This window comes from Ostrinia nubilalis, chromosome 17, assembly GCF_963855985.1.
Source record: "Ostrinia nubilalis chromosome 17, ilOstNubi1.1, whole genome shotgun sequence".
In the NCBI taxonomy this organism is placed as follows: domain Eukaryota; kingdom Metazoa; phylum Arthropoda; class Insecta; order Lepidoptera; family Crambidae; genus Ostrinia; species Ostrinia nubilalis.
In genome coordinates, this window is record NC_087104.1 from 12,423,182 (window position 1) to 12,495,270 (window position 72,089).

The 72,089-nt window shown below is 37.5% G+C and overlaps 1 protein-coding gene across 1 annotated transcript; it reads right to left on the reverse strand.

The window, feature by feature from the left end:
- Positions 1 to 28,943: 28,943 nt before the first annotated feature.
- On the reverse strand, positions 28,944 to 51,424 carry LOC135080096 (protein artichoke-like). Its single transcript, XM_063974776.1, has 2 exons — positions 51,331 to 51,424; positions 28,944 to 33,956 (listed from the first exon to the last, which is right to left on the reverse strand). The coding sequence occupies exons 1-2, from the start codon at positions 51,332 to 51,334 to the stop codon at positions 31,369 to 31,371; spliced, it is 2,592 nt and encodes an 863-aa protein (XP_063830846.1). The 5' UTR covers positions 51,335 to 51,424; the 3' UTR covers positions 28,944 to 31,368.
- Between the last annotated feature and the right edge of the window lie 20,665 nt (positions 51,425 to 72,089).

Below are 72,089 nucleotides of genomic sequence, written 5' to 3' on the forward strand. Positions count from 1 at the left end.
TTCAGGCACTAAGGTATTTTGGACAAAAAGATGTTGCGTAGTTTCCCGAACGCTGCCCAGCCAAGTTGGTTTCGACGGCTATAGGCCTTATACAGAAGCTCAAAGTTGCACAGCGTGATGGCTATGCTCGGTGTTTCAGAAATGAAGAGATCCATAAACGAACTAAATTCGCTGACATAGCCCGACGGATTAGCAAGCTGAAGTGGCAATGGGCATGGCACAAGTACGCAAAACTGGCGGCCGATGGGGCAGCAAACACCCACAAGGTGGACCGACGACATCACGAAGGTAGCAGGAAGGCGCTGGACGCAGGCCGCTACCAACCGGGCAACATGGAAAGCATTGCGGGAGGCCTATGTTCAGCAGTGGACGTCCTATGGCTGAGATGAGGATGATGACTCTAGGTATATCCTTTTTAGGGTTCCGTAGCCAAATGGCAAAAAACGTAACCCTTATATACTCAACATCAAATAAACCGCACCTTCCGCGACGCGAATTTTAACGATTTTCTTCTGACACAATCATGGTACCCCAACAATATTGGTGTTATTTGAAAGCCCAATAAATATCCTTAAAGAAAAACACATTTAATTTCTTAATAAATGATTAACATACGAGTATACCATAAATGTGACTTGAAAAAATACCTCACTTTGGGCCCACCTATGGGATCAATTAGACCAATTTTTATGGTTATAAAACCAAATAATGATTTCACGTGTCCTCTTTAACAGATGGATAGCAATTAAACCCAACTTAACAGTTTTATAGCCATAAAAGTTGGCTCTAGCGTAACTACCTATTTTTTGAAGAAGTGACTCTGGATCCTTCTAAAGACACATTTTTGGGGTAAAAACCTTTCCTTTAATGAAATGATGGTTAGAACTAGGCTTTTAAATGGCACTAATATTGGTGGGAAGTGGGGATGCATACGTTTGAAAATGCTTGTCGCGGGAGGTGCGATTTATTTGACGTCGAGTGTAGATTCGTCATATCTGTCTGTCCGTCTGTCCGTCTGTCCGTCTGTCCGTCTGTCCGTCTGTCCGTCTGTCCGTCTGTCCGTCTGTCCGTCTGTCCGTCTGTCCGTCTGTCCGTCTGTCCGTCTGTCCGTCTGTCCGTCTGTCCGTCTGTCCGTCTGTCCGTCTGTCCGTCTGTCCGTCTGTCCGTCTGTCCGTCTGTCCGTCTGTCCGTCTGTCCGTCTGTCCGTCTGTCCGTCTGTCCGTCTGTCCGTCTGTCCGTCTGTCCGTCTGTCCGTCTGTCCGTCTGTCCGTCTGTCTGTCTGTCCGTCTGTCTGTCTATCTATGTCACAACCATTTTTTTCCGAAAGGGGGCGTCCATAAATTACGTGAGACTTTTAGGGGGGGGAGGGGGTCAACGAAAACCTCACTTAATCTCACGTAGGGGAGAGGGGGGGTCTCGGAAAATATCACGTAATTTTTCCCGCAAGAAATAGAGTAAAATTGCCAGAAAACTGGGTTATTGAAGTAAAAAAAATATATGATGATGAAATATGATGATGATGATGATGATGATGATAATGACAATTTATTCTAAACCGTCTAATCAAATTAAACTAAAAATGCCTCCATCTGCATTTGTGAACACTATAGATGCAGAATAAATGTCGGAATTAAGAAAATTCGAAATTAAAAAAAAACCTTAACGGCTCGCTATTGCGTAAAAAATTGGCCAAGTGCGTGTCGTGCCACGCGCAGTGTAGGGTTCCGTATTTGTCTGTCGTTACCACAATATATTTCAGAAGCAAGCAATTACTTCATCTAAAGTCACTGTTCATATTTTCTTCTAAGGCCCGGTTTTTTAATTCGTAGTTAAAATAACCAATAGTCAAATTTGACAGATGTCAAATGACAAGTGGTTAAATATCAGAAAAAAATGTTTTTCGAACAATGGTTAGCTTGACTTTTAGTACATTTTTAACTATTAGTTAACATTTTGTTAATATTTAACCATTAGTAGCAAAATTTAACAATTTGTTATTTTAACTATAAATCAAAAAACTGGGCCTAAGGAATTTATACTGGTTAAGAAAATGTATAATACATGAGTCAAATGACTATTACTCTTAAACTAAGTAATGTATCTTAACCGTTATAGTTTTCCTTGAAAAAAATCATCAATCACCCACTTTACATGCAGGGGAGCTACCCTAGAATTTTTTTTTTTTTTTCAAAATTTTATTTTACCGTTTTGTCGGCGTTATTAATATACATACCTTCACAAAATTACAGCTCCCCAGTGCCAATAGTTTCCAAGCGAAACCTCGGACAGACAGACAGACATATCGAAACTATAAGGGTTCCTTGTCAGGACTACGGAACCCTAAAAAATGACATTACATACGTATGAAAATATTATGTATTCGTAGTTAAAGTAACCAATAGTCAAATTTGACAGATGTCAAATGACAAGTGGTTAAATAACAGAAAAAAATGTTTTTATAACAACGTTTAACTTGACTTTTAGTACATTTTTTAACTTTTCGTTTACATTTTATTAATATTTGAAGCAATTGCTTGTCTTACTAAACGACGGGAAGCTACGGAACCCTGCACTGCACGTGGCACGACACTGGGTTACTGATTTTTTCATATAAATCTAATAGACTCGAAGCATAGACATTGCAAAATAGGCATTTTATTAAATATCACGTGAGATTAGGGGGGTGGGGGAGGGGGTCAGGCAAAATCTCACCAAATCTCACCAAGGGGGGCGGGGGGGTTGAAAAATGGCCAAAATTGTCTCACGTAATTTATGGACGCCCCCAAACTATAAGAGCTATACTGTTGAAACATGGTAGGTAGATGTATTCTGTGAACCGCATTAAGATTTTAATGCAAAAATAAAAAAATAATAATAAATATTGGGGGCTCCCCATACTTCAAATTTTTTTTTTCACCAAACACCATACCTACGTGTGGGGTATCTATAGATAGGTCTTCAAAAATGATATCGAGGTTTCTAAAATATTTTTTTTGTAAACCAAATAGTTTGCGTGACAGACGCTTCCAAAGTGGAAAAAAGATGTGGGCGCCGCAGGACCGTTTGTATCCTTATGGATATCCTTGGGGAGGCCTTTGTCCAGCATTGGACGTCATTTGGTATAAATGAACAAACGAACTCTACGTATTTAAATCGGGACGATTCGAATTTCTATTTAAATTTTATGATACTTTTTTGTGAACTCCTCCAGCTAAACATATAGTTTGTATTACGAGGGACTTTTATAACCGGCAAGTTTTATTTTAAGTAAAACGTCACAGTGATTAAGAAAATTCATTTGTTGTCACCTTTTGTGCAAAGGGTGCCTTCTGAATCCACCTTTGGCCATATACTCGTAAGATATAGCTCGATACTGCGGTTTCTCTCGACTTTTGGTTCCGGCGCCCTAATGGGTTCTAGCCGTACTTGTTTCTGATCTTAGAAACTCAGGCTTTAAACTACTTTTCTAGATTGAAAAGGTTTCGATTTTTATTTTTAAGCATAATCCTATAGTCATAAAATGTAGGTAAACCAAAAAGTATTTAAATTCTTAGTTTACGAGAAAATCTACATAAAATAAATACCCAGATGTAAAAATAAAGAGAACTATAAATTCTGTGCACACAAATATTTATATTGTGCAGATATCGAACCCGCAAGTGGTTTATACAGTGTGAGTCACGTTAAAGTGTACATATGAAAATAGATGAAACTAGACCTATTTTTATCGACAAAAAAGAGGTCAAAAATATTTTGAGATTTTTTTTTAATTTTTTATAGAATTTTTTTTCTTCCAATTACTTATTGTAAAGAAAACGTAATAACTTTTAAACTAAGCGGTATATCCTGATAAAATATAAACAGTAATAATGCTAAAATATAACAGGCGATATTAAAAAAATACATAAAATACACAAAAAAGGCCAACAAATAATAAAAAATTATACTTTTTGAAAAAAATCTGCTTTAAAATTTGTGTTTTTTTGGTTATTTGATAAATTTCTCCAAAAAATGCCCCTATAACAGGTGGTTTTTATTACTTTGTATTATTCTCTATCGTATTATCTTTGTAAAACCAAAAATCGCATGTCTCTATCCCTATCACAACATTTGCTATGATCGTTTACACTTAACGAAAACTCATGGTAAACATATTGAACAACTTAAAAATATATTGCACATTTTCAAACACCAATTAAACGGCACGTATGGTTCAATACATACAAACCGGGTCAGGACATTCTATAATTCAAAAGCGTATCCCGTTTCGACCTATATCGAGGAGCATAACTCATAAATGACGAAAGCGCATCAGAATATACATTTTCGTTACAAAATCAACTCTATTACTACGACATAAGATGCTACAGTGGTTAGCTTGATAATATCATATTCCGTAGTTCGTTCATATTTTCGCCGAAACATGCTATGGGAGTTGGGAATACCAGTAGGGGAGGCCGAGGTGAGTTGTAACAGAGGAAAGTTGTGACACTGTCCATTTTTTAACTCAAGTATTAACTACTAGCGAGCTCGTTACAGTCCACGTTTTTTAGTTCAAGTCTCAAACTACCGACGATCTGGTGAAGGTCGCGGGAATAACCTGGATGCAGGTAGCGAGGGACCGATCGTTGTGGAAATCCTTGGCCTCCTAATAACCCTAAGCTTTTGTCCAGCAGTAGACGTCATTTGGTTGAAACGACGACGACTCAAGGTACCAAATGCGCGCTGTTGCGAGCTCGCTGATAGTTAATAGGTTGCCAAAAATCTACAATGTCACAACTCTCCTCTGTTACAATTCTCCTCGGTCTCCCCTAGGAATTATAATATCAAAGACGGTACTAAAAAGTACAGCATGATACAAAATAAATAATGCAATTCGCTCGGGCATTGCGCCTAAGGCAGGGATTCCCAAAGTATGCTCAAAGCCTGGTAAGCCGTAGAAATACTGGAAATCAAGGTCTCCGGTTCAATCTAAGTCAGTTGGCCACTAAACTCCTTGCCCTGTCAGGGTTGACGTGGAAGAAAAGGCTGACAGACTAGCAGCCGCTTTACGGGCAGTGTCTGAATTAACAAAAGAGAGGGTCCGAATTAGACGACCGGTCAAATCAGAAGACCTCCGCTTCATAAGAGTCATGATGACTCCACAAGAGCGCGAGGTCTCGATCGCATTATCGTCAAAAACAAATTGCCCACTTTAAAACATATCAGTAACCTAACTACTTTCAACTATCAATAAAAGTGCTAATGCCCGTTTTCACTATCAACCCCTAATTTTTAAGTGACCCCTATGAAAACAAAATTCTGCTTGTGTTACCATTGGTGTCACTTAAAAATTAAGGATTGATGGTGAAAACGGGCATAAGTATTTCTTTCGACTGTATCTTTTTCAATGGGCAGGGCGTCGTGACACAATGCTCTTTGTAACGGCGTCGCGGGATGAAAAAGATTGGGAACCCCTGCCTAAGGAATAGACTTCAAACGGAATGACTTATGCTGGAGCCATGACTGACAATGAAGGCCCAGGGGTATTGTGAAAATGTGCATTTCCATTTGAGGGCCAAAGAAAAGACGCTCATTATGCAACGTAATGGACAATGTAGAGATAATAAGGCTGGATGTAGACAATGTATGCGAAATATTAAGACCTTTGTCTTTTCATCGTCGCAATGTAAAATATCTAATATGTTTTTATTTCCAAATTTAATTTTGATTAGGTTTGAACTTGTAAATAACTTTTTTCTTTGAAAAATAACGCCCGTGTTCACAAATCGAACGCACACGGTTGAATAGAGCTCTGTGATTAGTTCGTGTTTCACCCTGTGCGTCCACGCGCACTGTGAGACCTCATTTGCATTGTACCTAATAAATAGTCTGTGGTTAACGGTAGGCAGATTCGAGTCCTATCAGAGATTAAGGATCCCGGATCAAGGAACAATACATAGGTAGGTATATTATACTCTTCTTATACAATAGGTATTTACGATATTACTTGTACCCCAATTTACTTAAAAAAAGACTAAGCTGGGTTGCACCATCTTACTTTAACTTTGACAAACGTCAAAAATCTGTCAAACTCCATACAAAAACCACCAGTTATCCTTAAAGTTACGGTCAAAGTTAGATGGTGCAACTCACCCTTAGAATTAAACATGATTCCGAACAGTGTGTAAATTTTACATTGTTTTGCTTTGAACAAAAACCGATTCGAATTTCGAAGTTTTCAAACTAATTAAATTATTTCTCAGCCTTCAAATGTCAAGTTTCTTTAGTAACTTTATACAGATATCGTCGAATAATATAAACAAAAGCTCTTAAAAATAAGTAATAAACGAAACAGTATACGAGTACTAATTCATACTAAAACATAATACAAAGCAAATACACACTCAGACGTGCCTAAAGACGATGCGAAATGAGAGACCCGTGTCACCTTAATTCTATACTGCGACCAACATATCTTGGTCCTTGGTGTGTCTTTGCTATACAGGATTTTGGGCGAAAAGTTATTATTATACTGCGAAGCAAGTATCTCGACTTTCTGGGCAATGAACACAGCTCAGACTGGAACAGTGTAATATTGCAAATATGTGGTGCTGTATCTTATAAGAGTTTATGATGAATATTATTGTCTCTGGAGAGATATTCGACCTAGAATGAACGATAAAAACTAATTTGGTAAAGCCTTTGAATGACTGGAATGAGTCGAAGAAATTCGTTATGAGTATGGAGTCTATAGAGAGTTATGTGAGGCTCGTCTAAATATGACGTGTTCGAGCGATCATTCTCAGTACTAAAAACATTAGTGTAACTACATTAAAATAAGTAAAACCATTTTTATTTTCACATCTAAGCTTAAAAAAAGATTGAATCTCGTAAAAGGAGCTGTGCATGAAAGCATGAAATAGGTTAAATTGGGGATATTATTAAAGGCTAATCTAACATTTGCCCCAGGGCAGAATTTGAACCCCCAACTTTCTACAAATGGTGGTGCACCACTAACCCATGCAACAGATATTTTCACCAATTGCATGCTTTAAAATTAGCAGCATTTCTTACAAACGACAGCAAGAATAAAAAATCTTCCTATTTATTTTTATTTTCACCAAAACGATCGCTTTTACCTCAACACCTTCCACACAATGTCCTTAACGCTACGAATAAACACGTCGAGAATTTTAATCTGCCTTTCTAAAAGATTGTTTGCTCACCGTGAAAGGGTTGCCAGGTCAAATTCAGGGCTGCTTTACCCCAAAATAGGGTAACGAGTCGGTAAATAAGCGGCGCGAACATAAAATTCGTGGGAATTTTTATGACTATGCAATTTAAACGGAATTTGTAGGTCAAGAACGGTCAGCAAATTAATTTTGAAGGCTTTAATTGTTTGTTGGTTTTAATTGGAGCTCTATTTTACATTTTTATGAACCACTTAGGCCGTTTGTAAACATCCGTTTTTTTACCGGACTATAGCCCGATTTTTTCGTCTGATTTATCGGTGTTGTATGGTTTATAATGAACGTGTGCACATGCATCGGACATAGGTAGAGGAACCGCCTCTGTGGTCTAGTGGTAAGACAAACTGCTTCAGACGCAGAGGTCCCGGATTCGATTCCCAGTGGGGGCAGATTTTTCTGTTCGGTTTGGTTGGTGGTAGGGCTTATTATAAGTCCGCCTGGCTAGCTACCACCATCTTACCTAAGTCTGTCGCCATAACAGCATTGTTGTGTTCCGGCAGTTAGAGGTAAGATAGCCAGTTCCTCCGTGGTTGAGGATTCTGGGTGAGGCTCGCTTCCACCTTCAGCCTGATTGTCACTTACCATCATGTGAGATACAGATCAAGAGCTTCCTCGTTATGGATAAAAAAAAAGGTTCGACGAGAAAATTGATAGCAAACAAAGGACATCCGTTTTTTGACGGTCCGTCGTCCAGAGAAAAAACGAATGTCTACAAACGGCCTTAAGCGGTACCTATGCAGACGATTAGTTGTAACTAATTGGGTAAAACTAATAATGTATTGTAGTTTTCAGTTTTTATTATTGTTATGTATCTTCTAACCATAGGTTCATCCTTGTCGGATTAATGTCAATAAATTATTATTTTGCGATTGCACAGTGAACAGCACATCAGACTAATTTTTTTTTAGCTAAGTTATTCTGAGTTGCGCCATCTTACTTTAGCTTTGACAAACGTCAAAAAACTGTAAAACTCCATACCCATTATTATCCTCCCTCCCTATTCTCTCTATCCCTCCTCCATTATTATTATTTATTTATTTAAAAAGCACCGGTTAGTGTTATTGTTACGGTTAAAATAAGGTGGTGCAACTCAGCCTTAGTATTACAATGAGAATTTTGTAAGTCACCGTGTGTTTAGCGTAACGTACCTACTAATATTCTGTAAATTATTTAAAACCAAATAGGCAGCGTGGGACGTCCACCCACAAAGTGGACCGACGACCTGATAAAGGTAGCAGGAAGGCGCTGGATGCAGGCCGCTACCAACCGTGCGATGTGGAAGTCATTGGGGGAGGCCTATATTCAGCAGTGGACGTTCTATGGCTGAAATGATGATGATGATGATGAAATAGGTACAAAACCTAATCACTTATAGTAGAAAAAAACATCCATTACAATTTAATTATACAATTTTTGGCCAAAATCTTAAGCGATCGACCGAGGTGAAAGACCTAGGCATAATACTGGACAGTGAATTGTTGTTTTCTTCGCACATAAACAAAATCACTTCTAAGGCATATCAGTTGTTGGGGTTTATTTTTAGACAAGGTCGGGAATTTACTAATGTCTATACTCTAATACTGCTGTATAATGTCCTGGTCAGATCACAGCTCGAATATGCGTCGACTGTCTGGAATCCCCAGTATCTTATACAACGTGGCAACATCACGGGGCTCAAAATTAACTGCCGGAAGACCCAAGAGATGCGATCTGGAGTGAGGAATTGCACACCATTACGGATTGGTGCAGAGGATGTGGAACGTGTCCACAATTTTACCTACCTCGGGAGCGTCGTGTCAGAGACTGGAGGTACCGAAGAGGACATCACTTCGCGCATTGCCAAGGCTAGAGCCACCTTCGCACAACTTCGCCCCGTATGGCAGTCACGGAAACTGACCCGAAGGGTCAAGATCAAAATTTTCGGGTCCAACGTTAAATCCGAAGAGAACACTGCGATCAACTTTTATTGTACAAAGTTGTTAATGGCTATGTTGACTCGCCCTACCTTTTGAGTAAGGTTTTGTTGCGATGTCCGAGAGCGAACATGAGGTCATGTGATTCATTTGCCATTTATTCTTGCCGTACTAATTATGCGATGAACCGATTTATTCTAAGATCAATGAAATTGTATAACTCCAAATACTGTCACTTAGATATTTTCAGCCTAAAACCAAACAAATTTAGGTCGTTGTTAAAACAGTCATTACCTAACTATTTACTGTTTTAACAACGATGCGATATTTCGAGTTTAAATTAATTGCCAAGTCATAGTACTGTATTTAACATAGAATCTAAAAAAAATATTTTCTTTTTCTGTTTCTGTTTACTCAATTTTTAAAAACGATACCTATGTATAAACTATTTGTGAAAACTATTTTGGCAAATGTGAAGTTTAATTGGTAACTCTATATATGTGTTATAGAATGCTGTTTGTTTTCCTAACAATAAAATAAAATAAAATAAAAACCCTGTGTTATGTTTCTGACTTCTGTGAGTAGCAACTTGACAGAAAAAATACCTACTTGAAGTGAAGTCAAGTTGGATTCCTTTACGATTGTTTTCATTTTAAATGATGTCATAAACAACTGTAACAAGCTATACAAAAGTTAGGGCACAACAAAACCTGGTCGGCTAGAATTTGGAACTCGTGCACTTATGACGCGTACACCAAAGGCTGGCAATACACTTGCGATTATCGGAAATATTTTTTTACTGTTTACTAGTAATTATTCATGCTGTACAAAATACTGGTGTCCTCACAACCCTCTACATAATTATGCTTGTTGTAGGAGTTATTTCCCACAGTTGCAAAAGTAATGATCGAACTAGCCCCTTCCCTATTCATAAAAACCAATCCAGTAATACTGACTGATACTTATACGTACTCTTTTACGTTTGATGTAAAATATTTTGGAGTCGTCCTTTTGCGCCCAGCCTTATCCTAAGAAAAGTTTAACTGACGTGACACACAAAAGCACTCCGAAGCGCAAACAAGTTTTATTCAACACCTGTTGTGAATTTAAAAATATACAGAACAAAGGACTGGAATTTATGTGTATGAATGTTATTAGACAAAATGTGATGAATTTAAGCAGAAACGTGCAAGCAACTTCAACTTTTACATTATTTTGTTAATATTAATGTAATTATGTAACCTTAAACCGAATTTTGGCTCCATATTAAAGACTCAATAATAAAATTACTCGGCATCAGACAGCGCCTATCAACCACGGTTCAGTCACGCATTTTGACCTTCTTCAGGCATGTATCTCGCCGCAGTAATGACTCCATAGAGCGTTTCGTAGTGCAGGGAAAATTTGAGGACATCAGACCACGTGGTAGATCACCAATAAGATGGACGGACCAGATCAAGGCCGCAACTAAGTGTTGGGTTAACGAAAATACCCGGAAAGCTGCAGTCCGCGAGGAATGGCGCCGTATTGCGAGGAACATCACTCATCGTGATTCACGATGATGACCACGACCACTCTGACAAGAGTGTACCGACTGAGAAGAAGAAGAAGAATACCTTATGAGCCTTAACAAAACATTTGTCTAAAAAAAATATAAATACAGAAAAAAGTTCCTTAACTTCCGTGCTAGTCGTAACTTTGTTAACTAGCTAGCTAGTTGTTGTAAGTTTACTTTTTTGATGATCACACGACTTTCATGACTATTTCAATGGAGTTTTTAATACCATTTCTTTTGAGATGATAATTGCGTTGGAATAATATTGACAACCAACAGTAATAAGTTAAAAACGTCCGGCTCAAAACGTCTATTTAAAAGAGCCCTTAGACTAGTTTTTTCCGTGACTTAATAAAATTATGGAGTACAAACCATCTCCCACACATCGAAGGTCAGCAGCAAATAGTTAATTACTTTGAACGCTACCAGTGACTCGCAGATTGTTCGGACCCCTACCACTAGTGAGGATCATAGTGAAAAAGAACCAGTTTCTTGAATCGAGAAGAAAATTAATTAAATTGTGGTCCAATGATAAATATCACGTACCGGAAAGTCCAGCGTACAGCGTCCACCCACATTACCTACAAGGTAACCACCTTATAAACCTATCGACCTCATAAAGGTAGCAGGATAGAAGGCGCTGGATGCAGGTCGCTACCAACCGGTCATTATGGAAATCATTAGGCGAGGCCTGGATGGATGAAGTATCAATAGGCAAAACTATACTGCTAAAACTACGTAGGCCAATAATTTAGGCTACGAAATCTAACATGAACTGTGGCAGTGGGCGGGGCACATACGAATAGCTCGTAGGGCTGATGGCCGCTGGGGCAGAGAAGTTCTCGAGTGACGACTAAGGACCGGAAAATATATTTATTATGGGCACTTGGTAGACCGAAGATCTGGTGAAGGTCGAAGAAAGTACCAGGATGCGGGCAGCGCAGGATCTGTCATTGTGGAAATCCTTGGGGAGGCCTTTGTCCAGTGGACGTCATTTAGCTGAAACGAACGAACAGAAACTTTAATCAAGAGTCAGTGGTACGGCTCCCAAGTTGCGGTGTCACCCCGAAAATTACTTTTTGGCTGACGTCATTATTCCCCCCTCCCCTATTTACGGGAACTGTAATTTATCACTTGAATTAAAAGCCGAATCATAGCAGCCAACTTCAAGTTCGCGAGATGCTTGTTTAATTAAATAACGATCATAATTTGGAGTTATTAGTTATGTTCGCGAGTCTCGAGGTTTAGGAAGAATAGCTAATAGTTAAAATGATTGTAACTATTTGAATTGTATTTCAGAGATTATGTAAGAGGGGTCTTTAGAAAGTAATGAGAATGGGATATTTCTAGCCATCACAAAAATCTGAACACAAATGGGCATGTAGCTTCATTTTTCACTAGAAACTGGTAAAAAAATCATTTAAGTTCACCATTGCGTTTAAGAAATACATTCATTCATTATGATTCGCCCTCGACCAAAAATTGTGGGGCGCGTCTTCGTGGATGACACTATCTATCTATACCTATCTACTATTGGTTGCGAAAATAAAATTTAAAGAGGAAGTAAGTACTAGAAGGTTTCTTCTCAGATAATTTAATGATAATAAAGCTCATCAAAATATTTATTTATTTGATTTTTTAATGTTATAAAAATTGGTAAAATATGACGAACCTTATAGCATAAGGCATTCTCTGTGAGTTAACCACGGGGTAGACTAGACAACGACAGAATATTTCAGTAACAAATAAATCATTTTCGGCGGAGGTTCGCACTGGTTTATGGCCGAAGGTTCGTACGAAGCCATAGGCAGAAACTAGTCTCATCTACCAAGTCAAAAGACAAGCAAAAAAACCGAATACCACCGTAAGCTCAAAGAATGAAAGAACATTGTCAATCCCGTTCCGTACGGATGCAGATCAGTCATTAACCGTAACGAACTATTTTAACGGCAAACATTGGATTAATTATCCAGTGGATTGTCTGAGAATAACAATGAGGCTCGTTAGGGTACCCGCTGTGATCTGGCGATGAGCTTGGAGCGAGGATATGGGGTGCCACCTCATAAATGTGGCTTTGAAATTAATATTATTTTTAGGTAGGTAAGTACTTCCTAAAGGCGCTGGACGCAGGTCGCTACCAACCGGGCAACATGGAAAACTTTGGGGGATGCCTATGTTCAGCAGTGGACGTCCTACGGCTGAGATGATGATGAATAATTCCTTTTACGTCTTTTTTTTATAACCCATGAAATGACCTGCCGCAGGCCTGTCAACTTCAACCCATAAAAAACCAGACGTGCTCCCTCTGCCGTATAGAGGTCGGTGCCTTGGGACTAAATTATCATGATTTCCTTCAACCTAGATGCTTAAAGTTACCAATTAAATTAACTACAGTTACCAATCAAATCAAACGAATGAACATAAAACGAGTAATTTGACAATCACCGACGATCTGGTGAAGATCGCGGGAGGCACCTGGATGCGGATAGAGCAGGACCGTTTGTTGTGGAAATCGTTGAGGCTTTTTTCTACCAATGTCATTTGGCTAAAATTAAGGAACGAAAGAAAATTAAAAAGTTGACAATTTTCAAGCCCGCCCAAACGGACGCGCAATCCAGGCCAGTCTGCTTGTGACCAAAGCAGCATAGCAGCCGAAACATCAAGCCGTGAGAGCATAATGTAACGTTACATACATGTCGCGTTGGTGCAGTCCTGTTGTCCCCCCTGGTTGGCCCCCCTGGGGGAGCCAACAGGATTTCGAAAGGACTACAGGACTGCACCGTCGCGTTGAGACCCGTGTCTTTCTATTTCAGTTGAAGTGGAACGCGAAAGTTCAAACCCTCACCCGCAAGTTTCCTCAGTTACTCCGTGAGCATGGCGCTTGCAATAGTGCCGAAATATCGGAAACTCAAAATTAAGGTACATGGTAGCAATCACGTCAGTAATCTATTCTTCTATACTTAATATTATAAATGCGAAAGTAACTCTGTCTGTCTGTCGGTCTGTCTGTCTGTCTGTCTCGCTTTCACACCTAAACCACTGAACCGATTTTGATGAAATTTGGCACAGAGATAGTTTGAGTCCCGGGAAAGGACATAGGATAATTTTTATCCCGGTTTTTGAAATAGGGACGCGCGCGATAAAGTTTTTCTGTGACAGACAAAATTGCACGCGGGTGAAGCCGCGGGCGGGAAACTAAGAAAGGAAAGTTTAAAATATTAAATTAAAAAGTTTTGAAACTAAATGAACACCACAACCCCTCTTCGGTCAGGTATAGAAGAGTGTCATTCCACTCCGTCTGTCAGGTAAATGTGCGACTTACTCATTAGCTAAAACTGTCACTGGCCGGGTCGGGGCGCATTGTATGAGCGGAGCGGATTGTGAATATACTTAAAGAACAGTGAAAGGGTCACTGTGTTGCAATGGTTAGAGAGAACTCGTCTGACATAAATCCCAAGACACAAAATTTAAAAATTAATTAAAAATTGAAATAGCCTAATAGTTTAAAAACAAATAAACTCAACATCAAATAAACCGCACCTTCCGCGACGCGAACTTTAACGATTTTCTTCTGACACAATCATGGTGCCCCAACGATATTGGTGTTATTTGAAAGCCCAATAAATATCCTTAAAGAAAAACACATTTAATTTCTTTATAAATGATTAACATATACCATAAATGTGACTTGAAAAAATACCTCACTTTGGGATCTCCTATGGGATCAATTAGACCAATTTTTATGGATATAAAACCAAATAATGATCTCACGTGTCCTCTTTAACAGATGGATAGCGATTAATCCCAACTTAACAGTTTTATAGCCATAAAAGTTGGCTCTAGCGTAACTACCTATTTTTTGAAGAAGTGACTCTGGATCCTTCTAAAGACACATTTTTGGGGTAAAAACCTTTCCTTTAATGAAATGAACGTTAGAACTAGGCTTTCAAATGGTGCCAATATTGGTGGGAAGTGGCAACATTTTCCGCGACAAGCATTTTATGTTTCCGTACCTACTTTGGACGGCATCTAAAGCTGTTTAACAAGTTAGCCATAGGGGTTGTATATACATCTACAGTAGATTAAAAAATCAGTGTCACTCCCCCCCCCCCCCCCCCCCCCCCCTTATTAATAAGTTACACCCTAGTTGAACTCTGGCTTGAGTTGTCATTTAGTATGGAAATATAATTTTAATCCAGGGTTCATCGTAGGTGTAACTTTTTTTATTAATAAGGGGTTTAACGCTTAACTTTACACACACCCGAACCCACTACGTCTCATCATGCTGAATGGAGTCGGTAAACATCTGACGATGCAGGATCGGGTCATATGCTGGGGGACCATATTAAAACCGCTGGACTCTTAACACAATCGTTTAAAGTCCATTCTCCTTTGGCAGGAGTTGAAGAAGTTTTTACATTGTACCGCAAATTTCTGCATTCAGACGTCGGAAACTTCGGCAATTTACATTTGAGCAGTTACTCGTCGACATTATTGTGGTAGTTAAATTTAGGAATTGTAGTTATTTTGGGTGTCACTGTCGTTCACTATTTTAAACAGTCTAAGAAGATTTTGATTCGAAAATGGGTGTCCCAGAATGGGTGAATCAAACTGATAGGGGAGGTAGCTCTACTAATGTACTATCCCAAAAAAAAAATAAAAAAAAATAAAGCGCATAAGGAAACAAACGAATTTTTTTTTAAAAAGTGACAATAAATCAGCTTTGCCTAAGTATCTGGCTATAATTGTTGCGTTTGGAGTTTATTTGCACTTTTTTCTTACTAATATTAATTGTACGTGATCGCTTCGTTTATCTGTAAACAAACTTTTGAAAATAATGACTAGATTTCGAGTATAGAGCACTTTATTAAAAAAAAATTTTTTTTTGGGATAGTACAGTCGCGGAATGAAAAGGTTCGTCACCTTAGTGTCGGTTTTCGTTTGTACTGTAAGAGTCAAACCTGCCAACATAATCTTGCAAGAAACAGTGCTGCTAACATTTAAATAAATATGACGTTTGCTAACGAATAAGGTTTTGCTTGTTTATTTTTCTATCCCATCAGTGCAATGTTACAAAATGTAGTTTTTTTTATTTAAAAGATAATGGCAGGTTGAACCAACAAGAAGGTTTTAGTTTATCAATCATAATAATCTTCTTGACAAGTTAAATCGTCAAACAACTTTGATCTGAATAATTTTGAACTTTACAGACGAACAGTTAAAGACTATTTTCTCTAACTCGAGATTATTCTGTATCATAGTTTCAAAAGGTAATATGTGCTCGCGATTCGTTGAAGGAATCAATTTGAAAACTGACGAACCTTTTCATTCCGTGACTGTACATTAGTAGAGCTAGGTAGGTACCTCCCGTATCAGTTTGATTCACCCATTCTGGGACACCCTGTATTTCTCTCCAGAACATCAGATTCCGTAACAATTGTACCAAAGTTCAAGTCAATGTCTTTATTTCCATGGATGATGGACTATGAAATAGTGCTAACAAATCGTCAAATATTCCAAAAAAAAATAATAAGACTAATAAAAAATCTTAGTTTTGCGTTTACGTGTCTCATACATTTGGCAAGTGGTGAGAAGAAGCGCCGCAACAAATCTACACCTAAACCCATCATCATGTACCACCTACCTATTACAATACTTACCTTGTATGGTTACCTTACTTACTTTGTATGGTTACAATAGAAAATTTGACACCATTCCCCAATAATTCAAAATCACAACTTTTTTTAAAAAGACAGTTCATTCTGGTCTTAAAAACTTAGTCAATTTGAAATTATCTGTTAATCACGATTTTTGGTCGCGTTGTAATTGTAAAAAGTAATTTAATTGAGTTGACAAAATAGTGACGTCACTTGCTTGTATTGCCATACAAATAGAATGGGAGAATTTCGTTTTGACAGTTTTAAAAAGTACGTCAATTGATTGGTGGTGTCAACACGTCTATACTACAGTATTTAGTTTGATATTATATTTTTCTGTACAAAGCAAGACCTGCAATATAGTATTTTAAGAACAATGGCGGCAAAACGTAACAAAACAAAATGAGACAATGCAAGCGAACTAACTCGGTGCATCTCGTTAAAGTTTATAATCGTTATTGTGTCGTGACTTGAGATGGGTTTGTCAAGTTTATTTGTTTAAAGACACAAGTACACAACATTGTTGGATGCATTGTTGATTTATTTATTAATATTAACCGGCAGACAGTGGTGACTGAGTTTGTTGCGGCCACAGAGCATGGAATCAATCGACGATTCCATGCTCTGTGGTTGCGGCGCTTCTTCTCAGCACTTGCCAAATGTTGGTCTCGAAGCGCGCGCTGGTAGGGTAAAAAGATCATGAGACATGTAAAGGCTCCTTAAGAGCAAAATATTTGACGATTTGTAAGTACTATTTATTAGTCTACTAAACAAATAAAGAAATTTAAAAAAAATGTTTTTGAGATGAGTGACTGTGGCTACACGTTAAGGTTAAGCTTGGATAAAAAAAACCGAGGTATTATTCTAAGTGCACCCACGTTTGAGGCGTACCTAAACTATTAGTCGACGCGTACCTAATTATTATGTTGCCCTGGTGCTTTTTCTGTTTATCTGAGCAAGCCTAAAGTTCAAATTCTTAAAGTAAGCATAGGTGCGCTTAAAATTCGAACGGTTCGGTTATTTGCGGGACACTGCTAACGTATTAAACAGCAAAAAACGGGATGTCTCTGTGGGAACAAGTCCTTACAGCAATCCAATCATAGAATGCAAATAAAATAAAAATGCTGGGTATCATTTACTCCACTCGCTGTTAATTACCAAAGTCAAATAAACAAAACACACTCGTTCCGTTTGTCTAAACCCTTAATGATGCACATGGCAATGAGCAGGCGAAATTGCCTCCGTATCTATATTTGTTACTAATTAAAAAGTAATAGCACGCAGGGGGCGCGACCTCAGGATGGAACGATCCTTAATTAAGGCTACCCTACACGTCTATACGCACATGTATGTCGTACCCTTTTCATTGCAAGTGACGCAAGCGAGTACTGTCGGTTCTCGAAATGATTGGAATGGCAAGAAACCAAGGAACATTCTTATTTGATGATAAAACATAACACAGTTGTTAAATAAAACAAAAATACTATAATTGTAGGATGAAAACTTCGCTACCGGCTGGTGTTTTTGCTGCCTATATACTATAATTCGGGCCTATTCAAGGTGCGAGTGAATAGGCACTTACAGGGCAGATACTTCCTATCATCCTAGACTACATCTCACTTAACACCAGGTGCGATTGCGGTCAAATCTGTCTTGTCTTACATAAAAAAAAATGTTATTCCTTCTTTCTCAGCCAAAAGACATCCACTCCTGGACAAAGGTCCCCCTCATTTCTAAATCAACCACACAGGGAAATCAAAATATTCTGTTATGGAGTCTGATTTACAGTATGTGGTGGTACGGCAAAACTCATATTGGGACGTGTTAGTGCCTTGAAAAGGGCCTGCATCTGATAGAATAGTTTTTATTTGAAAGAAAGGTATACAAGCAGGCAAGACATAGGTACATAATGAAAGAGATACCTACACAAATACTAATAAAGACAGATGGAATGGAAAGACAGATGCTTGGCGTTTCTCTATTAGATCACAATAGAAAGGAGTGGATCAGAGAAAAGACGGGGTCAGTGACGTAGTGGAAGAGATTGAGAGCCGTAAATGGAGATGGGCAGGACACATAGCACGGTTCATCCGTGCTATGTGTCCTGCCCATCTCCATTCCACCCACGATCGCTGGGCCAGATTTACCTTAGTGGAGAGCCCTCAATAACTCCCACGGGAGAGGAAGCCCGCCTAAAAGATGGACAGATGACCTCTGGCAACAATTAAGCTAGAATAAACTGCATGCAAGTGGAAAAGAAGCCCAAGTAAACATGAGACAACCCAAGACCGATCTGCCTGGAGACGCATGACGCGAAGGGCCGACCCTAAACAAAATGGGAATGGGTCAGGTAAAGAAGAGGAAGAAACTGGATGCAAGTGACCGGGGACAGAAGTCGGTGGAAGATTGACTTACTTGACTTGACTTATGGTCCTATGTCCCCTAGATGGGGCAGAGAGCGTCCACAACAGTCCTCTATCGCGTTCGGTCTTGAGCTATGTGTTTGATCTCGCTCCAAGTCTTGCCGATCTTCTTCGCCTCGTCTGCCACAGTGCGCCGCCAAGTTTGCTTGGGGCGACCACGTTTGCGTTTTCCTTGGGGTATGATTCCGGTGGAAGATTGAAGAGGAATTATTTGAAGACGAACTCCAAAAGCTGATATAGATAGATAGATTATTAAATAATTTGAATTTGTCGCTGTTCTTCGAAGATGTACCCTTAGTAAGAGGTTCATGTGACATATCCCGAAGCAGTTATTGTGCTGCGCAGCTAAACGAGACAATGCGAGCACCTCCACTCATTGCAGATAATTTCGTGCCATCTATCGGTGTAATCAAGGAACATAACATTACTGGGTAAACTCCTGATTTAACCCTTGTTTTTGGAACACCTTTTGGAGGGGACGAATGATGTTTGCTTTTATTAATGGAAATATTTTTGTGAAGGATATACGAATTGCTGATTTGTTTCGTTATGTGCTTATTTAAACTTTTGTAAGTACACAACATTTCAGTCTGATCTAGATGTATGTATAAATAAAATGAGTATTATAAGATTTTTTTCTTATGGGCAGACGGATCACCTGGTAGGCTGGTTTTAGTGTCACGCGGACCGTCCGGTGCGGACCCGCTCCGCACGGCCAATCTGTATGAACTTCTAGGGAGCGTTTTAGGGTAATGCGGTCCGGAGGAACCGCTCCGCTCCCTAGCAGTTCATACAGATCGGCTGTGCCACTAAAACCAGCCATAGTAAATGAAGATTGAAACATCTCATCAAAATATTTACTCAAAAAATCTCTTCTAGATCAGTAACGACCATGTAATCTGTACAGCGGTAGGCTTCAAATGGAAAAATCTGTATTGTATACCGGTTAAAAATAATGACTTTTCCAAACACGCTGAATAATTTTTCATTCATAAACCTCATTTTAAAGTAATATGCAGCGTCAATCATAAAGATGCGTACCCGTTTCTCCAGCTTATGACTTCTACACTGCACCACGTTACATGTCATTTATCTTAGCATTCCCTCGTCCTAGAATGGAGCGTGTGCCATATACTGAACCTTTCTTAGACACATTTTACTAAATGTCTTCCTGAAATGAGCACACGTTAGACAACTAAATCAATGCCCAATTTTTACGTAAGCTTTACCTACTACATAATTTACCAAACCCACAGAAATATACCTACTTTATCCTCCCAAAAGCAATGAAAATATATGCACCAAAATAGGGTTTACCTTTTCTTCTTGATAATCCTACACTCACTTACACCACGTTCAGTATTCCCTCGTCCTAGAATGGGTGTGCCATACATTCGGCCACATTTCTAAGCGCCTTCCTGAAATGGGCCCACGTTGGGCCATTAATTCAATGTGAAATTCAGACGTGTGCAACGTTGCGTTGACAAAGCGATCCCAATTTCGTCCAGTTCCGAAATTATCGGACGTTGGAGATATTATCATCATGAGTAGGTACTAATTGGAGTAGCCTGTTAAGGCTTGTTCCCATGGAGACATACCGTTTTTTGCAGGAACTATTTTTTGCAGGATCCCATTGAGAACTATACTAGTACGCACTCGTACGTGCACTCGTACTCGTGGAACTGATAACCCCGTGTGATAGTGGCGCCCTCCTGTCAATGTCAATAATTGTCAGTGTTTAATTTTTTGTTAAGTACTAACCTTAACGGATAATGGCTGGAGAGGCACCCGCTTAAAACCAGCGTCGAGTCGCGCGTATGCAGTAGGTGTGCACGCGTGTCTTGATTAATGCTGAGCGGGCGCCTTTTTGGCACAAAATTATTTTATTTGTATATCTTAAGTCTGTTATTTATTTTGTGTCAAATAAAGATTTTCTATTTCTATTTCGTACTAAGTCCAGTCAATAAATCATTATACCTAGAGGGAAATGCGTGTAACACAATTTCTGATTCGGGACTTTATTTAGACTAGTTAGGAGGTGAACACATCAAAAGTCCCCGCCCTTAGCCCTTGAGCCGGCTTACGTTAATAATATTAAAAATCACATGAACATCTCCTTTGCAGTGTATCTCAAAAACTGATCCATTTGAATTTTGCGATTCGAATTGCGAAAAGGTAGCAGGGAAGCGCTGGACGCAGGCCGCTACCAATCCATCAATATGGAAAGCATTGGGGGAGGCCTATGTTCAGCAGTGGACGTCCTATGGCTGAAATGATAATGATGATGATGATGATGATGATGATGATGATGATGATGATGATGATGATGATGATGATGATGATGATGATGATGATGATGATGATGATGATGATGATGAATTTCAAACACATAAATGTGTGTTCACACCACAGTCCAGTTTTGTAGAATCATGCAATATTGGATCCCGCAAAACTGGATCGCCGTGGGAAGGGGCCCTTAGGACGGTTTAGAAAACGTCACGACTTTCACCCTTAAAGCGCCAGCGTTTTATTTATCCAGATATTTGATTACACGGAACATAAATAATTGCTCTAGCGCTGCAAAAATTCCACTGCGTATAGGATTTATTGTTTTAATTTTGAAAATATATTATTTGTCTCACCCTGATTCTGTTTATAAGATCACTCGAAAACCCTTAATAATTCCATAAATATTATTCTGTTAAAATTGATTTAACTGTGGTTAGTGGATTTTTCCGTTTAATCTTAGCTTATCTTAAAGGAAAAAGTTAAAATTTGTTGGTTGGTATAGGTATCGTTATTGCAAGTATTATTATATGCATTTAGTAAAACCCCATATTTTAATGTAGCATATTTTACTCATTAGTACAGTATTTCCAAATGTCCAGATAATAATTCTATTCTTAGTCGAGCGTAGGCATTTTCGCGAATCAATGCAATTTGCATTTGGTATCTGATCTACCATCAAATAATCCTGGTTTACCCTGGGACGAATTATGGCACACGGGCAGAGGTGGATGCCATCCCTCTCCGATTTGTCGGTATAAAAAGTTTAACAATCTGTGTCCAGTAGCAGTTTATCACGCCATTTTATCGATTTTACGTGATAAGCCCATACATTTGTCGTCTAAAACCATCGATAAGTTTTTATCGCGGCGCTAATCTTAGCCCAGCTGTAGGCCTAGGATGCTCGCCGCGATAAGCAGTTACCACGCCATTTTATCGATTTTTCCCATACCTACATTTTGACGTCGATAAAGTAGATATCATGGGGCGCCAAGCCCGGCAACCGCTTGACTATTGCCGGTTTTCTACAGGGTGTTAGGTAAATGGGTATATGAGCCGACACTAGCCCATGTTAACATAATGATGCATATAAATGGTACGGTGGAGTCAGCTCATATACCCATTTACTTAATACCCTGTTTAATCAATCCTTATCCAAATATTCATGTAAAAGCATCAAAAACAGATTGAAATTTAACAGTTGAACGACGGATTTGGATTGGAATTGATTGATTGAGCAACCCAACCATAATGAAACACACTGTATTGTATAGGTACATTGCTATGCTAGGTAGCAAGTACCTACCTTGTTTGTATCTGTTCAACTAAATAAAACAAGAAGGAAAGGGTATTCATGCTAATAGACCGATAAGTGAAACTTTGTGATTTGTGAAAACACAAAAAAAAATATTTTTTACTTTAACATTTGCGCATGACACTGCCAATTAACAGTTTTAAAATGAACACCGCTCGAGATATCTGATGATGCTGTAAATGTCAGATGTCGTTAACATTGTCGTACTCTACAATTATTTTTGCTACAATTTTCAGCGAAAAGCGGTCAGATTTATTTACCATTTTCAGCAAAGCTAGGTATTCAAATTTTCTCGCAAGATATTATTATTATCTTTGCTGAAAGCTGTTGGTATTAAAATTAACAAATCAATACAAACATAACATATCACAATAATCGATTGTAATATCTGATTCTTTATTCATACATTTATATTGTTGTAAGTTTTAAGTACCTAGTACATCGTAATCGTAAAATTGTATACTAGCCTCCACGACACGGCTTGCCTAGTGTGGAGTCCAACGTTATTATGACAAATTAATGTAATTGTTATTTTGGTAATAAACGATTTTATTTATTATTAAATATTGTGTATTAACATAATTTTGTTGGGTCTTATCTTTTGTTTACTTGGTTTTGCCTGTACCTACACCTATTAATAAATATTTCGGTTTAATAAGCGATAACGCTTATTATTTAATAACAGATGAATTTAAGTTTTTCCACGTTGATCGAGTGGTAGCGGCCTGCGTCCAGTGCTTCCCTGCTACCTTTAGGGGAGGTGAGCCCAAAGCGGGTATACCGCCCAAAGCGGGTAGCCTTCGTTATTCACGTATACAAGCCGATTGTGCACATTTGTGCGTTTCGTGGCAACGCCCGAACTCGTTTCGACACGAATCAGTTTGGCCGAAACATCGGCGATGCGCGGCGGAGCTCCGAGACGCGAATGTTTTTATTTGCCTGTTTCACAAAAAAATATCAAGATATGTGAATATGAATTACTTCATTCTGTTTTAAGTTGTGTTGAATCTGTTACTTGTGTATTATTCTGCATTAAAACAGCGTAGAATTCTTATTGTTTGAACAACCTTTCTGATAAAGATTTTGAGATTATTTTACAAAACGTGAAAAAGTATCTTTTGGGCAAAGCGGGTATGGGTAAAACGGGTAACCGCTTCTTATTCTTATTCTAATTATATATGGATACGAAAATGGTAGTTTCATAGGTAATTTTTGTTGTTTTGGCTGAACAAGAATCTGAATTGATAGAAGTCTTGTTTCACATGGATAATCTTTTTTTTGGTCTGACAAAATCGGATTTTTATCTCACGTATATCAATATGCAGAGAGCAATAGAATTCTGCACCCTTTCAAAAGTCAAACTGCTGGAGAAGATTGGTGTAAAGCCTTTGAAAAGAGATATCCCCAACTAACATAAAGAAAGCCAAAGCCAACGTCAGTAACTTGCCTTGCCCAGTCTCGACCCGTTTTGCCCCAGGGGCCATACCCGCTTTGGGCACCCCCTGCGGGCAAACCGGGTAAAATGACCGACTGATTAGTTCTTAAATTTTTGAAGTGATTTGTTACAAGAGAAGTGATTTTTAGTTTTTATTACAAAGTTTAATACATACTTGTACGAATTTATTAAAAATATATAACTTTGCAACTGCAGTAACGTCTTTTTTATTGACACAAACCTTAAGTTACCCGCTTTGGGCCCATCTCCCCTACGATGCGTCGGTCCACCTTGTAGATGGACGTCTCACGCTACGTTTTCCGTTTAATTCATCAATATAGAACTATAAAGAACCATTACGTTATTAATATAAAAAAAAAATATGATAGTAGCTGTGCCCACCACTTCGTACGCAAGAAAAAATTTGAATAATATTTCCCGTTTTTGCAACATTTTTCTTTACTGCTCCACCCTATTGACTGTAGAGTGATGTTGTATTGTCTAAAGCCTTCCTCGATAAATGGGTTATCTAACACAAAAATATTTTTTCAAATCAGACGAGTAGTTATCGTAGTATACTTACATTTAAAACACCGCTACAAACAGAAAAAGTATACAAACCAATAGGAAAAATACAAGACAAGTAGTATACCGTTTCATAAGCGACTCTTACATTCGCGATTGATTTGCTCTTCAAATGAGTCTTGAACCCTGAGCAAAGTGCTTACAAGTGCGGGTCGCGACCCCGGCTCACAGTGCAGGCCTGAAGACAAGATACAACTTCGAGTGGGCTTTAAACTTTCCGTGATTTTAGGCAGGGATGTTATGGATATCCGTAACCGTAACCGATTCAAAAGTTTCGGATGGTTTCCGAAGTTTAAAATGTTTTTTGTATAGCGTTATATGGAAAGGCATAACAGACTGATTTACCTTTATAATGCCATCTAGTATAAATTTTTATTTTTTATAACTTTTTCGTCGATGTAAAAAGGGCGGCCGTAAATGAACCGTGTTGGACAACTATTGCAAATTGCATTCTAAAGCACAGATAATAACCAATAACCAATCATGCAGCATTTAGACCTCGCGTCTACGTATTGCCATCTGGCGGATTTTTCAATCGCGAAAACCCTCATTAACTGTACCTACAAAGGGTAAATGGGACCCTACACGGAGACATCCCGTTTTTTGCAGGAACTGTTTTTCTTTTCAGGATTCCGTTTAGTGGTTTACGTGTTCACACGAACATCACGTCGGCAAGAAACCGATCCGTTCGAATTTCTATATTATTATGATAACGTATAGTAGTGGACGTCCTATGGCTGAAATGATGATGATGATGATATGATAACGTATGAGATTTGACATTTGTGTTGGCACATGATAGTTCAACTTTGCATTACTGGAATTTAGCAAAACTTGATTGCCGTGGGTGGGTGAGCCCGAAGAATCCACTGGCCGTACATTTTAAGTTTAGTGTATGAAACACTTAGGCTGAGTTGCACCACCTAACTTTGACCGTAACTTTAACGATAACCGGGGTTTTTTATATGTAGTTTGACAGATTTTTGACGTTTGTCAAAGTTAAAATAAGATGGTGCAACCCGGCCTTACCTATAAGTCAATATAAAATATTATTTTTTTGCCCGTTTTCACCATCAACCCTAATTTTTAAGTGACCCCTATGTAAACAAAATTCCTGTTATCTGTTACCACAGGGGTCACTTAAAAATTAGGGATTGATGGTGAAAACGGGCATTTATCTAACGTTCTCTTACCGTTACTTAGTACACTTCAAGTCTGCCAGTAGTACTTATCTCTAACTTCAACCGTTATTCCTGAAATTGAGTCCTTAGTCCGAAAACATTAACAATTAAATATTTTTCCTGGTAGATAAGAAATATAATTAGGTAACTAAAGTGCGAAATTTTTAATCAAAGGACAATGACCAAAAGTGGTCCAAATGTCCACCACTAATGAAACCTATATTGGCTTATAGTCCATCAAATAGAGATTAACTTTCAGTATGGGATGAAAAAAAAATAAGCTGTCAGTAAAAAGTTATGACTGTATGAAAAATTCTAGTAGATTACGCGCTAATCTCAGGAACTACTGGTCCGATTTGAAAAATTATTTTTGTTATGGATAGCCCATTTATCAAGGATGGTTTTAGATTATATAAAATCACCCTACAACCAATAGGGGCGCAGCAGTAAAGACGAATGTTGTAAAAATGGGAAATAATTATTTAAACAATTTTCACGCGTACAAAGTCGTAGGCAGAGCTAGTATACTTAATATATGTATAGGTATAATTCATCTATAACCCCGCGCCTGTTGGAAATAAGACTATTTTTACCCTTTTCGCATTATTCCAAGTATACCAATATTGTTGTCTTTCTTCTGAGCTTATATTTTTTTTCTTTTAGCGAGAACCTAACACGGCACACTAAGCGACATGACATAACTGCATAGATTAGTCCAAAATGTGCGATAGATAGAATGATATCAAGAACATTTTTCGGCTGAAAAGGTAAAAAACATGACTTTTCATTCAGTCATAACTTTTTACTAACAGCATATTTTTGATTGCGGTTTGGTTATAATGAATCAGTATTTAGTAGACTATTTTACTACATAGGTCTTGTTATTGGTGGACATTTGGACCACACTCCATACATTTTTGGTCATTGTCCTTTTGCTTATTTAAGAACCATTAATTATTGGAGCTATTGAGCGAGCAACCGAATAACAAATATTTTTTCCTGTTTTTTATTTTTTTGCACAATTTAATTACCTACACTATTATTTTTACATGTGATACATAATATTATAATTATGTCATTATCAGCAATAAGATTAAGGCCGGGATTCCACCAAGGTGGAGCGGAGCGCAAAAGTATTTGAATGACCAATCAGAGGTGGAATTGTGTAAAGCAATTGTAATCATTTGACAGTTCATAACGTACGATTATTCTGTCAAACGCTTTGTTTAACTGACTTTATTGTACGTTCGTTTCAGCCAAATGACGACCACTGCTAGACAAAGGCCTCCCCCAAGGTTTTCCACAATGAACGGTCCTGCGCTGCCCGCATCCAGGCTCTTCCCGCGACCTTTACCAGATCGTCGGTCCACCTAGTAGGAGGCCTGCCCACGCTACGTCTTCCAGCCCGTGGTCGCCACTCGAGAACTTTCCTGCCCCAACGGCCATCGTCTCTACGAGCTATGTGCCCCGCCCACTGCCACTTGATTTTAGCAATTCTGCGAGCTATGTCGGTTACTTTGGTTCTCCTGCGGATCTCCTCATTTCTGATTCGATCACGCAGGGAAACTCCGAGCATAGCCCGCTCCATCGCCCTTTGGGTGACCTTGAGCCTTCTTATGAGGCCCATAGTAAGCGACCACGTTGTACGTTATGAACTGTCAAATGATAACGATTGCTTTACACAATTATTCCACCTCAGATTTCTTTATTTCCACTACTCTCTCCGCTCCTCACAGCTCCGTTACGCGACGAGCCGCCGCGGCGCCGCCGCTGTCAAATTCTATAGAAAAATTCGACAAAAAGTCCGCTCGACACTTCTCCGCTCTTCTCCGCTCTTCTCCGCTCTTCTCCGCTCTTCTCCGCTCTTCTCCGCTCTTCTCCGCTCTTCTCCGCTCTTCTCCGCTCCGCTTTGGTGGATACCAGGCCTAAGCCTATACAAGGAAATCACGACTCGCTCAATCACCGGGGTTGTCTCACCTGACGCTCTCATAAATCAAATTCGTTGGTTGTGACACATAGCACATGGCACATGGGTAGTTCTACTCACGGTGGAATTATTTAGGACCATAAAATGAATCTCCAGTTTTTGTTAGTAATCAGTATAAACAGTGACTAAAGACCGAGAATATACTACAACATATCCAATTTTTAACGGGCCAGACAAAATTATGATAAATATTGATTTTATAGCGGTTTTTCTATTTTCAATGGACAGGGAAGTGAGAACATATACAGGATAGTGAAAATTTAACTGAAAGATGCATTTGAGTTTATAGTCTTTATTCTAAAAATAATAAAAAATACTTTTATGTGCATCATAAAGGTCCACTATCAATTGAACATGGAACTCATTTAGGTTGCTTCTTTTTCCGTCACCTGATCTCTTTGATTTTTCCCTACTATTCGTATCTCCTTCTATTATCTTCCTCTTCTTTCCTCGACGCTTTTCTTCGACTGGAAACAATTCGTTAGTATCTATTGTCGGCATCTCCAGCAATCCATCAGGATCATCAATGTTCATTCAGTCCCAGTACACTCGTAAGGTCAACCAAGTCTGATAAATCAAAATACTGGTGTTGCAGGCATTACTGGTCTCAGTTTCAGATTCAGTTTAAGCGTCATCAACATTTGTTTTCATGGAAGAATATTTTACGATGCCTATTTGGAAGTGCTCGCACACGTTACTGCAAAATCAGCTAAAAGTTTGTATAGAGTCAAGCAAGTCAAAATGGAGTATCCAGTTTCAATGGAGTGTATGCATTTGCCTGCACTTAGTGTATTTGTAAAATGCCTTTATATGGCAGTAAGTTTTGCTGGTTAGTCGATATTAACTTTTCCATTTTCTTCGTAAACCCAGGGAAATGATACACAGGGAAGTGAGATTTTTGATGTATTTTGCCAAAATCATGTATCATCAAGAAGTGCTTTTTGTGCCGTAAGTGTCAGAGTAAATCTCATCTCTGTTTATTTCCAATTAAGTACTACAAAATTGTTGGAACTTCGCACTTATTTTAAGAATAAAGGATGTTTGTATTCATTTAATATAAGGTCTTTAAAAAGTGTTCTTTTTTTATTTAAAAACCTATATTTAATTTGTATTCCCATCTCAACCGGGTTACCCCAATTCATTACAATGAAAATGTTGATTTGTAGGCCTAAAATGGCGACATTGTAATTCATAGTATTATGGTTCTTATCGGAATCATAATTAATACCAGAATAAGCATTATGAACTAGGTTTATACCTACAATAGTAAACGTTTTAAACCCACAGCTGATGGAGTAAGACAGAATAACTGAAACTAAATATTTTAATTACACGGATCTCAAAGGAATTTGGAAGAAAATAAAAGTTCGAGACTACAGGCTTAAATAGTTTATTGCATTAAATTCTATTTAGGACACATATTATTTAAACTTTTTAGTTATTTTTAGTAGTTACATTTTATTACTGGCACTAAGTACATTATAAAACGAATAATAAGTGTGATAAAACAGAATTTAAAATCAGTCTGATATTATTATGTAATCAGTGACGAAAAGCCGATGTAGGTACAGTATGTATACTCGTAGACAGATAAATAGTAAATACATCAATGTTTTACACCACACAAATCAATAAAAAATTCACACGTATGTGCACTAGGTACACGATTTATTAATATATTGCCTCACGTACAAACACTGCTTAAAACTAACTGGCGATTATAACCTACATTATAAAATCCATTAAAAATAATTGTAATTAAACGAATGAAAGTGTACAAGGGTATTTAGGTATTATATTCAACACTATTTATTTTTTGACCTCATTTTCAGAATACATTTCACCAACATAAATACTATTGAAAATACTACACCAATTGCCGATACGTACATCAAGGTTTTCATAGAATTGTCACTTTTTGCAGTATTTGTAGGTTGCTTAAATTGTTTTTCAATACGATTGACTGTATTTAATATTTCCTTCTGATCATTCTTAGAATCACTTAAGTGTTGAGCTAATTTCGCATTTGTAGTATCTGTACGATTTTCAATAAGATTGACCGAGTTTAATATTTCCTTGTGATCGTTTGCTATTTTCTTATTATTATGTGGTACGGTATATTATTGAATATATTTTGAAGTACCAAACTGTTGTTATTTTGTAAAAATGATTGTGACAGTAAGCTTAAAGTGATTATCTATATATATAAAAATGAAACCCGTTTCGCGTTGTCACGGCATCACGTGTGAACGGCTGAACCGATTTCGATAATTCTTTTTTTTAAATGTTTGTGGAAGTCCAAGGATGGTTCTTACGGAAAAAAATATTAAGAAAATCTCTACGCTAAGGCGGTACGAAGTTCGCCGGGTCAGCTAGTTTTACATAAAAATATTTAAAAATGCGTTTTAACAGGTGGTTTCGGAAATATTTTTAAAATTCCTCGACAGAAAACAAAAAAAATATTTACAATGTATTCAAGAAGGTATATTTCATATTATTCATGGTAAATTATATTATTTATCAATTTTATTTCAAAAATAAAGTACAATAGATATCATAACTACGAAAAAAATATTATTGAGATTATTTTTATACCATTTTTTCTAGTCTAAAATAGGTGTACCCTATAAGGTACAGTAGGTCTATGTATAAGCAAAATCATGCGAGAAAATGTAATTTAATTTTTATTATTTTTCATTGTTTTAGGCTATTGATGCTTCACTTGATTGCCACAACTCTAGAAAAAAAATATAATTTCAGCAAACAAAGCAATTTTGGTATTTTTTTACTGCTTTCTTATCAGATGGCCGCTAATGGTGATCAGACTGACGAAGATTCAGGCGATAACGATAGTGTCAATGTAAATAATTACCCTCAGAGTTTTCTTCGATGGATTTGCTAAATTTCCGTCATCGTATTGTTAAATGCGGTTATTGATAGCAATAAACGTAACAAGTCAGAAGAAGCCAGGTCTTCTTCAGCTATCCTCACTAACTTTGGAGAAGGTAGGAAAAAAGAACCAAATGTGATTAGTGCCACATAAAACGACTTACAAGCTATGCCAAGAGTAATACTGGTGATTATGTGATTTTATTTTTATTTTATGTCATACAAAAATAAATAAAAACCTGCTTTGAACAACTATACTCAACATCAAATAAACCGCACCTTCCGCGACGTGAACTTTAACGATTTTCTTCTGACACAATCATGGTACCCCAACAATATTGGTGTTATTTGAAAGCCCAATAAATATCCTTAAAGAAAAACACATTTAATTTCTTAATAAATGAGTAACATATACCATAAATGTGACTTGAAAAAATACCTCACTTTGGGCCCACCTATGGGATCAATTAGACCAATTTTTATGGTTATAAAACCAAATAATGATTTCACGTGTCCTCTTTAACAGATGGATAGCAATTAAACCCAACTTAACAGTTTTATAGCCATAAAAGTTGGCTCTAGCGTAACTACCTATTTTTTGAAGAAGTGACTCTGGATCCTTCTAAAGACACATTTTTGGGGTAAAAACCTTTCCTTTAATGAAATGAAGGTTAGAACTAGGCTTTTAAATGGTACCAATATTGGTGGGAAGTGGGGATGCATACGTTTGAAAATGCTTGTTGCGGGAGGTGCGATTTATTTGACGTCGAGTGTAGTATGTTTTGCATGCATATAGACCTACTGTACCCTATATGGTACGGGCTCCCCACGGCCCCCTTTTTATGGATTATTTTTTTAAATATTTTTTTCATGATTTTTATGCTTCCTTTTGTAAGTTCTTGCTGAGAAATCAATTATTATTTACAAAAATAATTATCGGTCTAAATGAGTTAATGTGCTGAGTTAATTTCTCATCTGTATTTTTTATACGTTGCTTCATGTTTCCCCATTCTGTAGGGTATTCTACAGTGGGGTGGGGTACAGGTACAGGGCTTTTACCTGGTTCTGTCGGGGGAGGAGTTGGATTACGACAACCGTTGAGGCTATTTTTAATTGCTGTCAAATTAAAATCGTCATACCAATTTTTAGCTCTTGCTTCCTCTATGTCTTTACAGAGAATCGGATTGCCACTAATGCTAAGTTTTTCGACTCCTGCAAGCGAAAACCCTTCAAAGTCTAGATAATCAATGTTGTTATTATCTAATAAAAGGTTTTTGACTGTTTTACTACTTTGCAAATTTAAAGGTGTAAATTTTTTTAAATTATTTGATGAAAGGTTCAGGGTTTCCAAATGATGTAATGAATCGAAATTCTTAGAGCGGTTTATTTCTGATAGTTGATTTTGACTCAAATCTAGTAGTTTAAGCTTATCATTTTGCTCAAATAAGTCCAGTTTTATTGATGGTATTTTGTTATTACAAAGTTTTAATGATTCTAATTCCTTTAATTTGTCAATGTGAACAGCGTTGAGGTCTATTATATTGCACGATGTCAAGTCAAGATTTTTGATGTTTGAATTTGTAATATTTTCAAAAGTGACTTCTTTAATATTTTGCAAATTCACTGTTGTTAATGTAATCAAATTATCAAAAGGACTTTTTAAACCTAAATTTTGATTATCAGATAAATCAATAAACTCTAATTTATGAAGTGAAGAAAATGTTTCGCTTGTAAATGAATTTATTTCATTTTTGCTCAAATCCAATTTGCGTAAATTAACTAAACCATTTAATATTTCATCAATATTTTTAATCATATTTCCACTTAAATAGAGCTCATTTATTTCCTTGTTATTTTGAAAAGTGTCTTTTTCAATACTTTGGATCTTATTTGAAGACGCATCTAAATATTGAAGTTTTGTCATTTCGGAAAATACATCTCTTACAAGAGATTTCATATATGTGTTTGAAATTAAAAGTTTTTGAAGTTGAGATAAACCTTTAAAGGTATTTCCATCTATATCTTCGAGAGGATTGTTACTAATATCGAGTTTTTCCAACTTATCTAGTTTTTGAAACGTATTAGGTAATATTTCCTTGATATTATTATGTGATAAATATAATTTTAATAGATTACGCAAGTTTTCAAATACTTCTGGCTTTACATTTCCTATTTCATTATGTGCTATGTTCAGTTCTTTTAATTTCGCTAAGTCATGACTTCGAAAATTTAGTATATTAAGTTTATTTTCACTCAAATCTAATTTTTCTAAACTTGTTACACCTTTAAAAGCTAATTCATTAATTTTCTGAATCTTATTGTGCTTCAATAGCAACTCTTTTAATTTTGTCATGGAACTAAAACATTCGGCTTCTATTTCCGTAATTCCCCCGAAGCTCAAATCGAGTATAATAGGGTCGATGCCATCAAGCGTTTCACGTTTGAGGGTACCTTGCAACTCATTGTTTGCAAAATTAAATTCAGTAATACGCTTACCTTTAAAACTTCCACGCTGTATGTCCCGGATATTGTTATCAGACAAATCTAACTTCTCCAATTTTCCATTTTTGGAAAATATTTTATCATCAATAGCTGTTAAATTATTTTCGCTTAAATCTAATTTAGTCAGTTCTTCAAGTGGCTCTAAACTGCCATTTAAATTGGTCAATCTGTTGGAGGACAAACCTAGTATTGTTAATTTCGGCATTGGTTGAAAAAAATCTTTAGATATATTTTGGAAATTATTGCCATCCAAATATAACTCTTTAATATCTCGAAATATTTTTAAACTATGGTCAACATCTGTTAATTTATTATACGCTAAATCCAACATTTCTAGTAATTGAAGTCCATGGAATTGTTCAATTTTTAGCTTTTTTAGAGCATTAGAAGATAAATAAAATTTTTTTAATTTTTCGCAGGTAGCAAAATAATGACTTGGAATGTCAGTAATTCGATTTTTACTAAGATCAATTATTTCAAGATTACATTTGTTTTTACTAGCTTCTTCGACTAATTTGTCAATTTTATTCCCAGATACACTTAAAATTTTCAAGTTCTCTTTTAGTAATTTGTGTATATTTAATGATACTAAATTATTATTTTCTAAATGGATGCTCTCAAGATTATTCATTTTATTATAAACTACTTCCGGTACCTCTGTCATTTCTCCGCCATTGATGGTCAAATACTTTACGTCTTTACATATTTCATCACTGAGAGAATTAAGTTCTTTTAGATTGTTTACATCGTTGAAAGGCACATCATAAAATTCTAAACGAATGTTAATTATCGGAACTGTTCCTAAACTGCCAGAACATATTTCATCTTTTTTATCTTTTTCTATTAGTGAATTTATATTTTTCAAATGGTGTTTACATGTTACTTTCAATAAACATCCTGGTTCTGAATTTTTAGTGACAACAGCTTCACATGATGTATCTTCACTTGATATTACTTTATGCACGAATGTGAATAAAAGCAGTCCCAATCTCAACTCTGAAACAAACAAAAAAATATTTTAAGATAAGATAAGATGATACTTTATTGCCTCGTTTTTACATGCTTTAGAAACATAAAAATATAAACAAAAAAAAAATTGGGTGAATATCAACAAACTCGTTTTTTGCCTAATTCCGGTGGCGAATTTTAATTTCCACTTTCCAAAACTTTTTTGTGGCAGAAATAATAGTAAATAACTTGTATTATTCAATGATATGGTAGAGATCAAAATATTAATAATACTTCTCGAGATATGTCAATTTGAAATTATCAAGAGCCACCGAAATTGTATTTGAGCCACCGGAATTAAGAACCAATCCACCGAAATTTATTTATACAGCGGACTTCGGAATGTTACGGATGATTGTCTCAAATTACTTATTTATTTGTAATCAATTAAGTATTATTATCCAGTAAAGATGTTTATAATTAAAAACAATATTCAGGCCTGTGTTGTGACCCTAAAAAAGCATCAAATCTTCCCACGTGAGTCGTAATAGCCGACTAAGGAATCAAAATACTGGAGGGTGGGCTGCAGCATCTTTCCGGGTATTATACTACCATACTGGAACTACCAACCAGCCTGTTAAGCATGGTGATAACGGCAAAATCCCTCCATAGAGAACAAATCCAAAACTTTCTGGCTCTAGCCGCCAACAGCCCCGTTATTCTAGAGTCATCACAAAGACATCATACATGACCCTCAAACCCAGAAACCAACTCTAGTCCCGGGAGGGCGACCAACTGCCCCAGGTTGGTGTTAGGTTTATCTTCCATAAGTAAAAATATTGGTCCAGGCTAGCCAAGTTTTCATGATGGTATCATAATACCTATCCTAGAGAGAGAAGGCCTAGCAAAAGCGTACTGAGCTGCACCCTAATAGTACTGCAAAAATCAAAATGTAGTAATCATTTTTAGACGAACAGGCAATTTAATCATATTTGCATTCTCCGATCACCACACAGCTTATGACCGCAGTCTATGAAGGAACACTATCTGCGGTTGCGATCTTCATCAGTGAGGGACCGAGGAAGAAGAAGAAGTCATCACCGAAATAGAAGAATGCCGAATAAAAGAAGCTCAAAAGCTGTCGACTGATGAAGCCTAAGCCACGACCAGTGCCAATCCAGCTCCAAAGCCCCACGAATTTTCATCTCGAGTGGCAGAATAGATTGCAACCTACGAGACTAGGGAAATTTTAGCTGTTTCAGGACTATTCTCATCTGTTTTTAAGATTCTGCTTAGTATCGATGTATAAATAGCTATCCAAGTCCTCACGCTGATACAAAGTGTATTATAGAGACGATTTTTTGTAATAAATCGAAAGTATGTATTTGCGAGGACCAAATTGAATATACCAACATGAATAACGAGGATAGCAGAACCATTTTGGTAAATTCCTAAGCTGCTAGGAGAGATTAAGAAGCACTACTAGTAATTAGGCTGAAGATCGAGATTATTCCGACACTTTAGCGAAGATATCCTAGACTTTAGCTTGAGTGAGATTAGAATGCCCTATTAAAAACAACAAGGTATGTACCAGGAGATAATGAAATCACAACTGAGCTTATGAAATCAGATGGAATGCTAGTACTAAAGTTCTCTTAAATACCACCATGTTTATTGGTCGATAAACCAAAAAATAAGACATGGTGGTGGTGCTAGAGACTGGAATGGAATGGACGTTGGCGATGGTCCAGAGTCAGGTGAGGCAGCTTTTTCCTGAAACATGACACTCTCGCTATCCAACATCCAGTCTCCCAGACAACCTCATTTTCGAAAAGACGTTCGTAATACTACGTATACATATTTAATGCTGCGTCAAATTATGCAGAAGACTGAGGACTATAATCAGTCATTATTATTGGCCTTTTTGTACCTTCTTCGATTCGGTCCAGACCTGGGCTGTGCTACAGTCTCTTTAATGGCGTCAAATTGACTGTCGATACATGCAACTTCTAAAGTATTTGTATGAAAACTTCATCATATCAGCCCTCCCCCAAGATCAGAACTCGAAACTTATCTGATTGCTGCGAGGGTTCAGAGTTGGAGACACCATAATCTCTTAAAGTCTTCACTACCTCCCACTTAGAGGTTTTCAAGCTTCTGAGCTAGACCGAGCTCAGTATCAAGATACGGCGAGTACATCACACAACTTCGATTCACTGACGATATTGTAGTTATGACTGAGACCTTAGTAGACCTAGGTACAATGCTCCAGAGCCAATAAGACCAATTCCGGCAATAGATTCGCCACCGGAGCCACCGAAATTGCGCCACCGGAATTGAAAAACTGTTACAAAATTCAAATTATAAAGAAAACTATAATTCTGATCAATAATTTCTGTATGCAGATACAACAAAACACCAAACTTTAATCATGTTAAAGAATCGTTTAGCATCTAAGTAAGTAGCTTTCACTCATACACTTGCCAGCGAAATTGAAAAATTTTGTATTCCTGTGCCACTGATACAAATATTTACGGGTCTGCTGGAAAAACAATACCACAAGTCGCAAGTCTTTATAGCCCGATCAGGAGGACACAGTTGAGTGATGCAAGGAAGAAGAACTCTACGTCTCTCAAAGCTTCTTTGGAGAAGTAAGAGAGTGTCGAAATTGAGCCACTGTAATTGCTTTTTTTCGTGGGACAGTTTTGAAAGGCTATTTAAAACACTTAAAATATGAAATATCACATTTCTTTCATATCATTTGGAAGTCTTATTTAATGTATTTTATGGCTATACTATTTTTAAATTACTAGAATCCCCGAGAAAGAAGGAATAACACAATTTATGAGTAGAAATAGAGTTAGGACGCGCCACCGCTATTAGATTTTGGGTCTTTGGAATTTTTTTTAGTACATAAAATAACTACCTATTGTCCTGAAGACTTTGCTATCGTGTAAAACGCTGTATAAACTATATACAGAAAAAAAATCATCGCTCTAGTTACATTTCTCCCATCGATTCTCAGCTCCGCCGCGTAAAAAACGTGTTTGGGATATTCACCCAATTACATTATTATTTTACAAAAAAATTTTAGAGGAAAAACTTGATATGTATCATAGTGAAACCTGCGTTATTATGCCACAGTGCAGTGGCCGCCTGACCTGACTGTGGGGTTACTATACAGTGTGTCCGGTCACCAGTGTCCGACCCATTAGGGCGCAGTAATATGATCAATTTTATTGACAAATCCACTGGAATAAAACATTATATCCCTAGTTTTCAAAAATTACAGCTATTTTTTTTTTGTTTCTAAGTCCGGGTGGATTCATTAATTCCATTCCTTTTCAATTAAAATAGTAAGACATGGATCTTAACGCGACGTTTATTAATGAGTTACATTATTATTATTAGCCAGTCTGCTTGAGACCACGGCTGCAGCATCGCAGCCGAAACGTCAAGCCGTGAGTACATAATGTAACTCATTCATAAACGTCGCGTTAAGACCCGTGTCTTAGGCTGGGTTGCACCATCTTACTTTAACTTTGACAACCGTCAAAAATCTGTCAAATTCCATACAAAAAGCACCGGTTATCGTCACAGTTACCGTTAAAGATAGGTGGTGCAACCCACCCTTACTGTTTTAAGTAAACAATAAGTTGACATCAAAAAGTCTACCAAAAGCTCCCATATAAATCTCTTAAAAACACTTGAAACATAAAAAAAATAAGTAAAAAATAATACTCCTTTTTAAAATTTTCAATGTTACAAAAAAAGTAGACCTTGAACTTACCTTTTTTTCCATTTCTAAGTCATCACCTTAAAACTGATATTAAAACCTTAGCTTTAAATCAACTAATCTAGGTGTTGTGATTAATTGAACATGACTCTATCAAACGCGAATTCATTCCGATAATAGGTGGCCCTACTACTACGCCTAGGCTAGTTGACTTAAAGCTTAAATGACTTAGGCTGAGTTGCACCACCTAACTTTGACCATAACTATGACGATAACCGGTGTTTTTTGTATGGATTTTGACAGATTTTTGACGTTTGTCAAAGTTAAAGTAAGATGGTGCAACCCACCCTTAGTGCATCTAAAACATGGAAAAAAAGGTATGTTGTTAACGGTCTAGTTTTTTTGTATCATTGAAAAATTTAATATGATCATTTTTATGTTTCAAATGTTTCATAAAGATTTCAATGGGAGTTTTTGATAAACTTTTTGATGTCAATTATTGCCTATTCTTTTAGCTATCGAACTAATTCACTTTTATGCTTTTAGGTCCTGTACATCGGTAAAACCATTTCAAAATCCTATGAGAACGTTTTCTACTTTTACGCGGATGAAGTCGCGGGCAAAAGCTGGTCTATACTAATACAGTAGAATCTTGATAACTCGAACCTTGTTAAGTCGTAATCCTCAGTAAATCGAAAAGATATGCTATTCCCTTCCGCCGAACCCCGAACGACGCAGTAACTCGAATTTTTTAGACTCAGTAACTCGAACAATAAGTTATTTCCCTGTGAGGCATTACTCGTACATTTTAATACTCAGTAACTCGAACTGCAAATACCTACCTCAGTAAGTCGAAGTTCATAAAATATAATGATTTCTTACTCGGGATTCCCGGAGCTCAAAACTCGTGGCAATAAAATCAAAAAGGAATGTTCGGGGCTCGGGGCCTCTTATCTATTGTTTTTGTTTTGCACACGTGCAAGGAATGAATAACTACATTCAATAAACTTTCTAATGTCTAAGAGACACAGATGTTATGTTTCTTCATTTTTGGTCACTTTTGGTTGTCGTAATAAATGTTCTATGAAATTGTGCCTTTTTATGTCGAAATTTGATGAGTTAACTCTTCATATCTCGAAATTCTTGTTAAGTCGAAAACTTGCTATCTTGATTTTTTTTTTTGGTTTCCCTTGACATTCGAGTTATCAAGATTCTACTTATAAAGAGGTAAAGTTTGTGTGTTTGTATATTTGTTAAATTGTAAGGGATAATCTTGGGATCTCTGTACCGATATTAACAATTCTTTCACCTTTAGAAAGCCACATTATTGCCGAGTGTCATAGGTAATATAAAAAACCGGCCAAGTGCGTGACGTGCCACGCGCAGTGTAGGGTTCCGTTTTCCTTCGTTCATCATCAACAGCCGTTTACAGTCCACTGCTGGACTATGAGCCTCCTCCACTATAGTGGAGGGTTTTGCCATAATCTCCACGCTTGGCAGGCGGGTTGGAGATCGCAGTTTAAAAGATTGATGTTTTTCAGAGAGCGCTGCTGCCCATTCTCTGTTTGATGTGTAGTCCCTAAGTCGCCTCTTACGACACCCGCGGGAAGAGTAGGGGTTGGTGACAAATGTGTTCTACTCTGCCGTCACCACACGGCTTTTTTCCTTCGTTACCACGGTCATTCTCACGATTAGGTGTTCTCAGCCTAATTACCATATTATTTTTGAAATTTGGCTTAATTGACTAAAACGCATTTAAATATAAAACACATGAAAAGTACGAATTTAACAATCGTAAAGGCGTCAAATTATTCAAAGCGGTTTTTGCGTAAATGAGACCCAAAAATTTTATGGTCACGGTAATTAGATTCGGCTAATACTTAATCTAACGGTAATTAGAAAAGATATGTAAAATAGCAAAAAAAAACAACATCTTGCATTGATAAAGTACACAAATATATAGCGTCATATAAAAGGCTCTCTACTAGGTACTCTTAATAACCCTCTGCAAAAAGAAAAACACTAATTTCTATTATTTATTGTATCAAGATATTTTCAGTATAGGTACTGCAAGAATCGAAGCTATAACAGGAACACTTAGTTTCAGCAAGAAGGGGCTATGTGTCACATTTAAAATGAGAGCATTTAGCTGAATCAGAATCTGAATCATCATTTATTTGCTTTAAATGTGGTACAAACGATGGATACAGATAATGGATCAGGAGGTCTCACAAATTTGACTTTTCGGATATGCATAATAATATATCGAAAAATGCATTAATGATATTAGTGTTTTTTCCTCTTTTTAATCTATCTGTGATCAGCCATCACCCATTATCAGATAGTATATTGAATTTGTAATAATGACAGTTCCAGCTCTGCATATCCCATGATTTGTCACCTCGATTCTTTTACAATTATTTTTTCAGATTGATGCTATTCGCTTTCTCCTGAGCCTGAATGCAGAATTCTCAGAATTTAGAAGGGATGCAGCAAATAGATTTCATGACGGTCTTGTCTTTGTTTGTAAGCTTTACAGGAATTTTCTACATCCTCTTTGACGTTTGGTATCACTTCAGTGGACTTTGTAAACCGGTCGATGCCATAATTATGTCTGTCTACATGGGTCTTAGGATGCATTTGTATTTAGTTTGTTCTCCAAGCTTCTTCTGCCCAGTATCCATTGCATATCACGAAGTTTTTTTTCTATGCATGCATAACAAAGCAGGTAGGATGCAGTCTAGGATGGTACAAAGTGCCTAAACACTCTCGTCTTGAAAAGGCCTATTGTCTGTTCATTTGTTTCCTTTTGTTCTTAATATGATCACGCCAGTACGCCTAAGATGCGCGTCGTGATAACTTTTATCGACGTCAAAATGTATGGGCAAAATTGATAAAATGGAGTGATAACCGCTTATCGCGGCGCGCATCTTAGGCCTACAGGTAAGTGTTACTGCTGGACAATCTCATCTTCTTAGGGCAAGGATAGATTTTAATGGTATTATATTAGAATTAATTAATGATTTAACATGTTAATATCAATTATATTAATAGTAAAAAATAGATACCTGGTACGAGACATGTTTCACGCAGGGGTGACATCTCCTGGCCATGAAGAAGCCCCGATTTCACTCCAGCTAACTTCTTTTTGTGGGGTTATCTTAGGGGTTAAAATATACTCTAAAATCCAACAACCATGCAGCAACTGAAGCTGAACATTCGTCATGAAATCGAATCTATTTCGAGGTAATTTTAACGAAAGCTTTTCAAAATTTTGATGTCAGATTGGAAGAAAATTCCGTAAAGTTGTTATGCGAAAGTCTAGGTATTTTATAATCATACTTATTCAATCGTGAGTGCAATTTGTAGGTAATAACTCATACAACGGTGATTATAAATATATGGTAATTAGTACATGGAAATTAGAAAACGATAGTTTTTCTTCAAAATTTCCAAAATCTGCAGGGTATGCAAATACTGTCTTACTATAACGTATGGAGGCCAAAGTACTGATTCTATTTGTATCAACAACGGGGATCTACTTTCAAAAATCTAGTTTAAAAATAAGGACATGGTAAATAGAAGAATTGAAAACCAAAGATATGGTAATTATACTCTTACGCAATTCATCGACGGTACGCCAACGCAATAGACGTCTACTTGCTAACAGGTCATAGAACTAACTAAGGGCTCGCGCCGCGCGCGTAAATGATGTGTCAAATATTATTATTTAGGCTTGTGTGCCCAAAAACAAAAAACGTCACGGGAATTAGGATTTTCGCTCGGACAAGCAGTTTTTTAATTCTAATTATTTACAGAATGGTTCTATTGAATAGATATTTTGCTATGTATAAGACAATCTTTTATACTCTTTAAAATGTTAAATGGAGTAAACCAAATCTTTACGACATAAAAATTACAGCCAAATTTTAACATTAAGTCGGTGTGCGGACGCGTAACGGTAATTAGAGAACAGAGGTTCATGAAATTAATTTAGACACAAATGCTTAAAATAGAGGCCTATGATTTAATGCACAACTGGATAGGGTTGTTAAGTAACATATAAAAATACTTGCATGTCTCTAATTTGTAATTTTTAACGATTTATCAGCCCGGACACGCAAAAACTAGCTCATCTGAGAATGGCCGACCACAATATATTTCAGAAGCAAGCAATTACTTCATCTAAAGTCACTTTTAATATTTTCTTCTAAGGAATTTTTATTAGGTTTTTCTAATACATGAGTAAAACGGCTATTACTAACTGATTTATCTTTTTATGATTTTTCAAGCCAACAGTTTACTTTTAGAGTGGGGGGGGGGGGGGCTACTTGAACAAAATTTGACACTTTAAACTTTAACATTTTGCAAATGGATCCCTAAATCGAAAAATGGTCTTAGAAACCCCTAAGCCATTTTAAAAGACCTATCCAACGATACCCCACACGATAGGGTAGAAGAAGAAAAAAAATGCATCCCCACATGTAGGGTAGCTACCCTAAAAAAATTTTTTTTACAAAATTTTATTCTACCGTTTTATCGGCGTGATTAATATACATCCCTCCACAAAATTACAGCTCTCTAATGCCAATAGTTTCCAAACAAAACCTCGGACAGACAGACAGACAGACAATCGAAACTATAGCTATTCTAAAAACCGAAAAATTCCACGCGGGCGAAGCCGCGGGCGGAAAGCTATCTTCTATATAAATAAAAATTAATTGTTGTTCGTTAGTCTGATTAAAACTCGAGAACGGCTGGGCCGATTGAGCTGATTTCGGTTTTAAAATGTGTGTCGTAGTCCAGGGTAGGTCTAAACTGTGAGCAAATAAGGAAAAATTGGGATGGCTTATTTATTGCCTTTAAGGCGGAACAGAGTTCGCGGGGTTAGCTAGTAATAAATAAAATGAACTTGCAATGTCATCCTGTGTAGGTATTAAGTATACTCATAAATTCTATAACATATAAAATATACTTACTACTACTTGACTCAAAAACTCAAAACTCATTTATTTCTGTAAATAGGCTTAAAAAAAGCACTTTTACACGTCCCAGTATTAACCCTACCACTGCTTCAGGACAATAAATGGGCCAGTGCTGAGAAGAAGCAGCGCAAGAAACTCAGTCACTATTGTCAGCCTCTTTTTCAAAGGTTTACAAGCTTTAAAATGTACAAAGTTATAAATATTTATGCGAGCTAGGCAGTAACGTATCCCAAACATTTTTATCTTTTAAATAATCATCGACTTTATAGTAGCCCTTTTTCATTAAGGTACTTTTAATATGTGCTTTGATTTTATGAATGGGTAGTTCTACAACAGTTTGTGGTAATTTATTAAAGAATTTAATACATTTTCCCATAAATGAATTACCAATCTTATGCAATCTGAAATTTGGAACGGCAAATTTATTTTTGTTTCTTGTACTAAAGTTATGCAAATCGCTCTTTTTCGTGAATTGCTCTATATTTTTGCGGACATAAATGAACTGTGAAGCTACTGTCAGTATGTTTATTTCCTTAAAAAAATCTTTCAAGGAAAATCGGGGTCCAAGGTTATAAATGGCCCGCACTGCTCTCTTCTGCAGAACAAACACAGTTTCAATGTCCGCGGCTGAGCCCCACAACAATATGCCGTATGACATTATACTATGAAAATAGCTAAAATATACTAGCCTTGCCGTTTCAATGTCAGTTAATTGCCTTATCTTTCTCACTGCAAAAGCAGCCGAACTGAGCCTTTTTGACAAAGTTTCAATATGAGAACCCCATTGAAGTTTAGCATCTAAAGTGATTCCCAGGAATGTTGTGGAATTTATGCTATTTAATGGTTCATTCTTCACCATTAATTGCGTGGAAACCTGCCTCACATTAGGTAAGGTAAATTTAATGCACTTAGTTTTGTTTGCATTTAACAATAAGTTGTTAACAGTGAACCAATGTAGAACCTGTGAGAGTATGTTATTAATATCGTCAAAATTTACTTTACCTCTATCAACTTTCAAAATGAGAGATGTGTCATCAGCAAATAACACAATATCACACAGATCTTTTACAAAGTAAGGAAGGTCATTAATGTAAATAAGAAATAGCAAAGGTCCCAATATTGATCCCTGCGGCACACCCATAGTAAGAGGTGCTCCAGAAGACTCAGTTCCGTTAATACAAACTTTTTGTTTTCTGCCTGTGAGATACGAGTTCAGCAGATCAAGTGACTTATTCGAAACACCATAATGTCGCAATTTGTTTAGTAAGGTTTGGTGGTCTACACAATCAAACGCTTTTGAAAGATCACAGAAAATACCAACAGCGTCCTTTTTACTCTCCCAAGCATCAAAGACGTGTTTCAATAGTGCTACCCCAGCGTCAGTAGTACTTCTACCTTTCGTAAAACCAAATTGCTTATTGTGTAATAATTTGTTAAAAATGAAGTGAGATAGAAGTTGGTGGAAAATAATTTTCTCGAAAATTTTGCTAAGTACTGGTAGAATAGAAATCGGTCGAAAATTAGAGGGGTCACATTTGTCACCAGCCTTGAACAATGGAATTATTTTACTTAACTTCATTAAGCTAGGAAAGCAACCTTGATCAATACATGTATTAAAAATGAATGCAAGGTGAGGAGCTATGGTGTCAATAATTGTTCCAATTATACTGACGGAGATTCCCCATAGGTCCTCAGTTTTTTTCATATTTAATTCTCTAAAGGTTTTAATTATTGTATTACAATCTATATGCCTGAACTGGAGCAGACACTGGCACTCGGTGACATTAGATTTTAAAAGAGACTCTGCAAGAACTGGTGATGAATTCAGTTCTTTAGTTGTTTCAGACGCAATATTGGAGAAGAATGTCTCAAATGTAACCACATTTGAGACATTCTTCTCCAATATTGCGTCTGAAACCGCAACTTCTGTATCGGAATTTATAATTTCGTTTCCGATTTTCAGTGAAAAAGTGTTATCCTTCGATTTATTTTTACATGTTTGTTTATTTATTATGTTCCACGTAGCCTTAGCTTTATTATTAGAATTTAAAATCATGTTTCGAAGATGATTTGATTTAGCAGCCAAACAAACCATTTTAAATATTTTTGAGTAATTTTTAACATATTCTATAACACTCAGATCTTGCGTATCGGCTTTAAGACTATATAATTCATACATTTTATTTCTACTCTTGTGAATGCCAGTTGTAGCCCAGTCATCAAATTTACATTTAACAGAATTTATTCGGATCTTTTTCTGTGGGAATGTGGTTGTAAACCACCAGCTTTTGCACGGAATACTTTTCAACTGACACAGACGTCAAACCAACCTTTTATGAAAATCAAACCTAAGAGAAAAACCTCTACGGAGGTTTTATGCATCGGCAACACTCCCCACCCTAGTGCTGGAACAGCACTCACTATCCAAGGATATTGGGGCGACGCGCGCCGCTGACCTACGCCAAATTCCGGTCTTAGTTTTGACGTCCACGGTTCTGATGCGTCCGTCCTTTCCAGGATATACCCGATGAATAATCCCTTTGGGCCATGTATTACGAGTAGAACTTGGGTCCACAACTAACACCAAGTCACCCACCTGCAACGGCGCTTGCTCTGAATTCCATTTCTTCCGTGGCAGCATGTCTGGCAAAACTTCTCGCACCCATCTTTTCCAGAACATGTCTGCTAAGCGTTGCGCCTTCCGCCACTGCTTCCTCAGATGCAAGTCGGTGTCATCGAATTCTCCGATACAAGGCAGATTTGAAGAGCTTCCTAAAAGAAAATGATTCGGCGTTAACGACTCTCCCGTTGTCGGATCTACTGACACATGCGACAATGGGCGACTATTGACCATGTTCTCCACCTCCGCCATTAACGTCGATAGCGTTTCCTCTTTTAGGGTTCTCTCTCCGATGACAATTTTAAGCGCCGTTTTTACAGTCCTGATCAAACGCTCCCACGCCCCACCCCAGTGGGGGCTAGCCGGAGGTATAAAATGCCAAGTCATGTTGTTGTTAACTCCCTCCCTTTTCAGAGTTTCTTGGTCTAAGCCGGCAATGCTTCTGGCCAGTTCCTTTTCAGCGCCGCGAAGGTTAGTCCCGTTATCTGAAAACAGGTGACTAGGCCATCCACGACGGGCTGCCATTCTTCTTAGAGCCATTATTAGGGAGTCTGTAGACAGCGATGGGACTATTTCTATGTTCACTGCACGAACGGTTAAGCAGGTAAATAACACGCCATACCTTTTCTCGCGTCGCCTTCCTACAGCTACTTCCATGGGCCCGAAAAGGTCTAGTCCGCAGAAAGTAAATGGACGATTATGGTGCGCCAACCGAGCATGCGGCAAATCTCCCATACGTGGAATTCGTGGAGTGCATTTTCTTATTCTGCACAACATACACTGCGACACCACAGTTTTCACGGTAGGTCTTAAGTTAATAATCCAATATTTCTGCTTTAACTCATTGACGACGGTTTCTTGATTCCCATGAGCGGCTTTGACGTGATGGTGCCTCACAATGAGGCGTGCCACTCTGTGTCTTCCATCCAGTATGACGGGCCTTTTCATCTCAAGATTAACGTCTTCTGCTGCGTCAATGCGACCTCCAACTCGAAGCAAACCCTGCTCATCTTCAAAGGGAGTTAAGGTAAGTAACCGGCTACTACGATCTACACATTTTCCATTCCTTAATGCTGTGATCTCATCGCTAAAGGAGTCCATCTGCGCTTGTTTTATCAACAGAGATTCCGCTCGTCGCATCGTATCGCAATTTACATCACCGGTAAGTCCTTTGCACTTGTCAATAAACTTGAGTGCGACCGCCGTAGCTCTTACCAGGCGAAGCCAGGACGAGAAGCGATGCGGGTCAGGCACAGGTAAGGCTTCAAGCGAATTTTCCATAACCATGACGTAACCCGACTGCATTTGTTCTGTTTCAGGTTGAACCATACCTGCGGGCCATGATGTTTCGACGCCGTACAAGAAAGAAGGCCCCGTAAACCATTCGCCGCGAAAACAGTCTAAGTTGAACGATTCTCTTGTAGCCAAATCTGCTATGTTCATTTTGGTTGGAACATGTCGCCACTCACTCACACGAGTAAGCTCATCAATTTCACCCAGTCGGTTCGCTTCAAAAACTTTATATTTCCGTGTGCTATTTCTTATCCAATGGATGACTGTGGTTGAATCAGACCAAAAGAAGCGCCGTTCAGGAGCAAGTCGATGCTCCTTCCCAATCGTGTCCGCCAATCTTGCGGCCAGGACAGCAGCTTGGAGTTCAGCTCGTGGCACAGTCATCGGCTTAACCGGCAGTACACGACATTTACTGGCTGAAAATGCAACACAACTTTTATCACCATCATTCCAACGCCAATACGCAACCGCGCTCATAGCCTTTGTAGAGGCATCGCTAAAAACATGAAGTTGAAGGTCGCTGTAGTTTTTACCATTCGCAGTACTATTTCCTCCGGCCTCTACGAAAGTTGGTGCGTCTGCTTGGCAGTGATTCGGTATAGGGCTCTCCACCAAAGACATCTTTGCCACAGGGGCTTCAGTACTTGGGTCCATGCTGTCGTCGGTTGTTCGGTGGACATTTACGTAGCATCTTGGGATACGAATCTGATTAATTACCTTCAGCATGTCGATCCATTGGCACCATCTTGTGTAAATGTCATCGGGTATCAAATCATCCCAACCGACGTTTATCCTCCAAGTATCCTGCAGCATAATTCTTCCTTGTATAGTGAAGGGCGATAAAAAACCTAAAACATCAAACACAGACATTATGACACGCAACATCAAGCGTTTTGTAGGTTTGTCTTTACCATGAATGACACTCTCAGGAATCCGTTTCAAAGAGACATCAAAACCGAGTTCGTCTTCCTTTGGGTACCACATTAGGCCAAGAATACGCTCGCCTTGCAACTGTTCGTCTATTTTGAACTTGACAGCCACTGGACCTAAAGCCTCTTTTGGAATGCTGTCTAGCACGGCGCTGCTGTTGCTCGTCCAATTACGTATTTCAAACCCTCCCGCCTTGTGTATCTCAATCACATCTCTCACTACATCAATGGCACTTTCTTGGTCCGGCAAACTATCGATGTAGTCGTCCATATAGTGCGAATTGATTATTGCATCAACCGCAGCCGGCTTAGAACTCTCAAAACGCTTAGCGTTCTTGTTCTTAACAAATTGAGCTACAAATGGCGAGCAGTTAGCACCAAATATTAAAGATGTCATTACATACGTTTTAACGGACTCCTTGGGGTTACTTCTCCATAAAAATCGAAACGCTTGTTGATCCTCAGGCTTGATCTTCACTCTTAGAAACATGTCCTTGATGTCACCAGTCACTGCAATTTTATTTTCTCGGAACCGCAGCATGACACCAAACAACGACAAGAGTAAATCTGACCCTGTAAGCAAAAAGTCATTAAGACTAAATCCTTCAACTTTATCAGCAGCATCAAAAACTAGTCTTAATTTTTTCTTATTTGGGTTATCAACACCAAAATGTGGCAATACCCACGTCCTAGGTGTGACAGCATCATCCTTTAGTTCCTCAGCGAAATCGTTTTCTAATAAGTGCTGAATTCTTTCCGCGTACCTAGATGCAAACCCTGTATCTTTCGTCATCTTACGCTCGATACCTTTTAGACGTCGTAATGCATTAGGGTAAGAGTCTGGCGTTTGACAGTTCATGTCACGCCATGGTAAACCAACGTTCCAGCGGCCGTCGACAAGTTCAGCGCTCTGCTCCAGCATAGCTTCAGCGCGCACGTCATCCGCATTTTGACGAGGCTTACCCAAGACGCCCAATGAGCCCAAGGTAAATGAACGCCTGATCTCGTCGTGAATATCCTGCAACAGGTGATTTTCAGTGGGATAGTCTCCGCCCTCTGAAATAAAAAGAGTAACCTGGGGAGAGGAGCGGACCTCACGTGGTACATTAATGCTGCCATGCACGCACCAGCCCAAGGGAGTGAGTGTTGCCGAAGGTTCATTACGTTTTCCAACCCTTACCTCTATGGGGAAAAATAAATTATAATTATCCTGCCCTATCAGAATCTCTGGTTTGACATCCGTTTGACAAATATTATCAAAAACATCAGGCATATTAGGATAATCTTTAAAATTAACATAACTCATCTTTTGTACCGGTAAGCATAATTGAGGTACACTTCGCGCACAAAAAGAATGAATTTTACCGTCCATACCCGAAATGTCCACGCTCACTATTGTCGCATCCAGAACTAGTTCATTGTTGGTCCACGCGCCGCATACCCGCATTTTCTCCCGACGGCCGCACAGCCCGGCGCGCTCCGCCAGCGCAGCGCTTATTAAAGACACTGTCGAACCGTCGTCCAGGAGAGCACTCGTACTGATGATTCCATTCGGCCCGTGTATGCGTACAGGTACGACTTTCAAAAACACCCGCCGATCAGTCGAGTTTATGTTCGTGACTGTCTCCGTAGAAGCATTCTGTTGCCTTGGCTGAACAGTAGAGTCGTCGCGGCGGTTGATAACTGGATAATGCAGCAACTTATGATGAGGTAAACCACAGTTGTCTACGTCGCACACCGGCGCAGTGCATGTTTCTCTGCTATGACGGGATGACAGACATTTGAAACAGAGTCCGCTGCGCTTCACGTGATTCCATCTGGTCGTACGTAGAGCTTTACTAAAGCGCTTGCATTCCAACAGCGTATGGTTCGCTTTACGACAAAACTGACATTTGTTGACGTCTTGTTGTTCAGACTGTAACACTACTGCTTGCGGACGGTTGGTTGAAATGTCACGTGGTCTATACTTTGTCTGGTCGTAGCGTGATTCCATGAAGTAGGTATTGGACGTAGTCGATATCTTTATAGCTTCTTCTTTTATAAAATCTGATAGAATAAGCAAGCGAGGCATCTTTCCTTCAGTGATCAGTGGGAAACTAAAGTCTGACCATTTCGATACAAGCACTGTCGGCAGTTTTGCAAGTATGTTTGAGACTATGTTCATACCTTGTAGATATTCCTCTCGCTTCAATGCTCGAATGGCCTCTATCAGATTTTGTACCTTCACAGCGAATGGCACTATGTCTCTCTGGTAATCGCTCGGCAAGGGTGGTAATTTCTTTATGTCCAACAGTACCCTTGAAATTATCAGATCTGGATTACCGAACCTCAGCTCAAGAGTAGACATAATAGTTTCTGGTGACGATGCGCTGATCAATAGAGCCGAAACTGCCTCCTTAGCGGCTCCACGCAGGCATTTTCTCAGCCGCCATAAGTTCTCTTTTGGTGTGAAGTTACATACTTCAGCTGACTCGTAGTATGCTCCTTTAAATGGTAGCCATTCCATCGGGTCTCCGTAAAACTCTGGGAGATCTTGTGGTGTGCATATACGGCTTAAGAGGTTACCGTTGTTGGTGTTTGCAGCAGAGGTAGCCGCAATGTCTCTCAGTGCAGCGGCCAACATGTGTACCGTGCCAGCATTTTCCATAGGCGCTGACTCTTGATGAGGTACTGAAGAGCACAACTTGCCCGGTTGGGGTCCATTATCGTGGACAAGTTGCTCCTTTTCTTGCTGCTCAAGCCATTGCGTCACACTATCGCCATTCTCGTGAAGCTGGATATTTGCGGGATATTCATCCTCAAGGTCCGCGATATCCGCCTCCAACTGCTTGTCTAGTAAATCCATAGCAATTTTGGCCTTTCGTTTCGCAGTTTCAAACTCTAGCCGTTTTTTCCTAGCTGCTATAGATGATTCCGAGGCTTTAGAATGTGCTTTGCTATTATGCACGACTGTACTATTATGTACGGAAATGTCATTTTGACTTGCCATATTTTGCACCTCGGAGTAGTCGGATGGCTGAATCTGAATCTCCTGCTGCTCCCTTCGAGTTGCGCTCCGTGTATTGACCATTCTGGGTGGCGTAAAAAACATTGAATCCGCCTGGATCCGGCTCGAAGATTGTAAACCACCAGCTTTTGCACGGAATACTTTTCAACTGACACAGACGTCAAACCAACCTTTTATGAAAATCAAACCTAAGAGAAAAACCTCTACGGAGGTTTTATGCATCGGCAACAGTGGTTTTGAATTCCTCACTCACAACACTGAATAGATCTTCATAAATTTGATCGACATTATTGTTATCTAATACAAGTTTATCAATACCATCACAAATATTTTTCTTAAATTTGTCAATTCGGTTAGTTGTTATTGGCCTACAAACAACATCCACTGTACTAGGGACATGATGGTGTTCAAATGTGGCCAATTGTCCACTATGATCTGAACTAAGGCAATTAATTATTGATTTACTTTGAATATCACAGTTACAAAAAATGTTATCTAAGCAAGTAGCTGATGTTGGAGTGATTCTAGTAGGCTCATTGAAAAGATGTGATAAATTAAAAGATTTAAAAAGGTTTAAGAATCTTATTTTATATTGAGTATTATCTAATACTTGTGCCAATGTGATAATACTTTTAATAGTAAGTACATTAACATCGTACATTAAATAAATATTTTTGTAACTGAAGCAGACGCAACTTAGGACAAGCTGTTGAAGATTATATTCTTGGGAAAAATATGGAAAATAAGCATAATTAATGTATCGTTTGTTCGTTCGTTTCAGTCAATTAACGGTCCTGCGCTTATTTCATAGGTAAGGACATAATAATTATTATGAAACAAAATAACACTCACCCATTTTGTACTCTTTACGTTCAAACACTTTTTTAAATTTAGGATTGTTCGGCCATGGTAGTTAGGAGACTGACAAGAAAAAGTTTCAGCAGCCTATTTATACCAGGATTTAGGGTTTTTGATAACGGTCCCACCAACAAAACGGGAGTAATAACGAACGTGATAAGGAGTGGAGGAAAAAATAATAAATATACAGGGTGATTTTGTATTCAAAATTTTTTAATAAGCTCTACACAACAATGTTACAATAGTACTTTATCTTAATTAATTTAATCGTAGTATTTTTCGAAAAAAAAGAACAAAGAAAATTTTATTCAAATTCAAATTCAAAGGACATCATCCACGTTTCATATATTTTTGGTCCAAAATCAAAAGTGCCGGCCAACAAATAAAAGTGCTGTATTCTGACAGAATACGTCTGCCTTAGCATTTGTTACTATGGCACCAAAGCTGTAGCACCACTGTGCATCGAGTATTTGAGATCAACAGATGGCGCTGCCATCAAGTAAACACTGGCTCCGTGTTGATCAATTAATTAATCATGGAAAAACTCAGTATAAAGACGTGAATTTGTAATTGTTAAGTGCAGTTTTACAACAACAACTCGTGAAAGTGTTATCTCCCGAAAACTTTCGAGCTGCTTGGAGAAATTGACTCAATAAAATTTTGTGACTAAGTGATAGTGAAAGTGACAATAAAAACAAAACAGTGCGGAAATGACTAATTGTACATAATTAAAAGACAATAAATCAACAACGTAGTGTGCTAAAGTGAATATACTGTTACTACAAAATCATAAAATCAAGAAAAACAGAAATCGGACGGTTAATGTTATTTGAAATCATAGCACTGTATCAGGAATTGGATCGTTATCGCACTAGACAGAAGAGCCAATATCTGGAGCACTTTAAAATAGCGCCATCTTCTGGTGTCAAGCTGAACCTATCTGACAGCGGTATAGTAAGATTGAACCCGACTACTACTCGGCACGAGATGTCACTACTTTCCATATAAACAAAAAATGGAATAGGCGCCATCTACTGAGTTTGATGCGAACGAGTTGTTGGTTATTGACTAAAAGGGCATTTAAGGTGAAGCCTTGCTACTCGACGCTAGATGTCACTACACGCCATACAAGAAACTGTACTTTGAAGCTCCATCTGTCTATTAACTACGGAAACAAATCCAAAAACAAATAATAAGATCAACAGAATGTCGAAACCTAACCACAAAGGTACAAACAACGACCGTAAGAGGGCACAACTAGTCACATGTCGTAAATGCAAGCAAAAGGTTGACTCAAAAGCCACTGTACTCTGCTCAATATGCCGAAATAACTTCGAATTCGATTGCATAGGATATTCGGAAAAACTACACCGCCTGAAAACAGCTGATATGAGGAAAAATTGGAAGTGTAGATCATGTGACAGAACAGCGAAAAGCACATCTACACCTAACTCAGCATCATCATATGTAACGCATCGCAGAAAAGAGACGGTCCCAACAATTAATATCAACACACAGACGTCCAGTCAAATGGAAAATCCTCAAGATACTTTCTCGAACACAACACAAAGATTGATAGAACAGCAACCATCACAGGCAGCACACACCAGCTTAACTTCTCAACTAAACGACTCCTCAATCTCTAATGTGAATGACGACTCACAGGTACTGACCGCTTTCCGCGACTCTGAAGAACCGCTGGATTCGCTGACGCTGAGTCAGCAACTATCGAAAAGCATGGACTACACAGCGACCGATTCAAATTCAATTCCAATTCAAGAAATGAAAGAATCTATCACTCGTCTGCGCTCAGAATATGCCATCCTTCAAAATGAGTTTGACAATACTTCACTGGAAAATAACAAGCTCCGTCAGCAAGTTGATAAACTGATAAAAGAAAATGATATGCTAAAAACTTTGTGCCGATCTCCAGTAAACGAAAGCTTGATAAGCCACAGCTCTAGAAAAAGTAAAAGGCCTCCGACGCATCAGACAAAAATCTTCTCTCCTCATTCAAACAGTTCGCTCTATTCACTTCAACAGCGAATCAATGATTTAGAGAAAGAACTCAAACTCGCAGAAGATGAGATACTGAGCCTTAAGAGTTATATTAATGCTCTAGGAACGACCGACACTCAAACAAATCATCCATTGTTAGAAAAATCTGAAAACTCAAGTTCAGGAACGGACAGAAGGAACGACGGCCGTAAACATTCGAACAATATTTTGTTGTTTGGATCGCAGCAGTGTGTAGGATTGGCTTCGACGCTGTTGAGGCAACGAGCATCCTCCCAATATCTTCGTTACAACGTCTCGGCCGTTACCAAACCAAACGCAACAACTGAAGAAATATTAAATTCATCTTGTGGACTTCAGATGAAAGACTCGGACATATTAATATTAGGTGTAGGTGAAAATGACACTAATCCTAAAAAGGTGATATTAGAATTAAGTTTAGTTCTTAAGAAATTTAAATCAAATAGAATTATTATTTTAAGTGTTTTACATAATAGGTATTTGAATGAATTTATGTTAAATAATGAATTACGGCTATTGTCCAACTTGTATCCAAATTGTTACTTTATGCAATCAAAATCTCAACACAAAATGACATCAAATAGTATAAATTATTTTATAGATTGTACAGATTATGAGAATGAATTTTTAAACTTAGACAAATTGAAACGCTTTGTTAATTCATGTAAGATTATAAAAAACCAAAACTCAAGCGTTCCACTTGCAAAATCAGAAATATTATCAACCTACAATGAACCAAAGTATAAACAAAAATCTATCTTAGACTATTTTACGAAAAAGAAGATTGACGTTAATGTAAATGAAAAAGATAGTCATGAAAAATCTGATAGTGACTTTCAGTTTTTTCGTTCGTAATTATGTATCTGTATTGCACCAAAACATTAATGGACTTATTAGTAAATCAGATATGTTGGCTGCATCATTGCATGAGTTAGTAAATAATGAGGACAACTTAATCGATGTGTTATGTATTACAGAACATAATATGACCATTGATGACACCCAATACATGTCATTAATAAATTATAAGCTGGCCTCATGTTTTAATCGGAATAATAGGCACGGGGGGTCCTGCATATTGGTAAAACAAAATCATGCTTACAGAGTACTCGATGATATTGCTAAGTTATCAATCGCAAATTTTATAGAATGCTCAGCAATTGAATTAACAGATCATCAAATATGTATTATCTGTATATACCGACCACCACATAATACTCAGCTCGCATTTAATACCTTTTTCAAACAACTAGATGAAATGTTATCAAAATTTCTATTAAAAAACAAAAAAATAATATTATGTGGAGATTTTAATATTGATATTTTAAAGCAGACAAGGTATACTGATGAGTTTTCGAATCTTATTTTGAGTCATAATCTGAAAATTCAATTTAAGCAACCTACTCGTGTAGCTGGTAAATCCTGTATCGATAATATGGCTCATAATATAAGAGGATCTACAGGCAAGATAACCGAACTTGCTTTATCCGATCATTCAGCACAGTTGCTCAAGTGTCCGATCAAAAAAAGTTGCTCCCTAAAATATTGGTATGTGTATAAACGCGACTTTTCTATTGAAAATAGAAAAGGCTTTATCAAACATTTGAGTAAACTCAGTTTCTCTGATGCTTTTAGTGCTAGTGATCCCGATGTGGCATTTGACAGCTTTCTCGAGGATTTCAAACTAATTTACGATCTATGCTTCCCTATAGTAAAAATTAAGATTCAAACTACTACGAGACCAAAATGGTTAAGTCGTGGTATCCGTGTTTGTAGTAAACGGAAAAGGGATCTACTTTGGCAATATAGACGCGCTCCGAACATCAAAAATAAAACAGCCTTCCAAACCTATGCAAAGCGATACAAATCTATAGTAAAACTGACTCAAAAGTCTCAAAATGACTACTATGTAAAGAATTCTTTAAATAAGTGCAAAGCGACCTGGGAAGTAATAAAAAAAGTAAAAGCAAAATACCCCAAACAAAGCATAGATAGAATCAATCTAAAAGACAAAGTTATTACTGACCCTCAAGACATCGCTAACGAATTTAATAATTATTTTGTTGACGAAGTTAAGACTGATATTAATATTCACAATGTAAAAAATATCCAGGTTAATCATATTTTTAATACAATTTTCTTAAATCCCACAATACCTATGGACATTCAAAATATTATATTATCTTTAAAAAACACTAATAGTGCTGGCTATGATGATATCATCACGTCTACAATTAAGGATACATGTGCCATTATTTCACCAGTATTGAGCTTCATTTTGAATTTGTGCTTTGAACATAGCACTTATCCAAAGGCTCTTAAAACATCAATTGTTAAACCTTTATTTAAAAAAGAAGATAGGACTGACATGCGTTTTTATAGACCAATAGCCTTAATTTCAGTTTTTTCAAAGATATTTGAAAAAGTTATATATCAAAAACTTAATTCATTTCTTGAAACCAAAAATATTTTTGCACCCCAACAATATGGTTTCAGAAAGAACAAAAGTATAAATCAAGCTGTATTTAGTTTTTTGTTTAATGTTACACAAGGAGTAGACCACCGCACACCTACAGCTGCTTTATTTATGGACATGACCAAAGCATTTGATTATGTCGATCACAAAATATTATTGAATAAGCTATATTGTTATGGTATTAGGGGTAATATGCATGGCTTAATAAAGTCTTATTTAAGTGATCGACAACAAGCAACGAGGATCGAGAGAATTAACATGAAAACAAAAACTGAAGTTGTATACCAGTCAGAGCTTAGGTATATAAAGCACGGTGTGCCGCAAGGTAGTGTGCTTGGCCCCTTACTATTCTTAATATATATTAACGACTTACCTTCCGTAACGAAACACAACATGACATTATTTGCAGATGACAGTACTATTCTTTTGAGTAATAATAATTGGACATATTTAGAGAATGACATAAATGAAACCTTGACATCTATTATTGAATGGCTGAGGAATAATAATCTTCTAATAAATTTAGATAAAACTGTGATTATGAATTTTAGACAACATGATAACGATGCAGATAAACTCAATGTAACATATTGTGGTAAACAACTTGACGTAATACATTCGACAAAGTTCTTGGGCTTGTATATTGATAATACCTTAAAATGGAAAAGTCACATTGCACACGTTAGGAAGAAACTAAGTCAATTTTCATACGCATTATACAATCTCAGGAAAATTTCTAACAAATCGGCTTTACTAACGGCCTATAATGGTTATGTCGTGTCCACACTACGATACGGCATAATATTCTGGGGAAATTCTGTCGATAAAGATCTTGCTTTCAAAGCTCAAAAGCGGTGCATCAGAGCAATGCATAACATGAAACAGACAGACTCCTGTAAGCCATTATTTGTGGGATTGAAATTGTTGACTGTTCCATGTCTGTACATTTATGAGGTTGCAGTTTTTGTCAAAACTAATAATAATTTATTTCAATTTAAGACTCGAGATCGTCATAGAAACAAACTGTGTGTTGTAGCTTGTAAGACAACGCTAATGAATCAGAGCATTTATTGTAACGCTGCTCGTATTTTTAACAAAATTCGCGATGACATTCGCAATGTTGACGATCTCATTATATTTAAAAATAAATTCCAAGAATTTCTGGTTAAAAAATGCTACTATTCGATCCAGGAATATTTATCTGACAATGGTAAAATAAGTAATGAATAATTTATCGTATGAATCTAATGTAATCATTCTTTTATTCAATTCAATTTAATTTAATTAACTATTGTATTGTATGCCTAAAAGGCGGAACACAGTGAAACTAATTGTAATATTATGTGACCTGTATGTATATAACCTGTGATTCACAATAAAGACATTATTATTATTATTATTATTATTATTATTAATTTAACGATTACCACTCATATATAATTGTATTCCGTATTAATTATTTATCATGTCAATTTAAAATTTATTATCCTTAACAGTATTTTCATAGAACAAATAATATAATGTCAAATTATGAAATAGTCAAATCACAAAAAGTCAACATACATTATCATTTTGGAATTCCGTAATACTATAATAGCATTTTTTTATCAGCCAATCTCGTAGATTCTTGGTCATCAGTTTTAAACATCCTTGTTTGAATTGCTTTGGGATCCTATTAAACAGTTTTACACACATGCAGTAACAACCTTTCTGGCAAAAAGTCGTTCGTAATTGACGATCCAGAACAAGCCTGTCGCTATTTCTTGTGTGTCGAGGATAGACCTCGGCGGCCGTTTTAAATAGTTCTGGATGTTGCTTGACAAATTTGAATACTTCCAAGATATACATACCCGGGACGGAAAGTATGTTCAGCTTAAGGAACAAAGGTTTACATGATTCAAATGGACCCTTACCACAAATTGCTCGTATGCACTTTTTCTGTGCGATAAATACCCGATTTATATGGATACTATTGCCCCATAGAAGAAGACCATAATTGATATTGGAGGCGACATATCCATAATAGGCAGCCAAGGTTACTTTGAGAGACGTCACCTTTATTAGTCGCCTTAAAACGAAGACAAATCTATTGATTTTGCTGCACACTTTATCAATATGGCCGACAAAGTTTAGATTCTCGTCCAATACTATACCCAGAAAAGTAACCCTGTTAGTTTTCTCGATATTTGTTTTATCATATTGTATATTTAGCATATTTGTTGTTGGTCCTTTTATATTAAAATTCATAAAATTAGTTTTACGGTCATTCTCCGGATCTGGATTATTTTGTTGATTACCCCGACCTTTTTTATTTTTGAATTTAGAGTAAGTGTAGGTAAAACATTTCAAAATAGACATTATTAGGAGCATATTTTTTATATTGGCCCATCTGTAGCAAGCAGGAATAAAAAGTTATGCGACATCAAAATTTTCATGGTCGGGGTAATCAAAGTTGGGAGTCAGAGTAATCAAAAATAAAACAAAATATTTTATTTTCTAAGGTTTTTTTTAAGTTATGGTATAATAAATGTTATTATAACTAGCCATTTGTTATTTTGATGAATAAACGACAATATTGTATAGTTTCAACAAAATCTGTTAAGTAGTTGTTGCGTAAAAGAGTAAAAAACATACATATACATTATACATATAATATTAGTGACTCAATGTCCTATGTCTTCTATATGGGACAGAAGGCGTCCACAACAGTCCTCCATCGCATTCGGTCTTGAGCTTCGTGTTTGATCTCGCTCCAAGTCTTAGCAGTGCGCCGCTATGTTTTTTTGGCGCGACCACGTTTGCATTTTCCCTGGGGGTTCCAATCTAGAGCCTGCTTGGGGATGTGATCGGGGTCCCTTCGGAGAGTGTGGCCGATCCAGTTCCACTTGCAGCGTTTATTCTGCTGAAAGATCGGTATTTCGTGGCAGCGTTCCAAAAGTTCGTCGTTTGAAGATTTTGCAGAATTCGGCGAAGACAGCGGCTGAAGAAGATCTGCAGCTGGTGCGAGATAACCTTAGTGACCTTCCACGTTTCACGCCCATAGAGCAGAACTGGTTTGACGTTGGACCCGAATATTTTGATCTTGCTTGGGTCAATTTCCGTGACTGCCATACGGCTCGAAGTTGTGCGAAGGAAGCTCTGGCCTTGGCAATGCACGAAGTGATGTCCTCTTCGGTACCTCCAGGCTCTGAAACGATGCTCCCGAGGTAAGTGAAATTGTGGACTCGTTGGACATCCTCTGCACCAACGGTGTGCAATTCCTCACTCCAGATCGCATCTCTTGGGTCTTCCGGTACTGATACCCTTGCTTTACCCTTTTTTCGGCACAATAATTAGAAGCCCCTTATGCCAGTCGTCTGGGAGTTCCTCTTCCATCCAGATGTTTTCGAAGACAGGTGTCAGGACGTTAACGGCGGAGTTTACATCGGCTTACAGCATTTCAGCGGTGATAAGGTCGAGTCCAGGGGTCTTGCCAATTTTGAGGGATAATATTATGTATTAATAGGAGATAGGATTTCATTTTAGTAAAGGGTAATTTTGCTTATTAAACGTTATTAAGTTAATCATTCATTAGTAAAATTACAGTATTATTGATTACTCGGTGACAAAAGTCGGGGTAATCAAGGTCGGGGTAGTCAAAAAATTAAGGTTTATCCTGAGCCCTGCCCAATCTGTAAGTTGAATCCCATATGTTTTAATACACAAAAATGCGGTTACATGGACCATTATTCCTGTACATTCTCAAGAACTTTCCATGTAAAGAAACCTAAAAAAACAGGATAGAGTAAATCAATCGTGCACTAAACCAAGGTCGGGGTAATCATATTCTTATCTCGATAACTCCGAAATCCTGCGACGAGTTGCATTACCGATCACCTCGGCACGCAGGCCACCACTAAAGGTTCACGGGGGAGGATAGAGCTTGTTTCTTAATTGCGTAGCTAGGGACGTAGGCGCACATTAGTGACGTGTCGGGGTAATCACGGTTAACGCCCGGACACAACTTCAAATAGTTATTTTACAAAACCTTTTAGTCATATAGTTATATCGTATTTAATTTATCAATGTTTATTTAATCAGTAATCGATTACATAAGCATTGAAAGCGGTAATAATAACGGATTAATTTATACGAGCAAGTTTGTTCTGAAATCGGGAGCGCGGACACGTCGTGGTAATCAATTTTTGACGACTTACGATTTTTTTTAAATTACTTAATTAACTATTATTAACTATCTCTGTGGTTTAACAACAAGAACCAAAGTTATACTATTAGATAAAAATATTTGTTACTAAAATATTATGATTTTCGGGTACTTTTTGGCCCCGGACACGTGATTTTCTTGGCCGGTGGAATGACCCTTTAGTCAAGTTAACATGCAGATTTATTGTATTAAGATATTGAATTATATTTTTGATTGTGTCATTGATGTCATTTTCAAATTTATTTAAATTGTCATTATGGGTGGATTTAATTATAATAGAAATATCATCAGCAAACATTATGCACCGATGTTTTGTCACTCTCGGCAGATCATTAATATAAAGCAAGAACAAAACTGGACCCAGCACACTACCCTGAGGTACTCCAAATTTATTTACTTTATAGGTAGATCGATACGATGCATTTATATTTTGTTCATTTACCTTATTTATTTCTACGCACTGATGTCTGTTTTCTAGGTAAGTTTTTAGCCAGGACAGGCAAAGGCCTCTTACGAACCTTTTCACAACAAAAAATAATTAGAGAAATCGGTTCAAAAATCAAATCAGCAGTTCACGCGTGAATCGTGCGTGCGCATGCCGTGACCTCAGAATATAATATCCGTGACCAAGAAATTCATTTTTATATAGGGTCCCGTGAACCAGGGGTCAAAACTGGATGGTTACCAAGTTATACGATTTTCTAGATTTTTCTGACTTTTTGCAAAAAACCATTAAACAGTGGGCTTAGTGTGAGTTTACATCAAACGTGCTAGTGAGCGCGTTCAAAAATATAACGAACATTTTAGTTCTTGAAAGTTTCCGCTAGGGGCGCTGTACAACCCGCCATACATTTAATGTCATTATTTACGCGCTCATTAGTGACGACGTTTGATGTAAACTCACACTAAGCCCTCAGTTTTGACCACTGGTTCACGGGACTTAATTTGTTGCTAATGACCTCTAGTATAATTATTTTCAAGGAATAAGTCGAGTTGCCCTGTCACCCTGTATACATGATTATTATACAGGGTGTCCCAGAATGAGTGAATCAAACTGCTAGGGGAAGTAGCTCTACTAATGTACTATCCCTAAAAAATGTGAACAAAATTTTTTGAGTTCGGATTTTTTTTTAAATAAGGTGCTCTAAACTCGAAAACTAGTCACTATTTTCAAAAGTTTGTTTACAGATAAACGAAGCGATCATGTACAATTAATATTAGTAAGAAAAAAGTACTCCGAAGCAGCAATTATAGCCAGATACTTAGGCAAAGCTGATTTACTTTCACTTTAAAAAAAAAAAATTTTGTGTCCTTATGCGCTTTATTTCTTTTTTCATATTTTTTAGGGATAGTAGGTAGAGCTATCTCCCCTAGTAGTTTGATTCACCCATTCTGGGACACCCTGTATGACTCTAAGACTAGGCGCAGACCACCGATTTTTAATAAGCCGACATACAGTTGGGTCTTATTTTAAATTGTATGAAGAATCGGCCAAATGAAATCGGTGTACTGTGCGCACTTTCATACATGCCCATACTGATCAACTGCCCGACTAAACTATCGGCCGACGAAAAATCGATGGTCTGCGCCTAGGCTAACTATTATGTATGTCTTTAAAATAATATCTATGCCTATATTACAGAAATTACCTATATTATTTATCATAACAGGTAAACACTGCCAAATTGCATTCCATATCAGAAATGAACGGAAATGCTTATTAAAATCGAAGGTCAAAACACAGAATTCAGCGATATACAGGGTGTCCCGTAATGTAACGTCAAGCCGGAACTGGGTGTTGAGGCAAGTTATGCTGGTTATCAGAAAAATAAAAAAAAAAAATCTATGTGGCATTTTGTCAAAATAATAGGCATTTAAAAAAAATCAAAAAATCTACTCCCGGTGACGGTCTTTTTACTCGTGTTGCCACAAATCTTCACTTTTTCCAATTTTTTTTTTTTTTTGTTATGTAAGGGGGCGTCCATAAATTACGTGAGACAATTTTGGCCATTTTTTAACCCCCCCGCCCCCCTTGGTGAGATTTGGTGAGATTTTGCCTGACCCCCTCCCCCACCCCCCTAATCTCACGTGATATTTAAGCCAATAAAAATGCCTATTTTGCAATGTCTTTGCTTCGAGTCTATTAGATTTATATGAAAAAATCAGTAACCCAGTGTCGTGCCACGCGCTGTGCAGGGTTCCGTAGCTTCCCGTCGTTTAGTAAGACAAGCAATTGCTTCAACCTAAGACCAGTTTTTTGATTAATAGTTAAAATAACTAATTGTTAAATTTTGCTACTAATGGTTAAATGTTAATAAAATGTAAACTAATAGTAAAAAAATGTACTAAAAGTCAAGTTAAACATTGTTATAAAAACATTTTTTTCTGTTATTTAACCACTTGTCATTTAAACCCTTATAGTTTCAAAATGTCTGTCTGTCTGTCCGAGGTTTCGCTTGGAAACTATTGGCACTGGGGAGCTGTAATTTTGTGAAGGTATGTACCTATATTAATCATGCCGACAAAACGGAAAATAAAATTTTGAAAAAAAAATTTTTTTCTGGGGTAGCTCCCCTGCATGTAAAGTGGGGATGAATTTTTTCAAGGAAAACTACAACGGTTGAGAGAAATTACCTTAGTTTAAGAGTAATAGTCATTTGACTCATGTATTATACAATTTCTTAACCAGTAAAAATTCCTTAGAAGAAAGTATGAAAAGTGACTTTAGATGAAGTAATTGCTTGCTTCTGAAATATATTGTGGTAACGACAGACAACTACGGAACCCTACTCTGCGCGTGGCACGACACGCACTTGGCCAATATTTTACGCAGTAGGATGCCGATGACGTTTTTTTTAATTTCGAATTTTCTTAATTTCGACATTTATTCTGCATCTTTAGTGTTCACAAATGCAGATGGAGGCATTTTTAGTTTAATTTCATTAGACGGTTTGGAATAAATTGTCATTATCATCATAAAAAAATCATTTTTTTTTACTTCAATAACCCAGTTTTCTGACAATTTTACTCTATTTCTTGCGGGAAAAATTACGTGATATTTTCCGAGACCCCCCCTCTCCCCCACGTGAGATTTAGTGAGGTTTTCGTTGACCCCCTCCCCCCCCTAAAAGTCTCACGTAATTTATGGACGCCCCCTAACGCTGAATAATGCTTCTCTAAATTGTTATCAAAATTACAAAACCAGCTGCTCCAACTTGGATGAAAAAAATACATTATTCCCAAAAAAAATATCAAAATAAAAATGTTGCCTAGTTTAAACTGACTGTACTGAAAAAAAATTGTACTACGCGAGTGTGGCAAGTGACGTCATAATTTGGCGCATTTAGTAAGGATTCCAAAATGGTATAACACTTTGTAAAATCTTGGTGTAATTGTCGACAATTTTTGTTTATTGGAAATAATCCCGTTTTTAACTTTATCTACTTTGGTTAAAAATATTATTCTAATGTGCCCAAAATTCAAGTTTCTGGCTTAAGTGAGGTGGAGAAGCCATTTTAAAAGGTATGAGCGGGACGGAGAGGGCCATCTTACCAAGCAGGGATATTATGGATATCCGTAACCGTAACCGAAACTATCGGATATCCGAAATAAAAAAATATCCATAACCGTAACCGAAACTGATTCAAAAGTTACGGATAGTTTCGGATAAAGGCGGAGTCTAAGGGTACCATTCCAAACTGCAAAACTATGAAATCTGCAGTATACACGCCGCAGCTGCAATGCCGCGCTGCCGATTTCATAGTTTTTAACCGACTCAAAAAAGGAGGAGGTTATATGTTCGACTGTATGTATGTTTTTTTTTTTTCTATGTATGTTCACCGATTACTCCGTCAATTGTGGACCGATTTTCAAAATTCTTTTTTTGTTCGATAGGGTACACTTCTGAGGTGGTCCCATTGTCACCAAGTTAGGATCTGATGATGGGATCCTAGGGAAATCGAGGGCAACCCTCAAATTTTATAGGCACGTATATCGTTTTTCAAACGTTTTCTTAAGTTATTCAAGTATTTGCTCCTGGAAATCATCATCTCATATTGAAGATCTGATGATAGAAGGTAAAACTCCTTAATGCTTAGGAGTTGGAGGATAATTCTTTAAATATTATAGGTACAAATAGACCAACAGTTGTAGTCTTTCATGTTTTTAAAGTGGGCTGACGGTTTAAGGTCTTTTTAAGTTGCCGATATGATAACTTGTATTTTGTAGGGATTCTTATTTTACACTTGACATGAAAAATATAGTCTCAATGTACTGCCTACCTTCAGTGGTAACATCAAGGTACCTAATAATAAGTTAACTAAAAAGCAAGAAATAGGTAAATCTTTATAAAAAATAAAAAAAAAACCGACACCAAAAAACACACTAAAAAGTAAAAAAATAATTACTAATCTTATTTATTAGGACGAATTAATATTTATGTATAGTATACCATGATTGATACTTTTGGAGTCGGTGCAGGCAAACTTTACACGTTTCATAATCTTGGCACCGACTCCAGAAGTATCAATCATGGTATAGGTACTATACATAAATATTAATTCGTCCTAATAAATAAGATTAGTAATTATTTTTTTATTTTTTAGTGTGTTTTTTGGAGTCGATTTTTGCAGTTTGCGGTTGCAGTTTGCGGTCTGCGGCCCGTCTTGGAATTGTACCTTAAATCTTAATATTTGTTACCAACTTGTCTGGCATTCGCTGGCACCATCTAATATGCCAGCCTGTTTTACCTCTTTATCATACATAGGTGTCGTCTTAGTTGGTACATAAAGTAGCTATGTGGGTCACGCTCACGCAGCATCTTGCTATTTGTATTATACCTACATTTTTGAAATTCTAATAATTCCGTAACCGAAATTATCCGAAACTTTCGGATAATCTGAAATGATTTCATATCCGTGACCGTAACCGAAACCGGTATAATATTATTCTAATATCCGTAACCGTATGCATAACCGAAACTACATATCCATAACATCCCTAATTTTAGGGTACCGTACTATTAGAAGGACGGTAGATCTATTTTCACATTACATTGCCTCATTTTAAATGTGTCGGCGCCGGACACAGATGCTGCAAATTATTATTGATGATTAATAGTACCAATCTTAATATTATCTGTAGAAATCTGTAGAGCAGAAGGTTTGTGATTCCTAAACGTAACACCCGACTGATGCGCAGAAAAAGATAACTGTCAATGAGTTGTGTCATGTCAAGTGTGAGCAGGCGGCTGCGAGGTTATCTTTGAAAGCGTGTTGAGTTTGGTGGAACGTTAAATTGTAGGAAAAGTGATTGTCGACCATCCAAGATATTATCTCCTTGCCCGTTAACCCACGCCTATGGAGATTCCACCCCTAGAGTTCCTTCTGATAGAGACCCAGTGCCTTTAAATGCAATTCATCACTAGCACAAAAGCGCGTTTTAAGTTTAGCGTCCGCGCGCATCCCGCTATTCTGACATTGACATTACTACATCAATGTCACAATGACAGCAGCAGCGCAATTAGATTTTTCACAATGAGGGTTTTCGCGATTGAAAAATCCGCCAGAATGCAATACGTAGACGCGAGGTCCAAATGCTGCATGATTGGTTATTTTTGACCTGACATTGACAGATATGTCAATATCCACCAATCATGCAGCATTTGGACCTCGCGTCTACGTATTGCCATCTGGCGGATTTTTCAATCGCGAAAACCCTCATTAACAGTACCTACAAAGGGTAAATGGGACGGAGACATCCCGTTTTTTGCAGGAACTGTTTTTCTTTTCAGGATTCCGTTTAGTGGTCTCACGAACATCACGTCCGCAAGAAACCGATCCGTTCGAATTTCTATATTATTATGATAACGTATAGCAGTGGACGTCCTATGGCTGAAATGATGATGATGATGATGATGATGATATGATAACGTATGAGATTTGACATTTGTGTTGGCACATGATAGTCCAACTTTGCATTACTGGAATTTAGCAAAACTTGATTGCCGTGGGTGGGTGAGCCCTAAGAATCCACTGGCCGTACATTTTAAGTTTAGTGTATGAAACACTTAGGCTGAGTTGCACCACCTAACTTTGACCGTAACTTTAACGATAACCGGGGTTTTTTATATGTAGTTTGACAGATTTTTAACGTTTGTCAAAGTTAAAATAAGATGGTGCAACCCGGCCTTACCTATAAGTCAATATAAAATATTATTTTTTTGCCCGTTTTCACCATCAATCCCTAATTTTTAAGTGACCCCTATGTAAACAAAATTCCTGTTATCTGTTACCACAGGGGTCACTTAAAAATTAGGGATTGATGGTGAAAACGGGCATTTATCTAACGTTCTCTTACCGTTACTTAGTACACTTCAAGTCTGCCAGTAGTACCTACTTATCTCTAACTTCAACCGTTATTCCTGAAATTGAGTCCTTAGTCCGAAAACATTAACAATTAAATAATTTTCCTGGTAGATAAGAAATATAATTAGGTAACTAAAGTGCGAAATATTTAATCAAATTTTGGTTATTTAAGAACCATTAATTATTGGCGCTATTGAGCGAGCAACCGAATAACAAATATTTTTTCCTGTTTTTTATTTTTTTGCACAATTTAATTACCTACACTATTATTTTTACATGTGATACATAATATTATAATTATGTCATTATCAGCAATAAGATTAAGGCCGGGATTCCACCAAGGTGGAGCGGAGCGCAAAAGTATTTGAATGACCAATCAGAGGTGGAATTGTGTAAAGCAATTGTAATCATTTGACAGTTCATAACGTACGATTATTCTGTCAAACGCTTTGTTTAACTGACTTTATTGTACGTTCGTTTCAGCCAAATGACGTCCACTGCTAGACAAAGGCCTCCCCCAAGGTTTTCCACAATGAACGGTCCTGCGCTGCCCGCATCCAGGCTCTTCCCGCGACCTTTACCAGATCGTCGGTCCACCTAGTAGGAGGCCTGCCCACGCTACGTCTTCCAGCCCGTGGTCGCCACTCGAGAACTTTCCTGCCCCAACGGCCATCGTCTCTACGAGCTATGTGCCCCGCCCACTGCCACTTGATTTTAGCAATTCTGCGAGCTATGTCGGTTACTTTGGTTCTCCTGCGGATCTCCTCATTTCTGATTCGATCACGCAGGGAAACTCCGAGCATAGCCCGCTCCATCGCCCTTTGGGTGACCTTGAGCCTTCTTATGAGGCCCATAGTAAGCGACCACGTTGTACGTTATGAACTGTCAAATGATAACGATTGCTTTACACAATTATTCCACCTCAGATTTCTTTATTTCCACTACTCTCTCCGCTCCTCACAGCTCCGTTACGCGACGAGCCGCCGCCGCTGTCAAATTTTATAGAAAAATTCGACAAAAAGTCCGCTCGACACTTCTCCGCTCTTCTCCGCTCTTCTCCGCTCTACTCCGCTCTTCTCCGCTCTTCTCCGCTCTTCTCCGCTTTTCTCCGCTCCGCTCCGCTCCGCTTTGGTGGATACCAGGCCTAAGCCTATACAAGGAAATCACGACTCGCTCAATCACCGGGATTGTCTCACCTGACGCTCTCATAAATCAAATTCGTTGGTTGTGACACATAGCACATGGCACATAATCCGTGCCGTCGTTTTGGTTATCCATAATGACAAAATGCAGTATCACCAGCTTAACCAATCCGTGGATATTGGATTTTTTATCCATTTCGGAAGGCAGATGGCTGACAGCTGTGTCCATACTAGAGGTTGCAATCGAATATTCGAATATTCGAATTTAGATTCCAAATTTAATATTCGAATAGTAAATTAACACGTATTCGAATATTACAAAAATTAACAGAAAAGATAGAACGAAGACAACTTAGTGTTTGAAAATGTGGTTGGAGGCATCAAATACATATCACCAACTAAAAGAACTAGTCATTGATGCTTCCGACTTCATTGGTGAACAATAAGTTGTCTTGCGAAACCAAGGTTCCAAATTACCTGAAAGAGACAACTTTATTGAGCAAAGTCAGCTAACGATGCTGAAGACGGCGGACGGTAATGTCAACAAAAGCCGAGGTTCTGGGTGAGATCGAAAAGATTTATGGACAGCTACATACCTCCAAACCTGTTAATAACTCAGAAACAGATGCAAGTGCTAGGTTAACGCGACACTATACCAAAGACATCCCGTATATCAGCCTATACGAGATTAGGGAGGCTCTCAAACAGCTAAAGAACAACAAGGCACCGGGTGATGACGGAATAACCTGGGAGCTTCTGAACGCGGGTGGAACACCGAAACTCGTCCCGTCTTACTCTAAAGAACAACGCCAGAGGTATGGGATAGAAGCGTGGTGATGCTTTTCTTGGACTATGAGAAGGCCTTTGATTCGATCGATACTTATGCAGTGCTGCAGTCTCTTCAGCGGTGCCGTATTGACTATCGGTATATCGAGATGCTGAAATGCCTGTACAAAAACGCTACCATGTCGAGCCGAGTACAGGAGCAGAGCACGAGAGCGATTCCTCTGCAGCGAGGCGTGAGGCAGAGAGATGTTATATCTCCGAAACCGTTGACCGCTGCATTGGCAGACGCTTTCAAGCTCCTTGAATGGAAAGGATTAGGCATAATTACCTTTCAATAGCGAATACATCACTCAGCTTCGGTTTGCTGACGATATTGTGATCGTGGCAGAATCGCTTGAAGACCTTGGCACAATGCTCGAAGACCTTAATCGAGTCTCTCAACAGGCAGGCCTTCGGATGTACGTGGACAAAACGAAGCTTAGGTCCAACGTGCATGTTTCGGTTAGAGCTCGATTCTCGAGAATGTTGACAAGTATGTCTTCCTCTGACAAACGATTCGGCTAGGTAGATTAAATTTCGAGAAAAGGGTACATCGTCGAATCCAACTCGGCTGGGCAGCGTTCGGGAAACTATACAACATCTTTTCGTCCAAAATACCTCAGTGCCTAAAGACGAAATTCTTCAATCAGTGTGTGTTACCTCTACCAGTGATGGTACACGGCTCGGAAACGTGGCCTCTTACAATAGGTCTTATAAATAAATTCAAAATTGCACAGCGTGCTATGGGGAGGGCTATGCTCAGGGTTTCTTTACGAGACAGAATCAGAAATGAGGAGATCCGTAAACGAACTAAAGTCGCTGACATAGCCCGACGGATTAGCAAGCTGAAATGGCAATGGGCAGATCACATAGTACGCTGAAATGATGGCCGATGGGGCAGCAAGGTTCTGGAGTGGAGGCCACGTACCAAAAAGCGCAACGTGAGACGTCCACCCACAAAGGTGGACCGAATACCTCATATAGGTAGCGGGAAGGCGCTGGATACAGGCCGCTGCCAAGCAGTCATTGTGGAAGTCATTGGGAGAGGCCTATGTTCAGCAGTGGACGTTCTATGGCTGAAATTATGATGATGATGAGAATTTTATAACTGTTTTAAAAACTATATTGTTAAATAGTTAAAATATAGTTCCTAAAGCAATAAACCATTGATAATTTAAGTACATTTTTTTTTAAAGTATTCGAATATTCGAATAATATTCGAATATCACTGAAAAAATATTCGAATATTCGAAATAGAAATCTATCGAATATTTGCAATCCCTAGTCCATACAAAAGGACAGAATATTGACTGAACTAGAATATTATTATGTGTTATTTAAGTTAAAGAATCAAATTTAACTCTATTGAAAATCTTTATTACATTTATAGGGTAAACCGTATAGCTATTGCCCACTTAAAGATTTCAAACACATTGAAATGAAAAATTTAAGAAAGTATTTTAATTATCGACCATTTATGACTTTTTTCTTATAACTCAATAAACTGTTAAACAGAATATTAACAGTTTTTAGTTAAAACTTACGTAACTTAGAAAATATTGAAATAAATTTAAAATCCTCAAAAAAGTACAGTCATTGCCCATTACTTACACTAATTGCCCACATCAAAGCACAGTAATTGCCCAGTATCTTAGAACAAAATAATCAATTTGAAAATGACAAAATAGGCTTTAAATAAACAAAACAAAACATTAAACTTAAATTCTAGTAGTACAGTCTACAAAATTTCAAAATAAATTGCGTTTGACCTTATTAACATATTATCAAATATTTCTTGAGCTGATGTTGATGAGTCAGAATCGGCAGAGACTAAATCATCTAGGTACTTCAAAACATAGATGACGCAAAAATTTGAATTTTATATGTGTTTATTTTTTTATCTTCTTTGATATCAGTTCAAGTGGTTGCTCAGAATGTTCAATTAGCTGTTGGTTATTCTTCCCTAAAGTTGTATCTATTTCCTTAAAATTAACATTTTCACTAGTAGATTTAACGTAGGATTTTCATTTTTTGTATTTGCGTTTGAATTTTTATCAATGTTTTCAAGCCAAACCATATTTTTCAGCAATTTATCTTGTAGATAAATTGTTGGATACATCTTGTACAGCTTCGATCGCTTTTTGCAAATTTTCTATGCTATATTGAACTTTTGGAGTCTTTGGCATACTGAAAATGAAACAATAAAAGCCATTTCAATATTTATGCCTGTAAATTGCAAAACAAGTCTAGCAATGAGCAACTTAAACACTGCTACTGCATGGTGTCAACACTCTAATAATAATTGCCCTGGGCAATAACTATACATTAACATATGGCAATAACTGAAATGATGGTGGGCAATAACTAAAAATATACAGATTTACGTGCAGTGATTACCCACCGTTAAAATTACCGTTAGAAATCAAATTTTATCAGTTATTTTCATTGATAATGGAGAAAACACTTATAATTTCATCATGACTATACACCATTAGTTGAATATTAAATAACTTGCAAAAAAATTTTAACCTCTAAGCAAGTAATTCCTTAGTAAAATTGTTAAGGTCTTTACCTGTTTGAGTAACATTTTCACCCGTCTTGACAAAATCCGCCATAACTGTTTTTTTTTTGTGTTTCCTATTGTAAATTTAAAATCTACTGTACATTGATCTCGGAGTCATCTACCTAGTAAATTCAAATCTAACTAGAGTGATTCAAAGTCAGCACCTGACAATATTATTCTTAAAGCGGGCAATCACTACCAGTGGGCAATCACTCTCTGGTTTACCCTATTATGTTTTAATTTCATCTTTTTAGCAAGGAAGTTTTTAATTTTTTTTTTTTTTAATTTGGTAAGGTTTCTAATAACACTTTTTACTTTGTAGGGGCAGAAAAGTTCTCGAGTGACAACCGCGGGCCGGAAGACGTAGTGTGGGCAGGCCCCCCACTAGGTGGACTGACGATCTGGTCAAGGTCGCGGGAAGAACCTGAATTCGGGCAGCGCACGACCGGTCGTTATGGAAATCCTTGGGGAGGCCTTAGTCCAGCAGTGGACTTTACTCTATTAATAAATACTTGATTGAAAATATAATACAAATCTGCATTTATTTTAAAACCCCCAAAAACCAGCTTTTCAGATGCAGTGTCAGCAATAACACCAACAAAGCCTTTTAATCCATTGTTCCTAATAGGGATGTGGAATGTAGAGACAATTTCGCTTTATCGATAAAAAGTTTTATTAAATACATTTTTACTCATTTTCACTTAAAATTGCATTCATTTAAAATTAATTAACTGTGTCTAGAATCTAGATTTACATTTTGTTAGATTAGACTAGAGATTGACTAGCTTGGTAATGGGTCTGCCATGGATTTTGATCAAAATGTTAATATTTTTCCATTAGTTTTTTTTTTTTTCCCAGAAACAGCATCTGACAGTCAATGAAAGTGTGAAGTATAAAGCCAACTACTCAATGAAAGTGTAAAGTAAAAAGTCTAAAAAAATTAGCCGGAAGAAATTGACATACATTTTTTTTTTATTATATAAGTAGACAACGATATTACTTCCATAATTCGTCGCTTGCCTCTCTAACTGACGTAACTAACATTTTTCAAAAATTTCAGGCGATTAGACAGATCGATTCGTCTTGCAAAACTGATTATGATGGTGTAGATAACTCAGTTTCGAAAAAAATTTCAGATACG